Source organism: Amblyomma americanum, chromosome 3 (assembly GCF_052857255.1).
Source record: "Amblyomma americanum isolate KBUSLIRL-KWMA chromosome 3, ASM5285725v1, whole genome shotgun sequence".
Taxonomy (NCBI): Eukaryota; Metazoa; Arthropoda; class Arachnida; order Ixodida; family Ixodidae; genus Amblyomma; species Amblyomma americanum.
Window position 1 is genome coordinate 132,473,754 of NC_135499.1, and position 60,948 is coordinate 132,534,701.

General features: G+C 46.3%; 1 pseudogene; it reads left to right on the plus strand.

Moving 5' to 3' along the window:
- The first annotated feature begins 39,711 nt into the window (after positions 1-39,711).
- LOC144126432 (U2 spliceosomal RNA) lies at positions 39,712-39,847 on the plus strand (annotated as a pseudogene).
- Positions 39,848-60,948: the final 21,101 nt, after the last annotated feature.

Consider the following 60,948-nt stretch of genomic DNA (forward strand, 5'->3'; position numbering starts at 1 on the left):
CAAGCTCATAGGCGCGAAATCAAAAGGCCTGTGGGAAAAGACAAGGTACACGAAGGAGCGCAAATGACACCATGCGCTCTTGCTATCAACGCAAAGCTTATTTTTAGATAACCCTTCCTTATAGGATCCACAGCAAACAGACATAACTATTATTCGTAATAACCAAAATCGGCAACTCATAAAAGCTTGAAAATGTTATTTGTTAAAATAACATTTTCAAGCTTTATTTGTTAAAATAACAGTGTATATGTGATTTAGTGCTTACCAAGTGCTTTATTTTACATTTCCTGATAAGCTTAAACAAATGTGTTGCGTACCAGCACTCGTATTTTTTTGTATCTTGGTCAACTGCGATACATAAGCCAACTTTGAAACTTTGCAACTGATGCTTTATGCAGCACAGGAATAGAAGCTACACTGGCGCTCTTACCACTGAATGTTCTGATGGGAAAAAGCTCTATGATGTCCGTTTTCCCGCTTTTTTGTCCTTTTGACGTAATTTGTTTGCTTTTTCGAAAAGAACGTGATAATCCATCTCTCCCCTGCAAGGCATGCCGTACACGAAAGGTGCATCGCTCTTCCAAGTACTAATTCTTAGCCAATGCTTTGGCACTCTGGAAGGATGGCATGCATGTTCTTAATAAACGCTACTGCATAATCCGTGCTACGCCTGGGTGAACCTGCGGCAAGAATGCATGCGTGCTGTTCCGTGTTTTTTTCAGGCGTACATGGCGAGTATTGAGACCAAGATGACTAAACAAGCTTCCCAAGCAGCAAAAGTAATTGGCCCAACATTGGAGCTGTATTGGCAAAGCTGGCCCTACAAAGGACCGGGATGGGATCATCCTGTTGCAATATTGGGCCGATGAGCTGTGCTGCTTGGGTTAAGCACTTGTTTTGTTGCGTCATTAGTCAGCATTCATGTGATAACAACGGTGACTGAGCGCTTACGTCATGTCTGCTTAAAGCGAATGTCCTTCCAAGTCGTCTCGGCGGGAGGTTTTTTCTTGTGCTAAAAATACCATCCGGTGGTGTCATGTGTTCCAGGACATGCTGGGATGAAAAAAACGAGGCCACCAGCTTTGGCACAAGCACACACTTCTAATGCACACAGCGAGACCATCCATCACACACAAAGAGAACGAACTCGCGCACTGTAACTCTAAGCGAGTGCCGGAAAACGCGCGTACTAGTTAGGGCGCAAACGCGTTATCGAACGCTAAAGAAAACGCATAGCAAAAAATAAAAAACTGCGCGTTCTATAAAACCCTTCATGCTGGCTCAGTGGTTAGCGCGCTCGGCTACTGATCCGGAGTTGCCAGGTTCGAGCCCGACCGCGGCGGCGGCGTTTGGATGGAGGTGAAATAATAATAATAATAATTAGTTTGGGGGGAAAAGAAATGGCGCAGTATCTGTCTCATATATCGTTGGACACCTGAACCGCGCCGTAAGGGAAGGGATAAAGGAGGGAGTGAAATAAGAAAGGAAGAAGTGCCGTAGTGGAGGGCTCCGGAATAATTTCGACCACCTGTGGATCTTTAACGTGCACTGACATTGCACAGCACACGGGCGCCTTAGCGTTTTTCCTCCATAAAAACTCAGCCGCCGCGGTCGGGTTCGTACCCGGGAACTTCGGATCAGTAGTCGAGCGCCCTAACCACTCAGCCACCGCGGCAGGGAGGTGAAATTCAAAAGGCGCCCGTGTGTGCTGTGCGATCTCAGTGCACGTTAAGGATCCACAGATGGTCGAAATTGTTCTGGAGCCCTCCACTACGGCATCCCTTCCTTCCTTTCTTCTCTCTTACACCCTCCTTTATCCATTCCGTTACGGCGTGGTTCAGGTGTCCGCCGAGATGCGAAACAGATAGTGCACCATCTCTTCTCTTCAAAAAAAAAAAGAACTATCTTCATTTTCCAAAAAGAAAAATAGGTGTTTTTATTTATTTCAAACACACAAGGGTAAATGTCTGGTATCTCACCTTCAAAAAAGTGCAAACAAAGTGAGTTCGAATGCCCCTTTGCTCACGGAGCGTTTGGCCTTCCGTCAATCGTCACAGCGTTGCAGTGAACCCTATGTGCAGAATTAGGCGGTGTAAACGCTGCCGGCGAATGATCTGCTCGAGTAAAGGTCATTGTCAGAGCTTGGCTTAGGGTCTTCTGCTGCAGGTGGGCAGAGGGCAACGGGACCGGTGCAAAGCCGGCTGAACCTCTTCCAAGCCGTGTTGACTAGAACTCGGATGAGAACACCCCGTAAAGAACGTCTTCTGTCAAGTAATTTACTTTTTATATTTTGTCCTCTAGCCCGCCTTGTTTTTGCTTCATCTCTTTCCTCTATCAATTTTTTTGTCAAGAAGGCAAGAGCGGTGGCTAGTTGATGTTTCATACTGAGGAAATCGCGCTCACTGGTACAGAAAGATGCGCTCTGTCCGTCTGTGTTCGCGTCTTTCTGTACCGATTAGCGCGGTTTCTTCAGTATGATTTTTTTCTTGAAGTATGACAAATGACCATTTGTTCTTATTTGGTATATAGGAACACCCTATAGGAACGCTAACGGAAACTATGCGGCAGTGGACGTGTGGTTATAGCATCAACTAATCACTCAAGAGACATTTGTTTGAATCCGATTGAAGCACAATTTTATCTGTGTATTTTATTTCAGCGAGTTTTCTATTGGCGTGGACGGACGGAAGCCGACAAGAGATTTTGAAATGTAGCCCTTTTATGCATTCCTTCATGAAAAATACTGCACATAGTTTATGACAGTGAAACGTTCTTTGTTGAGAGGATAAAAAAAGCATTATTTTAGGGGATCATCTGCAGTAGGAATGAATGGCAGAAGTTCATGCAGTAATTCGGAAGCACATACAATGATCTAACGTTGCCACAACAAAGTTCTGCAGTATGAAAAACCGAACATTTTAGCAACCACCTTAAAGACGCCAGCTGCTGGCCTCCGTCACCCTGAAGAAGCCGAGCCGGCTCCGAAACGTTGGGTTTCAAATTAAAGTTTTTGGTTGGAGATGTGTACAGTTTATTATAAGTCTTTAAACCCAACCAGACAGGCAAATCTGTCAAACTCTTTAGTTTTCAGTCAAAGAGCGACCCAATCAGCCCATACGAAACTTTCTCCAGCAAAGAGTGTTGAAATGTTCGCGAATACTACTCTTTTCTTTTATGCACGAGCGCCAAAACACATTATGTGTTTTCGGCTATAGCGTAGTAATGCCGCCTGCGTAGGAAGGCTAATCTGTGTTACGCTCAAATTCAAAGTACCTAAAAGTGTTAGGATTTGGGTTACAGGAACTGTTCCTCGGGTATTTAGATGTATTCTGCCCACATTGAATCCATCATGCAAGAATTTAGCAGAGCGAACAGATTTTTCGCCATTGCAGCCGCACCACACTTAAAGCTGTCGACCTACATTCTGTCTCTATCTCTCTATTCCTCTCTCACTCTCTTTCACTCCCTTCTTCTCACGCAATATGCGCGTTCACCCAGGCACGAGCTACCTCTTTCACTTGGGGGAGCCTCCTGTGACATGTGACTGCAGTTAATACGAAAACGGAAGCAAGGAAAGGACAGAACCTGTTCACAAACATTAATTGCACAGGGATAGTTTAAGCATTTATTCCGGGCGCATGAGTACATGAAATATGCACTAACGTAACTCATTTATAGCATAGAGTAGCACTACCCTCCTTGAAACAGTAATCATCTGGGACGAGCGTGCACGTATTCCGTGCTTATTCTAACACCACTTTCATCCCTAAAAATCACGTACTCTATGCGGTAGAACCATTTATTTCTCCTTATGCTACTTGCCTTGCTCTAGTGGGCTCAAGGTTCGCTTGTGAGAGTGTCTGTTTTAGGGTCATGAGGGCCGGTGGCTTGATTACTCGCCCGGCAAGGGGCACATGTATTTACTTCTCGAAACTGCGTGTTGACCCACTACGAAGAGTTTTCGGACAAGACATTGCCACAGCTTCGCTGAAATTAAGGCGGTATTTTGAGGCGATTATTTTTTATGAATTACTCTATTTCCTATTTGCCGCCTCTCTTCACTGACTAGTATAACAAAGATGGGGATATATATTGCTGGCTTACAAAGAACTTTTAAGTTAATAGCAGTAACAGCCGACGCTTGGGTAAACTGTTTGACCGCCACGGTTGCTCACTGGTTACGGTGCTCGGCCGCTGATTCGAAAGACGCGGGTTCCATCCCGGCCTCGGTGGTCGCATTTTGATGGAGGCGACATGCTAAAGGCCAGTGTACTGTGCGATGTCAGTGTACATTAAAGAACCCCAGGTGGTTTAAATTACCCAGAGCCCTGCACTATGGCGTCCCTCATAGCCTGAGTCACTTTGAGACGTTAAACCCCATAAATCAAAGCCAAACGGCTTTGTTATAGTTTCGGTTTCTGATTTCTTTGGGCTGGATTGTAATTATTATGTATATTTGTTCTTGATATCGCCTCTGTCTGAGTGTCCTGAATGTGTTAGGCGACTTCAGCTGAAGAATAACACCGCCGCTGTTAAATAAACGTTTTTTGCCCGAGTCGAAACTATTAAGTCTCTGGTCATTCGATCCGCCTCGGGTTGTTGCAACAAGAAGCGAAAGCGAAATAAAAAATACTGGGCTTGGTTCACTCGGCCGCCTGAGAGCCAACATTTTGCTTGCTACGCACAAATCTTTATCCCAAGCACCAGCGTGGTCATTTATCAAAATTGTGCTGTTTCTCGCGTATAGCAACGTAATCGATTTTGTAAGTGTTAGTAGAGTGTTGAAAACCACTATATAGAATATATTAACGAATAGCTGGCCCTATAGGACGTTGAAAAGGTTTATACCACTTAACAAAGAATAAGGAACGAACAGTCGGCCAATAAGCCGCTGCGCTCCTTTTGAACCGAATAAGTACTTAGCGAGAGTACAGTAAGCGCAGCGAAGCCGCCTTATGCAAGCACAGTGCGTTTTTTTTTTTCGAGCAACGCTAAGTTTTACGGCGCTGTTCAGTGGTTCATCCATTTATTTTTTTCTCCCATCGCCATTTAGCATGCATGCATGATGAATATTCACTACCTGACCCAATTCTCTATACTCTACTGTGTCACCGTTAAAGTTTGTTCATTCGAGGCACAACGTGATATATGACGCTGCTCCTCTAATGATCCTGCGTTGTGGCCTACTTTAAGTCACCTAAGTGAGAATAACGGACATATGTGGTGCCATCTATGGATGATTGATAACAACAATATTACTACCGGTACGCGATAGCTGCGGTTAACATCTTCCCGCTTTTCACTTGACTAACGTATAAACCCGGGTCTTTGTAATTTTTTTTTTAAATTCGTGGAAGATACTACAATGTGGTTTTTGCTGGTAGATTGCGCGGCATAGCGGACAATATGTCATTGGTAGTAGGTAGTTAAAAGACTACTGGTTAACTATTACTATCTACTTAACTCTTCGATTTTTGGGTTCGGGGCAAAATGTTATATGGTGGAATAAAAGGCATTCAACGTCGTAGCAAAACCATGTTTTTTTTTCATTTATAGGTCAGCGCTGTAGTCCCAAATAATGAACGTGGAACTGTGCAGGCAAAACGAGCCGATGCCAAAAGCGAGGCGCGAGATGCGCCGGAAGTAATTTAGGCGTAATTTACTACGAGGAAACGCACTTAAACGCCAAGAAACGAAGCATCGTTGTTTAGGCGTCGGGCCGACCTGCGCCTTTCCACTTAGCGAAGGCGGAGACAAATCGTCAACCTCAGGAAAGCGACGCCCCGAGCACAGAGCCGCGGCGCCAATTAAAAGCAGCTGCATTTCACCGTTATATTGCGAGAGTAACGCAGAGTTCAGCGTGGCAGCGCAGCAGGTGAAAAAGTATAGGGCGGCCGACTAGGTCAGTCGTTAAGGCCCTCGCCTCTTCAATATCACTAGAGACCCAGCAGAAATTTAATGTATCCAAGCCAAGACAAGTCTTTTAGGGTTGCCTTGCTACGCCATGTCAAGTTTCCGAGTCAGGAGCACCTAACGAGGAACTCTACGAGTCAGGTCTACGTCTGTGATAATTTAGAATTCGGCGCTCTTCGTTATCGAGACTCTTTAGGGTAACGGAGTGGATTCCAAGAGAAGGCAAGCGTAGCAGGGGACGGCAGAAGGTTAGGTGGGCGGATGAGATTACGCTCTCAGGCTTAGGGTTGTCGCAGCTGGCAAGGGATAGGGTTGATTGGAGAGAGATGGGAGAGGCCTTTGCCCTCCAGTTGATGTAGTCAGGCTGATAGTGATGATGATGAACACACTCTTGTATCTTTCACATTTTTTTAAACATCTGTAAAAATTTAAGAATAACCCCTTCTATTGTCGCTTTTCTGTGGCACAAGATATCTATGAAACTTTTATTCGCTTATCTTACTTCTTTTATTTCCTAGATCATTACCACTTGCACATAAGCCTATGCTACGAGACAAGTATCAAACCTTTGGCACAGCTTCGAGAATTTTTGTCGGCTCTTCAAAAGGAAAAGCCCTATTTAAACTCATTATGGTCTATAATGCACGAACAGGGCAATGTGAATTTCTCCAAGTCACAAAGTTTCAGTCTTCGACAAATAATGCCGCTTGCGAAATGCCAGATGGCAAACCCAATCTTATGTAGCATCGAAAATGGATGAAGGAGTAAGCGAGGAATATGGGAGAAAAAAAGTCAAGTTAGAGCAACAACACATTCAAATAAAACACTGAATTAAGCCTTGCTTGATATCTTGCCTAGAAAGGAGAAACTTACATCGCCTAGTATTGCAAACATACGTTTCGAAACAAACGTTTTCCCTTCCAGTCACTGTAAAATACGACGTTTCAAGGTGTTTGCTTTGCCGCGTAGCTGTTCCAACTGAGACTTCTGGAGAGTTTAACACAAAAACAACGCAAGCAAGCGATTCCATTGATTTCGGAGAAGACTCGGACGTCTTCAGAAAGAGAAAGCACTAACAGCTTCCGAAAATGCCGTTTCGCTGTTGGCATTCAGAAAGTTAGACGCAGGGTATAAGCCGTATATTTGTGATCACATTCACTCGGAAATACATGTTTCTTTATGCATCCTAGCATATGTAAGACTGCTACTATGAATCGAACTTCTGCGGGCTCTTGCAAGACCAGCAGACAAAACTGTTCCTGGAACCGAAGTGTATTGACAGCGCAATATATCAGCATGATGGTTCTCGCAGACCGCTGCGTTCTCTCGACAAGGCACCAAACGAATCTTAATTCATCTCATTTGACCGCATGAAAAATGGTGGCTACACACAACCAACACGAATTTGTTAAGCCATTGTCTGCAAGATAAACACCACGCATTTTAGAGCGGAAGCTCTACTTCACGACTGACGCTGCAAAAGTATTTTCATCGCCGAAGCCTGACATAAATAAATGCCATAAATAAATAAATATTATTGCGACCGGGTTTCGAACCCGCGGCGGCGTGAACAGATCAGCTTCGCTGGCAAATGCATGACCGCAATGTGCTTTAGCCGCAGCCGATCACGCCCCGTGTTAACTACAACGCACTATCAGGCTTTTCATCGCACATTGTCGTCTTCATCAACTTCCATCTGCGGCGCGAACAAATTAGGTCAGCTTAAACTCGATCATACTTTAACCTGAGTCTAATATCGCCGTCAGACGTGCCGATGAACCATCAAAGCAAAACCACGAGCCAACAAGGATACACACATGCTGTGTACGCCTACTCGATTTAAATACGTTAAAACACTGCAATTTTTTTTAAGTAATCGGCTATCAACTGCCTTCTTTTTTACAACATTACTTTTCGCCTCTGCACTAGTAGCTCCTGCGCAGCAGTTTCTTTCCAAACGCATATCACCTGGGCCTGGGCTACGTTTTATGAATCTGAAACCATACGCCACAGGCAGCCGCATTGCAAAGCTCATTCTTATGAAGTTATCCATCGCTGAATGCAAAGGGTTGCGTGGAACACGGCATGTGAATACGTCAAACTTCGAACGATACAAAACCAGGTTCTCTTCACTGAAATGAAAAGGCTTATTTGAAATTGGCAAGCTCCAATAAGATTTAATGACATCATGGAGCGGGGACTCTACTCTTTCCTGGTTCCTCTTCACATTTTCATGGCAACGCAAGCAGCGACTCTCATTTTAAGGCTCCTCGAGCCTGTAATTAGAAACGCGCGTGTGCCATAGCTCCTGAGGCAACAACAACAACAAACCCGGTCGATTTTCAGTGTGCGGTTTGTCGGCGAGGCTTAACAGGCGTGTCAGGAGGAAGCCTGATTTCCTCCTTTCTATGATAAAACCCGCTTGCTACGAGGACATGGCTCCACCACGGGTTAGGACTGACGTACTCCCACACAAGGGAAACACCGTCCGCGCTCGCCCACTTTGATGGGAACGTCGTGCTCGTTAGACCAGCACGCGTGGGCGTCGCGACACGCGCTTAAATTTTCATCGAGACTCCAGCGCATCGCCCGAATTCTCTTCCCATCCCTGCCTCTCTCTCCCTCTCTTCGTGCAAGAAGAGTGCTTATCGCTGAATTTCTGACTCCGGGGCAACGCTGACTGCATTCTGTCGCTTCGGAAGCGATAGCCGTCAGCCAGGTTGATGAGCGCGGCCAACAAGTGCACCAAACGAATATTCCAGACCAATTTGGAAAGCACTCGCGAAAGTAGCAGGGCGTGTGAATAATAAGAAATACAGAGCCTAAACGCATTTTTCTTTTTCTGTTTTTCTTACACCGGCTGATGTGTCAGGTAAATTTGCAAGGCGTACGTTGGCGGCGTGAGCGCCGTTGCTCTTCGTAGTAATACGTCTATTATAACAAAGTCATCGAAGATGTAACTACTAATGAATGTCGTCATCATTTTCTGACCAATCATGACAAAGCTTTCGCTGTGTTTGCATGCGGATCACCCTGAATGTGTCACCTTGTGCCACATAGTCCAGGTCTGTGGGCAGGGATGACGTAATGAGTGTGCATTATCTAGAGGGAGAAGAGGCAAGAAGGAAGGGTAGATACATAGCTGTCAGTTCTCCCCCGGAGAGAATTGGAACAGCGCGTGTTCGGGCATCTTTTTTTTCTCAGTTATGATCAGCTGGGCAATGTTAGTTTTGGTTTGTTTCGCTATAGAAACCTCACATGATATCTGTACCTCTATACTACCAAATTTGTCTTCGCATATCTCAGTAACTTGAAAAATATGCTTGTGATCCGACGACGACATTTAGGATGCGAACGGAGGATATCGTTTAAGCCTTATAAGCTCGCAGGGAATGTTTCATCTCCATTTAACAATCTATCTATGTGGCCATTTGGGCTCTTAGCCTATTAAGTTGGAACCACAGTGAGTCTTCTGTGGTGCATCCCCTACCATTCAATACATGATGCTACAATGCTAGCCGATTCCGGGCATATCCCCAATTTCTCTATCCATCACTACCTAGTGAGAGAAGTGGCTGACTATGTCCATCTTCGTTGTCCTGTTTGAAGTGGTTCAGATGGGCTGGGCGATCGCTTAAGCCACTGGAGTTCTGGCTAGAGCCACCATCCACGATCAACCAGCCCCTTTGTGCTTGCTGTTTTGATTTTGTTTGAACTGAATGCTGAGGGTGTTTTACAATGTTACCTAATGTTTTTTATCTCGTTTTAACTGTTTTGATACGCTGTTTCACGTTGTGAATAATTATTTCTCTGGACATTCATTATGTCTGGACATTGATTATACTGGATAAGTTTAAAATTAGCAAAGGATCATCATATTAAGCATACAGGCAACAGGGTTATGTTAAAGTGTCTTTTGGTTATAGGGGCTTAACGTCCCAAAGCGACTCCGGCTATTAGGGACGTCCTAATGGAGGGCTCCAGATAATTTCAACCACCTGGTGTTCTTTAACGTGCACTGACATCGCACAATGCACGAGTCTCTAGCATTTCGCCTCCGTCGAAATGCGACCGCTACGGCCGGGATAGAATCACAGTTTTTCGAGTCTGCCGCCGAGCGCCATAACTACTGAGCCGCTGCGGCGGCGCCGGTTATGTAAAGAACTTCCATACGCGTTAACGATAAAGAAATAATAAACAACGAGTAATGTACTGTTCCATTCATTTTTCTTAAACGAAGCTTAAGGTATAAATAAGCCATCGGCGATGATTTTTTTTATGCTCAAGAATTTGCCATGCAGATTTTTTTTTTTACCCCTGTCGGTCCCCAGTCGTACAGGCTATAGGACAGAATGCATCTCAAAAATCAAGAAAAAGCTAACTATTATAGCGCGTCATTATTTTCAGAAAATCAGTGTCGTTTCCCTCTTGAGCTGTAGCTTATAACAATATTCCGCATAGCCACTCACTTTTCTACCATTTCGATATTCCTTTCGGGTGCTCTTTAGGAGCTGTGAAGTAGTATCCTCGGAGAGTGTGAAGTCTTATATTTTCGCGGTTCCCGGATGGAATGAGGCGTGCACCTTCTCTGTCTGCAACAGAAGTGGAACCGCGTTTCTTCGCAATGTAAGGTTGAGTTTTTTTTTTTCTTAAGACATGTGGCGCGAGCATCGATTTCATACGTTAGGTTAAAATACAACGGCCGAGTGGCGTGATCGGGAAAAAAGCTATTATATTATTGTGCGCGAACATAAAAGCATTCTAATGAAATCGTTGACCGCCATGAGCAGCGCATACAAGCGTCTTCAATTTAGGTTTCATCCAGCACCTATTCATTTCAGTACTGATTTAAAGCTCACGTGCGCGCAATATTCGATTCATTGAGGACCTGTCACCCAGCAATTCTTTGACGTACAAAAAAGCAAAATAACGGTCATATTGCACCAAAATAGTGGCTTCTTTGAAAATAAAAAGATACACAAAACGTGCTGCACTCCCTGAAATGCACGCCGTTGCACTGGCCTATTTTCAACTTTTGCATGATATTAATGGACTTATTCTCGTAAAAACTATGCCCATCAAACGGACGAATGTAATTGGCTCTTAGACTGAAAGCAGGGCCCACTGAAAAGTTGGTGCATTGTGATCAACAGCTCGAACTCTCATCCTGCGGGAGCGTTCAATCGCTGGCCATTTCGCCGCATTGCCTCGTGAGCTGTCTTAAAGAGCAACAAACTGATTACATTTCTATGCTTGACGACTTGTGTAATCATCCTTTTATTGCATGACAAATCGTTAATCGTAGAATTCGTTTTAGAAGTATAAGGTCACGTCCAAGACAAAGAACCTTTCTCTTGTAGGATATTTGTTCACCGCATAACAATTCCCACTTGAAAAAGTGCACTCATGTTTATTACCTCTTTTGCTCTCAGGTGTTATTTCTTCACTCAAACGTTGTGAAATCCCCTTGGCTATATTTACTTTTAGTTTCGCTAATTACTTCGATGGGTAGTGAATAATTTTCTCACGTAGCTTGGTGGGGCGGATAGTGCGATACAGTTTTGTGTCTTGCTTAACTAGTTTGCTGAGAGGCTCGCATTGCTAATCAACTTTCCGTTATATTACTGCTTTATATAACACAAAAGTCAGCTTTTTTCTCTCATCTCACTAAGACTTTTACGTAAGCCAAGTTAGAGGATAACGCAAGTACAAGCTGGTTACGTCGGCTGCCTTGCACTCAGATGGCGAAAGTTTCAGTATCGGTTTCCTTAATGCCCTACCAAACGTTAGCGCTCACCGTTAGCATTACACCCATGTTAAGATTACCAGCACAAAAGAGAATCAGCGGCTTAACAAGACTTTTTTTTCCTGTTTGCAGCCATGGTCCTTTCGTGGCTTCTACTCATCGTGAAACTTATATTAGCAGAGGCAATTGCGCCAACTTCGGGGCGTTAATCTACCATTCTGCAATGAGCTCAAAAGACTCGTGCCTCTCCCAATCACCATTTCTACCGTCTATTCCACTATTCACTCAGTTATACTGCAATGAAAGAGCCCTTGCTAGTGGAGAAGTATTGCTGTGTTAGCAGCGTCGTAAAGGAAGTGTTAGTTTAGTAAAGCTGAGCTTTCCATTTGCGCACGCATGAATTCTACAGGGTAACGTGACTTTGGTGGTCTGTGTATATATGGCGCTGATCTCTTTCCAAATAAAAATGTGGGCGCTACGATTGATCATACGCCACCGCCCGGTCACTGTAGGCAGCAAACAAAGCTCTGCTAAAGAGATACGCAGAGCTTTCGTGACAACTTCGAGAGTATAAAAACAAAGTCTCGTAGCGGTAATTGTATTTTATATTTCGTTCTTAACGAATGTCGCATTGAAAACTACTTTTTGTTCTGACGTATTCGTATGTCTTACAGGGCTACGGTTTGAGCAGCCAAAGCAAGAAAATGCGCCAGCTCATACACAGGGAGGCTGCCCCGTCAGTGAAAAATACCCACTCCGTTACACTTAGGAACCTCTGAATCTCGAAACAATTCCTAAAGCCAGGTAACAGAAACTCCCCGTGTGGCTCTTAACAGAAGAAACAAGCCAGAAGCCCGGACCACAATATATAGCTGACAAGCACGCCAACCAGCGCAACAGATACGACAAATCAATCCTCGATCATCGACAGATCGGTAGCACTAACTGGCGCAGCCTGCGTTTTCAACACAAAGTAACATGCGTGGTACGTGCCAGATCGTCCACTTCCAGCGTGAACACGTGTTTTTTATGTGTTAGAGACTTGCGAATTAACAAGCAGGCGCAGGACTCATTGACTTGCAGATTCAGGCCCCAGACTCAGATCAAGGTAAGCAAAATTTTTATCGCCACTACGTTTTCACTGCTTTGCAGAGGCAGCTCAGATATGACTCCATAGCGTTAATGGTTTGATGCCCGTACAGGCGGAATTGGTCTTTCTCGAATTTGTATTATTAGACCCCTGGGAGCCTTCATACCACTCCTCGAGCATTGGTGCAGCGGTTAAGCAATGCGCCACTGCCCTGCCATGGCAGGCGCTGTTACCGCGGTGGGCCTTGTGAGAGCGAGGGTGCTCTTCTCTAGCTACGTCTCGCGACCAATCAGTAATTTAGCTGCCACCTGCCATGGTGGTCGGTTTGCTCACAACCAGGTGGGCATGTTCTGATGATGCCACAAGGTAACGTGATCTGCATATATCCCTCCCAGATTGCGTCTCCGGTGATTTTTCGCTCACAGTGCAGACGACAGCGCTGGACTTTCTGCAGAAAGGGAGTCTTAACGTACGCTGTCGCGTTAGAAGCGGCATACATATATCTCGCGGTTATCATCTCCTATAATATTTAAGGCGGGAAAAACATATGTCACATGTTTTATCAAAAGCTCTTTCCGCCCATTTTTCTCTTATACGAACCACTCCTCGTGCGTCTCCCGATACCAACCTATTGGCGGTGATGAAGCTTTATTTGGCAAGAAAATTCGAGGTCCGCAGTACACCTGGGCCTCCGCACGTCCCCACTCACGGTATAAACTTTCATGTAGCGTTGGTCTATGACGTATGCGGCCCGGCTGACGGCCATCTTCAGCCTGGCCAGGTCCGCTGACCGCAGTGAGGTCTCCCAGTCCTCCAAGGTTCGGAGAGGCACTTGCCTGGTGGGAGGAGGGGACGCCGGGAATTATAGGAAGGGTGGCCTTGGGATGGGAGCACAAAATGCATATGGGGGCTACCGGCATAAATTTAGAAAAATTGGCTGGTGTAGGCAGCGTTCGCGTCTGCAGGCGACGCCAGATTGACTGTTCTCTGGTAGTGAGGATTGGTGGGGAGGCGGGTCGATTAGGCGCTCAGCGCGGGAGTTTGGGGTAACCTCAGCAAACGAGGGCATGCGCTCCTTCGAGAAACCCCCCCCCAAGGTACGCCTGTGCCTGGTTTCTAGACCCTCGGTTTAAGAAGTGGCTGGCCTCGTGGCCGGTATTTCCTTTGTGCGCAGGCACCCAGATGAGCTCAGTACGTCGGATGACGTGGCATTGCTCTGGCATAAACAGAGGCCCATTACATTATTAGTGACTCAAACTTTGCCAGGGGCAGGGTTCATCCCCCTGCACAATGCCTGCTGCACATGCCTGCTGGCATACTCTTCTGTTGTCCATTGCGTGCTTGAATGCAGTATCATATGTTAGCGTCAAGGGGAAAGCTGTTAGGCTTGTTTGTAATACACATCGACGTAATGACTCTCCAATAGAGAGGTATCGACATTAACTATCATCGCACCCGAACCTAGCGCCTCCAGATTATGTTTGGTCGTGTAAATGGCGCACTAAAAATAAATTGCAGATTATATTCAGTTTATTCAGCTACGACAAATACAAGTACAAGATACTCACCAAATTTAGTGGAGCATACATTTCAGAGTGAGTCTCCGCGTTATTCATTCTATCCACAAGGAAACAGCGAATGGAACATGTTGCCAGGAAATGTTAATGTTGTTTTTCTTAACATTTTTTTTATAGTATGTGACAGCTGTTGTAATAAACCATTTTGTTGTGGCATTGTGCGTATCTCGTTCTGAAACCTTACTTCATGTACTGCGCCTCAATGAACCAATGTATTTAATTACATTGTACTTAAGCATGATCTTCTGGTTTTCAAAATTTTGTCGCACTGGCTCTTTATTTTTCTGTTTTAGTATCTCATTCGCGTAAGCTTCTTTTTTGTGAACACAGATCGTTATATTCCTGCAACATCCTGCAACAATCTCAAAACGAGGCTAGCAGCATTTTTCAAATAAAATAAAATACTTTTCAAAAAGTCTTACTTAGCGCGATGTTGCTTCTTTGCAAAGTTCCTGTCCAGACCCCCGACATTGTTTTTTTTTAGGCCCGCCTGTTTGGCTGCTCTCTCATGCACAGTGCTCTAAGTTGTATAAAACACGCAGCGATTTCGTACTCACTCCTGCTGACTTTTAAAAATTAAAGAGTGAGGCTTGTGCTATGCTACTTGGCTCTAAGTAAACCTAACGATCTGGGCACTATTAAAAAGATTGCATGTATAAAACCTCGTAAGCAGGTGCATTTCCGTGCCCAAGTGGTGTCGATTACGCAAGGTGCTTGTGCGCACACACAAATGAAGCGGTTGTATTTTCAAGCGTTGCTTTTTCACTTAATTCACGTTTTAAAGTGTTTGACAAACACTTTCAGTGACATTTAAAATGAAACGTTTTCATTTGATTCAAGCCCTAGCATCATTGTCATCGCCAAGAATCACTTACATGGAATGCAGGACAACCCCCAAGCATCGTCCGCGCTTGAGACTATACAGCAAAACTGCAAAGGAGCAAAATAGAAAGTTACACACGAGAAAAGATTTCACGGAAGCCAAACCGACAACAAAGTACACTCCGCTGCTAGGCATCAATTTGCGGGTCGAAAGGAGAAAACGAGACACCAAAAAGGAAAAGGCGCGACATATAATCAGGAACTAAAACAAGTTAGGGCGGAGAGGAGCCATAAACCCAGATTAGGAACGGTGGGTGCGACCTCACCTGGTCTAATGCAACCCGTCATTTGAGGCGACCACACAGCGTTGCGGGTCACCAAGCGGGGCTCACGGAAGCTGAAAGCACGAAAACTGCGCCCAGGGGAAAGCCGGGTCTGCGAGGCCGACCCGTGCTCTCCTTATACGAAGAGCCGCCGGAGTAATCTTTGTTGTTCACCGCACCTTGTCACAAGAAGGAAGATGGGACGAAAAACAGGGGAGGGGGTCGCTTCAGCGGCAGCTTACTTCAGGGTCTCGGAAAAGACCCGGCTGCAGAGGTGCGGGGATCCGATAGCCTCCAGTACAAGCGGAAAAGAATGCTTGTGTAGATGAAAGCAGACTTTTATGAGCAATTAGTGTCTTTCTTCCAGGCCGCAATATTTGCCACCTTTGATCAAGCTACCTGACCTGCCGTTTACGCTACGTTGTCCTCTACAGAGAGGAATTCGATGTTTTTTGTGCTTTCAACAAAAAGAAAGAGCTTTTTCGAGGCTCTTCTCAGCTTCTTTTTAACGCGAGAGCGTTAGTGCCTCCAAGTCTGAAAAAATAGCTCGGCGTCGGCGTTGGCGGCGCCGACTGTTTGGAGCCTCGCAGCCCGATCGGCCACAACAACCGGCCGCTCAGGCAGCCTTGGTGGGCCACATAGATCACGTGACCTTGTGGCGTCATCACAACCTGCCCAACGGATTGTGAGCAAGCTGACCACTTTGGTATGCGCAAGTTAAATTAATGTTTCATGACGAGAGGTTGCTCGGGAAGAGCAACAAGTGTATTCTCACAAGTCCCTGTGATGGCAGCAGCTGCGATCGCAGGGCAGTGGCGCATCTCTTTACCGCTGCACCAATGCCGAGTGATTGATTTCAGGACTCCCACTGATCTGCGAATGTAAAGTCTATAAACAGCAATTCTGCATATATGGACATTAACTCACTATTGCTTAAGGCGAAGCTTAAGTGTGCCCTCCAGATTTTTCACTTAGAACCCTCCTGAAGGTATTTTGCGATTTTGTGTACGTTACTAGAAATAGGTGAAGGTAGCGCTTTTAGGGAAACCACAGGACGAGAGGACGACACAACACAGAAGTACGCTCCTAACAGCTACTAACCAATGCTATTCCTGGAGCGAAAAATGAAAGAGTTGTTACTTACATTCTTGATTGTGTCGGACTCTCGCCCTGTGATCTTCCTAATAGCTCTACCTTCAATTTCAAAAAAAAAAATGAGTCACCTATTAGCTTAGCACCAAGTTCTACTACTGCGAGTAGGTGAATAGATTTTTTTTAAGTATACGACGAAAGCGTCATTTCGTGTAATATCGCCATCGTTTCTTGGCTCATAAGTGAGGACTGGTAGAATATCCCGCTCTTGGATTATTTTATTTAGGTGTCATCATCTTAATCAGCCTAATTACGTTCACTGGAACACAAAATCCTTTACCACTGATCTTCATTAACTCTTTCCTCCGTCAGTCGCATCACTTTGTCCCCGCGAAATTTCCCCATCTCATTCGTCTATCTGAATGTCTTTCGCCACCTGCTATAATTGCCTTTTCTTGGAATTCACTCAGAAAACCTAAGAGACCATTGTTATCTGTTCTATGAATTCCATGTACTGTAGATGTCTATTACTTGTTCATCATTTCATCCGAAAGAGCTCCCGTAGTCAGAGAGAGCGCTGAGACCTCCTAAGGGTAAAGGTTATACATCAGCATACACAGCAATTATCACAATACAATAAAGATTAGTGCCGCATTTTACTTCGGCAGCGGTGCCGTTAGTATATACAGAAAGAAACTTACACATGTATAGAGCTTAACAACCGCAATAGTAATAAAATACAGACAGAAAAGGAAACAAATGTAAAAAATTAGTGAATAAAATCGCGCGTGTAACAAAAAAAAATAGGTTGAAAAGTAGCATGTATCAATTCTCATGGCGTGCATCAGCAACAATTCTCATTTTCAAATTTAAATCAGCTTATTACTTTTTTCAAGGAATAAGCTCCTTTAGCTCATTTTCACAAGTGTAGTGTCTTTCAGAATTTCTTACTTCCACAGGTAGTGTTCCAACAGGAAAATGATGCAACAATACCTGCTTGATTCTCGTGATCGTTGTGAGTCTTAGGCAGATTTTGTTTGCTTGTAATTGCGAATATTACGCCTTAGAGTTCGTTGGCTGCGGCTGAGTGATAGAGGGAAATTATATGTATTTCTTAATTAGTTTGCATACAACGATACCAAGATTATGTTAGCCATGTAGTTGTTGAGCGTTTTGTGTTAGCTGCACTAAAGGCGAAAGGGCCAACCTTGACGGCTCTACTCCACGCAAAGTGCTTTATCAACCTGAACTAAGCGCAAAAGTCCTAATTTAGCAACACTAGAAAAGTCCTAAAACAGTTGCTCAGGTGAGAAGATCGGCGTAACAGGGGAGCAAATTATTCATTGGAATCCACTCAGGCACTGCCAGAGGCTTTCGTCTGTAGCCGTATGGCAACGCCTGGGTGGATGCCAGTGAGTAATTTGCCTCCTTATTACAAATTTTGTTCACCTTGGGGGATTTTCCTAAATATTTGACCTAGATCAGCGTTTTTCTTTCTCGTGCTCTCGTGCTTCTCGTGCTGCCTGGTGCCTTGCGCGTCCCAACAATGTCTTGCGCATATAAGTAACGCAAGTAAACCAGCCCTGCTTCGTCAACCGTTTCTCGGTAACATATTTGGTGGAAGTGATGGGTCACGGCCCATGTACGCTGACCTCGAGGGCACCTTTGACGTCAGTTGTCAACGCGTGGCTACAACACCAGTCCACAAGGTGAGCCGCCTTCTGCGAGGCCTACAACACGAGTTCGGCCAACTCACTACATTGGCAAGGGTCATGACGTCCTCTACGGCTACCCAGACAAGTCAGCATTCCGGGAATGCCCCGCCGTTTGTCCTCCACACACCTCGGTCGCCCCCTCGTTCCACGGTGAGAAGTTTGAGGACATCGAAGACTGTTTGGCCAGCTTTGGTCATGTGGCAGGCTTCAACGAGTGGGACGGCGAGCGCAAATTGCGGAACGTCTACTTCGCACTACAGGACTCGGCCAAGACGTGGTATGAGAACCATGAAGCTTCATTCACTAACTGGGAGGTTTTTCGCCGAGAGCTCTTAGCCACGTTCAACACCAGCGAAAAAAAAGGAGAAGGCTGAGATCGCCTTGCAATCGAGGTCGCAGCAGCCGAACGAGAGCGTCGCCATGTTCATCGAGGACATGACGCGACTCTTCAATCGCGCCGGCCCTGCTATGCCCGAGGCCAAGAAGGTACGCCACTTAATGCGCGGCGTAAAGGAGCAATTGTTTGCCGGACTGGTACGTGACCCGCCAAAAACAGTGGCCGACTTTGCCAAGGAGGCAAAAAGCATGGCGCGTTCTCTGCAGGAACGTGCGCGCACTACGGTCGTCAGGCGAGTGTAGCAGCCGCTCACCACTGTACGCCTACGTCGCTACCCACTGAGGAGCTTTGAGAGTTTGTGAGAGGCCTGGTACGCGAAGAACTCGAGAAACTTCGCTTCGAAGCTCCACAGGCCAGCGTCGCAGCCATACCGGACGTGGTCCGAGATGAAGTCCGGCGAGTTTTTCAGCCTCCACCAGCTCCGCAGCCGGCACCCTTCGTGATGACATACAGTGAAGCACTACAAAGCCGTCCTGGGCCAGTGGCGCAAGCCTTTTCCCCCGTCACTCCTGTGCCTTCACTGCAGTGTCCAATTCCAGCTGTACCCGCCGTACCGCAGGAGTCCCAGTCCACCATGAGAAAAGCGCATGTTTGACGTACGCCAAACAATAAGCCACTCGGCTACCACTGCGCGGATCCCGGCAACATCCTCCGTCACTGCCCCTACCGCAGAATGGGCTTGCGGGGTTTCCCCCTGACGCACCTCGACCGCGATACGGAGAACGGCTGCGGTATATCGAGCAATATCTGTCCGATAATTTGCAGCCATAGACCTCGCAGCGACGCCAGTTCCGGCCGCCATCCCCAAGGCGGTTTTTCTCGCCAAGCCGCCCGTCGTCTTCTGGCCAGTTCAGAGGCACGTCCCCACATCGGGGAAACTGAAGACGGCGTCCACCGGGGGTAGGGCCGCCGCTATTGGACCAAGCTGAAGAGCCTCCACCGGACGATCCGCGGCTAATATCCGACCGACGACTACTTGGCCTCACGACGTAAACGACGACACGCTGTGACCGCCTGGTTTCTGCCGAAATCGACGATTCCCTGCTACGATCCAACCGACGACCTCACCCGACGCACTCAACGATAACCACGTGCTGTGACCGACTGGTGTCTGCCGAAATCCCAGTAACCGCTGATAACCGCGATGTGACCGCACTAGTGGATACCGGCGCAGATTTTTCTGTTATGAGCACTCTGTTAGCGACGGCCCTCAGAAATGTTCTGACCCCGTGATCTGGACCGCAGATCCGCACCACCGGCGGCCATGTGGTCACACCGATTGGCGTCTGCACGTCACGAATACCGATCCGCGGTGCTACTTTCCCTGGTTGCTTTCCTGTGCTGCCCGAGTGCTCCAAAGACTTGATATTCGGTTTGTATTTCCTACGGGAGTACGGTGCCGTCATCAACATTCAGGAGCTGGTCGTGTCATTTTCCAATCAACCCCCTGCTGACGGTGATCCCGAGTCACGCAGGACTAAGTTACGCGTCTATGACGACCACGTTTTGATCCCGCCAAGATCCAGCATTTTTGTTACCGTAGATAGCGATAACAGCAGCGGAATTCGTGGCATCGCTGAAACCAACATGTCGCTGCTCCTTGGTCGGCAAGTCTGTGTTGCTCGAGGAATTGTTGAACTGAACAATGGCCGAACCGAACTCTTGGTGACCAATTTTGGTCGTGAACCTCAGTGTTTGCCTGGAAGAACAGATATTGCGTATTTCGAGGAACTCGGCGAATTCGCGAGGCAGCACGCTTTGTCCGGAACCCTGGCATCAGTGGAGGAACCGACCACTCCCATAAAAACGGACGTGAACCCAAACCTCCCAACTAACCAGAAACGCTGCTTGGAAAGCGTTATCCAGTCTTTCGGCGACTGCTTTGCCTCGACCTCCAAGGTTAGGCAGACACCGCGCACAGAGCACCGAATTATAGTTGATGCCGACCAACGGCCGTTATGTCAGCCGCCTTACCGGATCTCTTTGAAGGAGCGCGATGCCATTCGCCGCCATGTTCAAGAAATGCTCAAGGACGACGTGATACAGCCGTCGACGAGCCCGTCGGCGTCGCCTGTTGTTCTAGTGGCAAAGAAAGATGGAACCCTACGGTTCTGTTTTGATTACAGACGTTTAAACAAAGTCACAAAAAAGATGTTTATCCTCTCCCGCGTATTGATGACTCCCTGGACCGGCTGCGCCACGGCAAGTACTTCTCATCGCTAGATTTACGAAGCAGCTATTGGCAAATCGAGGTAGACGAACGCGACCGGGAAAAGACCACTTTTATTACACCGGACGGTCTGTACGAATTCCGGGTGCTCCCTTTCGGCCTGTTCTCGACTCCTATGACCTTCCAGAGGATGATGGACACCGTTCTTGCCGATCTCAAATGGCAGTCCTGTCTCGTGTACTTGGATGACGTTGTCACCTTCTCTGACACGTTCGAAGAGCACCTGAGACGCATGTGCGCTGTGTTCGAAGCAATTCGGTCGGCCGGTCTTTCCCTGAAGCCCGAAAAGTGTTACTTCGCTTTCGAAGAGTTGAAGTTTCTGGGCCACATTGTGAGCGCTAAAGGGGTTAGCCCAGACCCCGATAAGACTGCTGCCGTGGCTGCTTTTCCTGTACCCACCAATAAGCGCAGTGTGCGCCGCTTTTTAGGTCTCTGTGCCTATTATCGGCGTTTTGTGCAGAACTTCTCCCAGATCGCTGAGCCCCTCACCCGACTCGCGAAAGATTCCGAACCGTTCTTTTGGGGCCAGGAGCAACAGCAAGCCTTTGAAGACCTCCGCACTCGTCTCCAAAGTACGCCCATCCTTGGACACTTCGACGAGTCAGCCGACACTGAACTACACACAGACGCCAGCAACATCGGCCTTGGTGCGGTCCTTGTGGAGAGGCAGGATGGTCTCGAACGCGTAATCGAATACGCGAGCCGCACCTTGTCATGATCTGAGGCGAACTATTCCACCACCGAAAAAGAATGCCTGGCCATTGTGTGGGCAGAAGAATTCGATGTCGCCATCGTCTATAAGTCTGGTAGGAAGCACAGTGATGCCGACTGTTTGTCTCGTGCTCCTATCGAGGACAACCGAGCTAACTCCGACGACGATTCTTCTTGGCGCCATCTCCACGTCCATTCTTATTCAACACCAAAGAGACGACAGTGAACTACGGCCCCTCACTGAGTATCTAGAAGGAAGCGCTCAGTCTCCCCCGCGAATCTTTTCGCGCGGGCTGTCGTCGGTCTGTTTACGTGACGGCGTCCTGTATAAGAAAAACTACAGTCCAACAGAAGCTGTCTATCTACTCGTCGTGCCTACGGCCCTCAGCGACGAAGTCTTGCAGGCGAGCCATGATGACCCATCTTCTTCTGGTCACCTGGGTTTTTGTCGAATACGGCAAAAACACTACTGGCCCAGGGATGCTGCAGTTGTGAAGCGTTACGTAAGAACTTGCCGCGAGTTCCAGCGTCGCAAGACGCCGCCGACTAAGCCAGCCGGCCTACTCCAGTCTATTTATCCACCTCAGGTTCCCATCCATTAAGTCGGCATGGACACACTCGGCCCATTTCCGGAGTACTCGCGGGTTAACCGCTACATTTTGGTCGCCACCGACTACCTCAGCCGATACTGTGAGACTAAACCTCTTCCCCGCGGTACTGCTGACGAAATTGCGAACTTTTTCATTCAAAACATTGTGCTTCGTCACGGTACGCCCACCATCGTTTTAACTGAAAGAGGAACAGCGTTCATCTCGGCCCTTACGCAGGAGGTTATGTGCCTGAGCGGCACCAGTCACCGCAAAACAACGGCTTACCACCCTTAAACGAGCTGCCTCACCGAACGGCTCAACAAGACGATCGCTGACATGATTTCCATGTATTTCGACGTGAACCACCGGAACTGGGACGCCATACTTCCTTATGTCACATTTGCATATAATACTGTGGTCCAGAAAACGACACGCTTCACTCCATTTCGTTTAGTACATGGTCGCGAAGCCACAACCATGCTGGATGCAGTGCTGCTTCCCGCTAGCGCTACCCCCTCTGTTATAGGTGCTACCCTATTTGTTCGTTACGCTGAGGCCACTCGCCAACTCGCTTGACAGCGCATCCGGCACCAGCAAGTTCACGACGCTCGGCGCTATAACCTCCGCCACCGAAATGTTCGTTACCTGCCTGGCGAACAAGTCTGGGTGTGGAGCCCAATCCGTATGCGAGGACGCTCTGAGAAGCTTCTACGCAGTTACTTTGGCCCCTACGAGGTGCTCCGCCAGCTCAGTTAAGTTACCTACGAAGTTCTCCCCCAGGGAACAAACAGTTCGCTCTTCTAGACTGCCGACCTCTGAAGTTGTCCACGTCGCCCGGATGAAGCCGTACCACGCCCGCTAGCCCCTCGCGTGTGTCTACGCCAATCGCCAGACACGTGCGACTACCCTTGTGGTCCTGCCTCCCATTGCTACCACACCGAGTCGGTGCCTTTCAGAGAGGGGGAGCAATGCCACACTACTAACTCCTCTAGTGGCGCCATACCACGGCTAAACTGCATTTCCTGGCAGTCGGCAAGCCTTGAGCCATCTCGGGTCTAAATGCTTTGTCGTCTTCATCGCTCGTGCTGCCTGCTTTTCGCGTCCCAACGTCATGCGCATATAAGTAACGCAAGTAAACCAGTAGTGGCGATATTTTGCACTACGCATCCTTTCCTGTTTGTTTCTTTAGCACTTCTTTCACTTCTCTCGCCGTTTCCTCGGCTTTACATAGATGTTGCTAGCTGCCGAGGATGCGGACGTGCGTCGAAACGGGTGCAGACAAATTTATGCTTTTCTACCGAACAAATAATATGCAGCGTCCGATATTTAGGTGGACAAGATTCGTGAAGTCATTTGGCAACCGAGGCCGGGCGCGCGCAACTCACCGACGCCAAAGGCGACTGCAAGGGCTATTTGGATTACCGTGTTAGCAATGCTATGACCATGCAAAAAATAAATTCCACCTGCGGACACATTAGTGGGATGATGGGCGGGATATGCGGCAAGCACGGTGGACTTCTCCAAAAGTAAATCGTTTGCCTGGTTCAGGTTTTCATCGTCAGTCGTGTGGTGTACGCAGCCCGCTACCTCAAGCTGAGAGAGAGCGACCGCGGGAACCTCGACGCGATGATTCGGGCAGCGGTTAAAAGGGCGCTAGGACTCCCTGTCAAAGCGTCTACGGAGCGCCTGCACCATCTTGATGTCCACAACTCGGTGCAGGAGCTGACTGAGGCCCACAAAACAATCCAATTTGCCTGGCTCTCGATGACCAGGGCTGGCAGACAAGTCCTCCGGAACCTCAGTCTCACGCTGTTCCCCACCACCGAATGCAGAGTCGGCATTACGGAGGTATAGAAAAATACTTTGAAAGTTAAGCCGCTGCCCAAAAATATAACTTAGGAGTATAGTCAGGGGAGGCGTGAACACGTGGACCCAACATTCACGGGCAGATGCAAATTCTGAACGCCGTATGCAGACCTATACAACATGGTGTGGTCTCGCCAGTACAATACACGCATAGTCGTTATAATCCCGCCAACTAGAGAGGGCTGGGAGGTGGCCCTCTCCAGCTCGGACCTGGAGGTTCAGCGGACCCTGGCACGGGCATCAGGGGCGGCCAATGGCGTCCCAATAGGGACTGCTACCCAGCGCAACGACCATGCCCACCTGCCTTTCCCAAATCAGTACATTGCTATAATAAATGTTTTCTCCTCCTCCTCCTCCTCCGCTCTACCTCTGTTAGCCAAATGATAAGGTGCGGTACACACTGATCTCCCGCCGTTGTTTAGCTAAAAGGAAGTTTTAATTTTGTCACATGTATAAGCTGTTTTCTATTATTAGAGGCGATAACATCACGAGTAGCGAAAACGGAAATCCTTAATCCTTAAAACCAACCCTAAAGCCAGCAATGTCAGTTTCACTTCTCTGCAGCTTCTCTTTTTTGTACCAGCTCTTTGCTGTACTGCTGTAGGTTGCTCCTTTTGTTACGGGGGCAGACCACGTCAGGCAACCATGCCTTTAGTCTCTGCCACCCGCAGGATGGTGTGATTTTCCTGCAAATAAAAACTGACTGACTGACTGACTGACTGACTGACTGACTGACTGACTGACTGACTGACTGACTGACTGACTGACTGACTGACTGACTGACTGACTGACTGACTGACTGACTGACTGACTGACTGACTGACTGACTGACTGACTGACTGACTGACTGACTGACTGACTGACTGACTGACTGACTGACTGACTGACTGACTGACTGACTGACTGACTGACTGACTGACTGACTGACTGACTGACTGACTGACTGACTGACTGACTGACTGACTGACTGACTGACTGACTGACTGACTGACTGACTGACTGACTTCATTAACGATTCCCATGGTAAAAAGAAATTGGAGGGGACACTTAAGCTCCGCCTTATGGGTATGACGGGATAACGCAATTGGTTAATTTCCAGATATGCAGAAGTTCATTCTCTACTCTACATTCATGGATCACTGGGGGTCTTCATACCCCTCCTGGCGCAGTGGTGCAGTGGTCAGGCGATGCGCCACTGCCCTGCGATGGGAGGTGCTGGAAGCGGTGGGCCTTGTGCGGCCCAAATTGCTCTTCCCGAACGACCAATCATTAATTTAAGTGCCACCTGCTACGGTGGGCTGTTTTGTCACTATCCGGTGAGCAGATTGTGATGAGGCCGCAAGGTCACGGGACCTTGGTCGCCCAACCTTCCTGCTAGGTTTTTTTTCTGGTCACCACCTGCAAGAGTCATGCCCTTGATTTTTTGCTCACAAGGCCGATGCCGACAACGCCTGCACCGGATTTTCTATACTACGAGGGCTTTAACCTTATTGCATTAATGCCTTGCGATCAGCGGACAGTAAGTTGATCGCGCTACAATTATTTGCCTTTTACACCCCATTCCTTGCGGAATATTATAATGTTGTGTGCTTGTGGTTCGCTCGAGGTCATAATGTTCTGCCTACACAGGAGGGTACATTTTTATAGTACACTTTCAACACCGTTCTTCCACCACAACACACTACAACACACGTCTCACTAACACCTTCGTCAGTTCTCCATGACCACTAGGGACTAAGGGCTTGGTGTCGATTGGCGTATTTGGGTACATGGTACTCATGAGTTTCAACTGTCCTAGCCACTGTCTACCTGCTGTAACGAGCCCGCCGTGAGTGCCATAAGCGTTTCTAGTGAACACGAATGCCCAACACTTGGAGTTCAGTGACGCATATGAGAAGGAAATAGAAAAATAGGCCGGCAACCACTGCCGTTCCCGGAGCCGTGAGCCACGGTGAAAAGCGCGTGCTCCATCACTGCCGCTTTCTTGGCAGGGCGAATAGAGCGCAAAGCCGCCCTAAAAGCTACCGGAAAAAAAGCGAGCTCCAGGCTCACTTTGAGGTGCCCAGGGATTGGGGTAAAATATAGCAAGCTTTCCACGTCCCTTAACTTGTATTCGTGAATGAGCAACTAATTAGTCGCTGCTTCATACAGTGAACGCCCCATAATCGAGTTCCGTCCATCTGATTTGAAGACGTGTTTTTTTATGTTCTGAGAGGTAAAGAATAAAACCCTCTCATCTATCTAAAAATCTATACTCTACACATGGGCGCACAGGTTTGAGTGTAGGTTTTCTGTTTTATAGAAAACAATATTTATTTCACATAAAGTGCCAAAATAAAAAATAGAACTGCAGGGACCCAGCATAAATTGTTTTTGTCATTAAGGCAATCTTAGAAGATTGTCTCAACGGCATACAAGGGCTCTTGTGGATAATCGGTAGAAATTAATTTCTGCAGCATTTGTAGCCAGCGTCTATCCTGTGTGTCTGCCTAATTTTTTTTTCATATTTCACGGAGGAAATGTCCTGTGAATTCCAGAAAGGTATCGGTATGTGGCGGCATGCCGAAGATTATCACCACGGCAAGAAAAATAACAGAGACCTAATTTAATAATTTAATGGCTTACGCGCCTAGTGCGAGCACTCTGTCCCGTGGCAAAGCCTGTGTCGTCGCCGCCTTGCTCCCCGCAAAAATATATAACACTATTAATTAAGTTCATTCGTAAATACAATTATTCCGTAGTAATCCGTCGATGTATTCATAATGTCTTTCCTGTAGATAAAGACAAAAAAGACAAATATCATTTCTTGAAGTAGAGGACGTCGATACAAAAACATTCAATTTTCGATATCTTGGCCGCAATACATTCGTAAAAATGTGAGCGGAAAGGAAAGTGTGAGGGCTGCGATAGAAGAGCGGAAACCGAAGCCCCACTCCCTCCTTTATCCCTTCCCTTACGGCGCGGTTCAGGTGTCCAAAGATATATGAGACAGATACTGCGCCATTTCCATTCCACCAAAAACCAATTATTATTATTATTATTAACGCATTGGCCTGCTGGACGGGCACGGAGTAAGGGACCACCGAAAAGAAAATTTCGCCGCTTTCAGAGTGTCGAAATTTGATGAGCGCCTTCGGGCAATCACGGAACTTTTCTCTCGACCCGTCGTTACTAGAGAAAAAAAAAACTTCCACCTAAGACTCGCTGAGTGTGAAAGATTACGCCAGGAGGAACTGCGAGTCGTTAATGACTTTTCATTGTTCCTGGCTTCGTGGAGTTTATCTGGTCTTTGCGGGCCGGCAGAAGAGAAATGCTGAACTTTCTTCTGGTCGAGGCTCTGTGGTTTCTTTTGACCGGAACGATAAGGAGTGCAGATGCTTACGTGAGGGCAATCACTGCGAATATTTTCGTGTTATGCACTAACTATCGACATATACAACACTGTCGTACAAGGCAGAGAGACACTGGAGGTGGTTTCAAGAAGGAAAGGCGCCTAAGTGTTCCGCCGCAGATGGAAATCGATGAAGAGGCGTACTCGCTAACTTTGTTCTGTTTGATTTTCTCGCTATGAAGAATAGCATTTTTCTTTAAGCTACACAATGGGACATTACCGGCAAAAACATGGCTAGAGAAAAAGGGTATTTTGGTGTCTGAGGTTAACTTTCGCCTCTGTGATGCTCCTGAAATGATTGAACATTGCTTCATGAAATGTAAAGATGCAATAATCTTCTGGAACACCATGTAATAGACATTGAAAAAAATACAATTTTAGCCAAATTCTGTACAATATCTCACAGCACTGTCATTTGTTGATGAACCCTTAGATATGTTATTTTTGATTGGATTACACGGCCTCTGGAAAACACGCATGATGGACCGACATTGGGAATCTCTTGTTTCTGCTAAAGATCGTTTAAGTAGAATGATTGTACAGCCAAAAAAATTGTTTGCCCAGACCGAGATTGAACCGGAATAGCACTCACTCTTAGTGCTGTGCTGTTCATTGCCTTTTTTATTGTTCTTTGTTGCTTAGATGTGCCGTATTGTGATATATTAGCTATGTGCTCCGAATTTACTCTTTTGTCGTTCTTCGTTGTTTAGGTGTGTTGATTTTCCACTGTTTTATGGATGTTTCTTGATAGCTAATGTAATAAAACATCGCACCATTGTAATAAATCCCACGTTGAAAAAAATGAAGCGGTGATTGCTTAGTGGTTTCGCGCAGCTGCCTTTCAAGCTTAACTTTTCGCGCCGCCGCGCGTTCGACTCCCAGTAGTAGACACTGATGTGATTTCTTTTACTTCCTCTTTTTTCTATGCTCCCGAGGTGCACATACAGGATACGATTGTGAAAGACTCTGCACCTTCGTATTAATGTTTACGCACTAAAGTATCGCAATATTTTTATAGCGGCTCTACAACCACCGTAGTGCTCCATAAAGACAGCAATAAAATCCCAATTAGAAATGGTCGCAGGAAGGAAGGCACCATCTCTCAATGCTCGTCACCGTAGCAGAGACCTGCATTGGGAACAGTTGGGGATAAGATTTAATATAGAATAACTTAGCAATCAGCAATTCTTTCATGACATCATCTTGGTAAGTAACTCTACGGACAGACTGCAAATTATGATCATTGAAACGCAGGAAAAGCAGAATGGTGAGTCGAAAAAATAATATGCAGAAAACTGAACTAATGTTCAACAAAATTGCAGTAGAACAGCCTCTTACTATAGGCAGCGAAGGGCTGGAAGTGTTAAGTGAATACATCTACTTAGGACAGGTAGTGACCCCAGATCAGGACCATGAAATTAAAATGACTGGAAGAATAACAAATGGGTGGAGGGCATGTAGCACGTACCCTCAGATTACTAATGACGGTGACCCTGGCTAAAACTTGCAAGGTTAACCTAAACACTTTTTTGTATTCAAGTGGATCAAATTTTTCTCATTAACAGGCTGCAGTTTGTTCCTGCCGAGAATTGCTCTCCCAACTTCACCCCTCTTATTTCCAGCCTAGCACAAGGCACTGTGCTTGGCGCTCTCTACTTACTCATGTATATTATTGACCTACCGAACTTCATCTCGTTTAACGTCTGTCTTTTTAATAAATATCTTGTTATCTATCGTCCCATATAAAACACTACTGATAATCTAACTTTTCAGAACAACCTGGCAAAAATCGAGGCATGGTGTCGAAATTATCCAATGTTTCTCGATGTTAGCAAGATATCCCTAATTTTCTGCCGATCGCATTCCTCGCACGAATACTTACTGAACTGCACGAATATCTCTTCGATCTCTTCTTTGAAACATTTAAGTTATCACATTTCCAGCCATCAAGTGACCGCACCCTTGGGTTCCTTCGGCGCCGCCCAGCTCATGCACCTCCTTCCGAGAAGCAACTGGAATATGAAACTCCTGTGAAGCCCAAACCTGCATGATATGAGACCAACGTCATAATAAAATAACCCCTACGTTTGAATCAATTGAAATTCCTGCAGCCATATTTAACTTTTTTTTTACTTCTCCCACAATACGGACGTAGCTAATACAAAAGTTAAAGCCGAATTGCAAAGCTTGCCATCGCGCCGAAAAATGCCTAGATTCTTGGAAGATGAAAACAGCACAAAGATTCGGAGGCTTTTTTTCACATTTACTTTAATCGCCTTCATTAACGATAGTCAACTAAAATGTTTTTTTGCTACGACAATAAATTAATTGCGCAAAGAGCGTGGAACATGATACGTTCCTGTATATTGCCTGTTTACTTAATCATAAAGTGCCTTGTGATCTAAGAGTCTAGTTACCACTCCAGCCTCATCAGCTAATGCATGGCCTTTTATTCGCCACGTGCGCGAACCAAGACGCACCTCAGTTCGTTTTTTTGCCAGCACAGCCACCGACTGAAATGATCGTCCCATGAACCTCACCCTTTCCTCTAATTCCAATCGCTTCAAAATCCCCATCGAACAACTCTTCTGTTAACTTTGTCCAACCCACACCTGAAGTAAAGCTCTGCGCGCCTGGTGTCCTTTAAGTAATGGGAATAAATAAATCAATCAATCAACAGATTTACTATTCCTGGCATTCCTAAACTTCGGAAAGTGCTATGTAGTTAGGGTGTGGGTACAACTAGCATCGGCCTGTGCGCAGCCATGCGGCTTTATTATTAAACTTACCACGGTAGAGAGATGGTGGGCAGATGGTTCTTGATAATCGCAAAACTAACAAGGAAGGGAAAAGCTTCAAGGTGCTTGCCAACGGTTCGACAATGGCACTTGTCTTCGTCTGGGCAAAGCGTCCATCATAGGCGGGTTTATATAGAGTCTTCACTCCGAGGAGCAAAGTTCGATGAAGGGGAGGAGGGTGTGTGTTTTTTTTCTTCCCAATATTTCGTTCCGCCATGCCGCCTAATTCCTTTGTCTGTTTCTCACGTAAACGCAGCCACTCATACCAAGTTAACTGTCGCCGCTGGAGACCACCTTTCAAGCCCAAGGTCGCTATCTCGGCAATTTAAATAACTTTGGAATTGTCGGAAAAACTGTACATAAGGCGCACCATGAGGCCTGGTGAAGGCATCGGCCACATGGAAAGCGTGCACTTCGAACAAATAATGAACATCGGCTACAGCGCTTTTAACACAGCGAAATGTGCGGCTATTAGGTCGCTCTATACTGTTCTTTATTAATGCGATTGTAGGGGCCATGAAGACTAAAACTGAGGTAGCCTCCTCCTGCCAACTGTGGTAGTTAACAGGGGGCGTTTAGAGGTATTCCCCTCTCTCCATCTGTCAACTGCCAATATTCTCCTCTCCACTTGTATGGGAGAGCAGAAAGACCACGAACTAGAATGACTCAGCAAAAATGAATAAAATCAGCGATTACAAATAGAACAAATAGAAATGGAATAAGAACAGAGTCAAAATAAAATCAGAATTGAAATAGAATCACAAGTGGGATATAATATGAATCGAAGCTGATTGGTGAGCGAAAGACAATGGAATCAGAAGTAGAGTAGATTGCCTAGTTAAAGAAAAATGCTATCTCATTTTCTCAGAATCAATCCAATTGATCGCGCCTAATTTTTTTCGGACAGAATCCTTCAGCACCTGAGTGTTCTTCAGCATATGAGCGTTCATCGTGAACCCAACTAGGTGTTTCATGTCATAATATACATACAGCATGTTAGCGACTGCATTCCATAAGCGGAATGCATTCGTTAAGCTAGCCTTTTACGAAATATTAGCCCCGCAGAACAGAACCTGCCCATTTACCAGATATGTGATGAGCTCTCCAGTTGAACAAATATGCGTGGGGTTTGCGCATTTTTTCTACCTTCTGCCTCTTTTTAGCGCTTTGTTTTTTTTATTTGTTGCGTCACCGGCGCGTATTCACGCGTGCGATCCAATTTCTAGGACAGCTGGAGAAGAACTAATTGTCCCGACTAGAAAATAACGCCTGTGAGTGGCATTCCCAACATGCTTCAGCTAATCCATTCGCAGGAAACTAAGCTAATCAACGAAATGTTTAACGACCTGCCAAGCGGCGAAAGCGCGTACAATAAACTTAGAGCGCTGCACATCAGTGTGCAACCGAAGTCGTGCGAGAATGATTGCACATGCAAAAATTACGGTCAAATATGGGGTTTATTTCTATTTCACGTTCAGGCCCCTATTACAATTAATTTGAAAAGGAACGTACTCTGACGTTCCGGACAGGATGCATTAATTGCTCCTCTCTCCGTCATAGCCGCTAACTGTATTTATATTGTTTTTCTGGCCGCAGGCACAAGTATGGCCAAGCACGCAGTTCGCTATTTGAAAGGACACTGACGATATCTCCATCCAATTTCTTTTGTTAGTAAACATTGTTCGTATGGCTAATCGTGGCTGCGTTGATGTTTGTACGGCAACAAAAAACCGCATTTATTGCTGAGAAAATTAGACTCACTACTTTTGCAGCCACTTGGTTCAAACTCGTGAAGTCAAGACCGAAAAATCCTCCGTTATCACTGCCCGAATGGGAATGAGCGCGCAGCCTAGCCTCAGAGATCCGCAAACTGTCCTCGACCCAACGCAGGTAGCTTGAGTAAACGGCCGGTGGTGGCAGCACCTACATCCTTTTTTTTACCATTTTCAGTTAAAGTGGTTTCTTTTTCATTACAACGCCAAACCTATCGATCTTGTCTCTTAAGTAATTCAAACCTCAGCTATAGAAGTCTCGTCACCTTCGCATACACCCGCTACTTTACCTGAGATGAACACGACATATATACTGTCAGTGAATTCGCACCTGTGCCCCCCCTGGTTCTACAATCAAACCCAAAAGCGTCTGCGCCTAAAGGACCAACTACAGCACAAGCTAGAAAGGCGTATGAAACAGTAGTTTCGCCGATTTCAAAAGTTAAACGCACGAGACGACGAAACAAAATACATATATCATATTTGCTTTGAGAGGTGGAAGTTCTTTAGGGGGCAGCTTTTGAAACATTTCACATAACGCTCAAGTATAGAGAGTGGCAAAATAATGTTGCAGATGAATATGACGCTGCAAATGATATTGAAAAAGCGTCCCTGGCAGGACGGTCGCCTTTTTAAATAGACCAAATTTAAAGTCCATTCCCCTTCACCACACTGACCACCATGATGTGGCAATATGATGCGAATAGTGTTGCCTCTAGAATGCGCTGCAAATTCTCTTTAATCTGCGGCAGTTTGTATGTCGCTCAAGTCCCCTGATTTCGTTGTCATTTAAAAAAAAACACATACACCAAAAGCTACAACAGAAGTGAAGCCCAGAAGCTCACTTCTGTTGAACTTCTGTACCGAGCACTTCCAAAACCACACCAAAGGGTACAGCTTGCCAGTGCGCAACTTCTTTTTCCTTAATGCTTTCCATACTTGTTGGCACCTTGAAAGCTGACTCGTATGATATCGTACTCATTCTGAAGCATTCAAATGGGCCTGATTTGAAACCACGAGCCAAGTGGCTGCGCGCAGAAGAGCTTCCTGCCTCTATTTTTTTTTTTTTTGCTTTTTGCAAATTGCTGCACTGCGGTGATTAGATTATTTCCCAGTTCCCACCATTCACAGCGCTGGAGATCATCCATCAACCTCTTTAGAGTGACGGTTTCTTCGTTCTTTTCTGCTGCTTCTGTAATCTTGTTATCTTCAGTCAGCCGTCGTGTTTGCAACGATAACAAGTGCAATATCAAAACAACAGAAAGCAACAGAATTTTGCTAGCGTCTGCACTCAACTATAAACGCAACATGTTTCTGTCGCTCGCGTTATGCCAAAGAAAGTTAGCCGTGTGCAGCGAAGCTTTAAAACAAAAACAAGGAGGACAAAATGCCTTCCTCCAGCTGTAACAGTGTCGCACTCTCGCTACTGTTTATTTAATATAATTCAAAACACACGCCGCGCGCTAAATAAAGCTCCAAGCAGCGAATGTAATTCAGACAGCCGGTACTCGGATCCGGTAACAAAACGATGGAAGCCTGAATGAAACTCCTGTCTCGGGGCCTCGCGTCCTGTACTGCAGTGCTGGCGGGCGTCATCTGCGAAGTATCAATAATAATGACTGTAAACAACGGGCAACAAAAGCGAAACACTATTTTATAATCCTGAAATCAGACGGAGCTGATCTGTTGATCTGTTTGCAGGTGATTGGTTGGTTTGTTGGTTGGTTGGAAGCCCGCCGCCGAACACCCACCGGTAAAAAATGGGCGCAAGCGTCCCCCGGCCTGGCGCCCGGCATTCTTTAGGGGTGTTCGCTTGCGGCCCTCACGGGCGAAGCCCAGTTTCGAACGACCTCGCAGCCTGCTAAAGGTGGTACCCCTTCGGCCAACGTGGTTCGAACGCGAGCATAGCCTCGATGCGCTGTCCCTGGGCGCGCGCACGCCCCAGCGCAACGGCCTCTCCTCCTCCGTGAGGACAAAGCAGACCTTCCGCAGAGAAGGCAACTCCCTCAGCGCCACTGTGTCTCCGCGATGCCTCCCGTCTCGCGAAACGCACACCCATTTAAATATTGTACCTATTTAAAACCATTGGGTACCCGGCGGCATTGGGGATCGAACCCAACACCTTCCGAATGCGAAGCGGATGCCCTACCACAAGGCCACGTTTCGGTGGTGGAGCATGATACGATATTTTTTTGTTTGAGAAACCAGCTTAATTCTGCCTCTGTGTGCGCGCGTGTGCGTTGGTCGTTAATTCTGATTAGGCCGCTTTGTAAGCACTGTAACTATCACTAAATACAAACCGCGTTATTCATGTTACAGAGAGCTCAGTGGGAGGCTGTCGTAAAACATGACAAGCAGAGATAGCGGCGCAAGAGACAATATTTGTTTGCTCGGCCGATGTGGTAAACAGTGCACGAAAACGGGACTAAAAGCAATGTCAAGCAGAGGAAGTACGCCCTGCTCTCCACTGCATCTAATCTTTGTTTCCGTTTGCAGCCTTAGGCTTAGTGAACGCTGGCCCGCATCCGACTGAATTGTACGTTCGTTTTCTTTTTTTTTTCCTAATAGCCGGCGCTATAGCCTTCAGCACTGGAAGTCAAGTGAAGGAAAAACTACGGTAACCATTGGTATACATTCTGCACCCGGTGTATGGTACACACCTTGATTTTCCGCACGCGATAAATAGAATCGTGCTAGGCATTTCACATTGCATAGGGCTACATCTAAAAATGAATTGCTGTACGGTCCGCGCTTGTACATATTACGAAAAGCCCATAATTTTCAACAATTATTCATGCATATAAACTAAGTACCGGAATTCACGGTAGTCGCGTATGCCCCTTATTTCTTGAGCAGATTCACTTCTTTGTTCTGCTCATCGCTTCAAACCTGTTTTTTTTTTTTCTCGCTACAAGCTTTCAATGTTCTTTCTGCCGCATGGGGGCAGGCGCAGACGCAATTACACGCTTCGCCGTATGTCGCTGAGATTCCACTTCCCGGTGTCCCGTTGGGCGTCGCTGCTTTTCAAAGAACATGACACACGTGCGATCTAGCAGAGAAACACTGCCCACGCTTCGAGGAACACAAAGAAGGAATTCTGCTTGCATGAGCCTTCGAGGAGCGAGCTGGACATTGAGATAAACATTACCATGACAGAGTTCGTCACGATGGACGGTATAGAAAGCTGGGGACAGAACGGATCTACAAGAGCAGACTTGGTGACGAGTAATTGTCACAAAGGAACGGAAAGAAAGCGCCGCACCTGATCATGTCACGTGACAGCGAGTCGCACAAAACGCCAAGAGGGCGCAAGTGTGCCAGTGTATGCAAAATATGTTAGCACCGAAACTAAATTGTGGGGTGAGTTGGAGCGACAGCGCATAAATATTCAGCCAACTTGAGCTAAAAACAACCAATACTGTGGATGATGACACGGACACAGGGGCGAAAAAAAATGGCGGTGGTTTAGCTCTGGTTAAACCTGGAGTGACGCGATAGCTACAGCTGGCTGAGTGGGACTTGGTCACGTGGCCAACCACGTGACGAACCGCGTGATCAGCCACGGCGCCGCGCCGCCGGAAGCTGCTCCACACCACGTGACCAATACGTGACAGCGTGGCGGCGCAGCCACGCTGAAGGCTCGAAATGCTACCGTAATGTAGCTATCGCTACACAACTTGAGACAGACATTTTAATGTTCCTTCTTTTTGTCCGGGCTGTCTCGAGAAATGCTTTGCCTGCGTCTCCGGGACAAGCAGACTGGAAAGGGGAAAGAAATGAAAAAAAAAACAACCGACTACTAACCAAGTCTACTTCTTGTCGCATCGACCGGTGGAAACAAGGGAGCAGCTTCAACAGAGGACAGCTGGCGAAATACGGTTCCTACATATTATGCTTCCTCCCTAATCTTCTGCTTCGGTTATTTTCTCGTGCTCGAACGAGATGATGACTCTGCGCAAGTGGAAGAAAGAATCCGTCTGTAATAATGCTGTAACGACAGCCTAAGGAGAAGACAACGCGTGTGGTCTCTGATACAGAGCCTGTATAGTACTGGGACAATGGCTAGAACATAACAAATGAGTGGCTGGATTCGGTGGAAGAAATCTTGTGGAACATATCTCGGCTATTGCTTTTATAGTCCTCAGTGCAGTAATCTTGGTCGCCCAAGCAGTGGGTTTCTCTTCAGCACCATTTCGCGGCTGACTTGGCCAGTCTGCTTATGGGGAAAGCGTTTTCCTTCTGCACTTCTGTAAAACTTCTCCTCCAGACATTCTTCTTCGCCAGAAGAATTCTGGTGAAGAGATTTCTTTGCCAGAAGTGCACGTATGCGCTTCCCAAAAGGATTCTCCTTTCGACCCAAACATGGCTACACGGCTCCCAAACACGCATGCCGGCTCTTGGTTCCATGACGTGAATTATAAATGTCCGTCAAGTTATATACCTAACAATCTCGGCTGTGTTTTCTCTTTTTCAATTATCGACCACTGACGGTGTACTCAAAGCAACGGCACTCGTCGCCAGAATTCGCTCCAGCTTTGGCCCACATCTTGTGACGTGGGATGCACTCGCAGTAAAAAGGGCGGAGAAAGCTTGCCATCTTTCGCAGTGCCCGTCATACATCCCTCGCTTGATCAGCACGTATATGCTCTCAGCCTTCTAACTTTGCCGGCACGTTTTCAATGGTAATGGCTCGTTTAACTCGCTTCTGCAAAGAATGAGCTCTTGTATACCGACGTGTAAGTTTCAGCAGCGGTGGTAGTGGTTGTGGTAAATCAACTAAATCAAGATCAAGATAAAATAACTGCTCCATCCCCTATCATTGCAGCATTACGACCACAGAAGCATTTGGCTCTTTTGCTCTTGAAGCTAGCTTTTGCACGAATTGATGTTTCAGTAAGCCTCCTCGCTATGTGACAGCTGAAACTTTTTCCTTGCTTGAATAAAGGTTGTTTCGTGTGAAGGCGTTTATTAGAGATGCGATAGAATCAGACGACTGACGTCAGCTGCGTGTCGCTCGGATTCCCACAGCGACAGAACTACGTGACCGTCGTTTTCTTAAGCAGCGAATCCTGTTTCTACGTGTTTTCGGCTGTTATCTTGCTTATTTTTAGAAGCCAGGATAGGAATGTAGAACCAGCCATAGATACACACGGAAGTTATCTCTTTCCGGGCGACAAGGCAGGTGAAAGTGTTTTTCTTGACCCTCAGAGCAACGCGTTTCCGCGTGAGCGAAAGCTGAGATTTAGCTCCGCGTAACACCAAAAAAAGACAAGTGCTAAAAACGAAAATAAATCGAGGCCCCCCAGGAAGAGGGGGGGGGGGGGGGGAGGGGGCAGCTGAAAAAATAAACACGACGTGAGCTCAGACGATAAAAACTGGGATAGAGGTTCCGGGCGCTCGAGGTGTTGTGAGAAAAGATAAACACGGCGAATCCGGTTACCGGCTTTAAAGGGCAACTCAGAAGCTTTTTGCACACACTTAAGTTTATGATCGCGTTATTCTACGTACGGTATTGCTAGAGTTTTGTTTCCGCAAGTTTTTTATTGAGTGATAGAATTGGGAGATGTTAAATTAAATTAAAAGCTTGCAGTTTTTTTTTTCTCTAGAGGGAAAGGTGCAGGTCGCTTTTTTATCCTGTCTCCACCAATAGCGATCCACTTCTGCCAGCGTGCACCAGTTTTGCATGCCATCAAAGTAAAATGTAGAAAGATTCTGACGTCACCAGATACGCATAGCACTGGTGACTTTCTTTCCGGGCGCCAATCGCATTCTGTTGGCATACGAATGCAGATTGTTTTCTGAAATTCACCAAGACAAAAAGCAACTTCTAAAAATATGGAAGTGTATTTGCTGCAATGTAGCCAGCTTATTTTCTCTTTAGAGCTTCATAAATGCCATTTAGGTTCCACTTCGTAGCCTACAATATGACATAACTTCTCAATGGCCAGTGTCAACACATCTTGCAATCTGTATTTCGATGCACGAATGGTCGAGAAACCAGTAGAAGGGGAGCTTTTGTCGCCCTTTTTTGGCCTTTGTGCCTTTTTCTGCAAACTGAATGCAGTTACACATATTTCGTCCAGAAACAAGCAGTCGAACGTCGTGGTGGTCAGTTCCCTTAAGTACATACTCCAAATTTACTACCCCTTATTGAGAAGCGTCTCTAGCTAGTGAACAACCAGTCCGGACACAATCGACTGCCACCTCGTGTGTGAGAAAGTAGCCAAAGGAAGGCTACCAGAGCGCAAGAATAAACATTGGTGGCGACGTAGGATGATCCTCAAAGCGTAGCCGACTCGTGGGCAATCGGCGGCGCACAGTAGCCGGCGCACAGTAGTAGGCGGTCGTTTGAGCAGAAGTCAGGAGCGACCGCGTCTTTGCACGCCAGCTGCCCCGTTTCCTTGTCCTGCGCGCTTAAGATAAACCGCGTGGCAGTCGGATTCCTTCCTTTATTTCTTTCTTTCCTTCTTTCTTTCTTTCTTTCTTTCTTTCTTTCTTTCTTTCTTTCTTTCTTTTTTTTTTCCTGTTGAAAAAAAAGGTTACTTCGTAAAGGAACAGCGCGCGCAGGAAGTTTCACGGACAGGCTTTAGACGTCGTCTGCGTATGGAAAGAAAAGGTGCAAGTCAATAGACGAGGTGTTCAAAACCATACCCGATGAACGAGGATAACTGCTTTTGCGCCAAGTATTTGAAGACAAGCGCAGAAGGCAACAACAGGTGGTTCCATCCGCGTGTGAGGCGAAGCAATTGATGCTTACCTCAACGCAGCCGGCCGCCAGCTTATCCCTTCTCCTCCCGCCCCCCCCCTTCCCGCCCTGTAATTTAGACCCACCGAAGATGCGTGATAGAACTGACACACAGCCGCTTTGAAAGAATTATTTCTCACTTTACTGCTAAGTGCTTGTAAAGCGACAGGTTCGCTTTACACGCTCAAGTGAAAGGCGCGCTTTATCGTTCGAATGTTGTAATCTAGCGATATATGCCAACTTCAAGTTGTCCTCAATGTCCCTTGAAATTTTTCTTTCTAAAGTTGGCTTTGCTGTCATGCGCAGCTTTATGCGGGTTTGCACTATTCGGGTATCCTATTATTCGATTAGGCAGCCACAGCGCAGCGAATATACGACCGGGCCGGCATTGCGAAACATGTCCCTTAGGAGCCGAACGCAACCATCATTACTGCATAAACAGCCCACTCGTCTCCATATAAAGCGACCTACATTATAATAGAAAGGGTTGCAACTCATCGAGCAAACCAAACTTCTCGTCATAAAGAATTCTCACGCAAATATGTATTTACTTGCTTCGGTTATTCCGCATTGCAGGATCGATTCGTCGACGGGAACCGTCCAGAGGGAAAGCAGTGACAGCGTTGCTCAAGAGTCTCGCCAAGACGATGAGGTAACCTGCCAGACAGAATGCTTGCACAACGCACCGATCGCAGCCAGTAGCTCCGCGATTAACAAATAACGGTGCATGGCGAGCACCCAGTCACAACAAGGAGGGTAAAGAGTGTCGTGCACGTCCACGAAGGTGACCTAATGCCGATAGAGGCTAGCCTCACAGCGGAGCTTGAGGTAAGAAACTTTCAATATAGTCGACAGCGGAACTCCGTCCACATCTATGACCACCGCACACTGTCCCTCTCAGAGAAGAAACTAACCCGGGTGGTGGTTTGAGGAATATCTGATACGGGTCCAATTTGAACCCAACTTATTATACTTATTTTTGGAAATGTGGCGGAGTGCTTGAAGGTTGCTTCTCTTCCGCCACCGGTTGGCCCGGTACTGCACTGCCTCCGGGATCGTCCTGGGTCATTATACCGCGCGTCTTTTCTATCCTGTCTCTCTATCCCATCTTTTAACTCTCCTACTATCAGCACGTGGTAGCGATTGTGGCTCGGCTAGAGCCAGTGAGCAGGCCTGTGCACTTTCCTTTTCATTCTTCCTGGCAACAACAGAAGAAGAAGAAGCCCGTTGTTAAAGCTTTTTTCGTTACTCGAGTAAAAAGCTTATCACAGGATTAACTGACAAGCCCAAGTCTTTCGGGAACCTCTGACCTGTTTCATAGAGTGAAACGCTGAAATGTGGATTTTTGTAGCTGCTATGATTAGCGGAGTAACGCAGCACAATGCGGGCCACGGGCTGTTGTTGCCAAACGGATATTTATTTAGTCGTGCCCTGCTCTAGCTACAAAGAATAACATAAAAATAATGATCAGCCGGTTTATGAATTGTATATTCTAAACTTAAAGGACAGAGCGTTTCAAGTGTGTTCCGCAGGATATTTTTTTTTTAACTTTAACGGCAAACTTAAAGACAAACCAATAAATAACGGCACTGGCTCAAACAAGTTTTCGAGCATAGTGCTAAAAGAACATGAACGAGCGCAAATAGCAACAACGAATAGAAGGCGCTCTAATTAGGTTTCCCATATATTCCTGGAACTTTCGATATTTGCCCATGAAAGAGTAAATTGTTGCCCCGTCAATACTTCGCTGTTACTGATCTTACTGCATGTCTCCGGGGGTGGACAAATGGTCTGGGAGTCTTTGTACCTCTTTTTTTTTTTAGTTACGCTGACGAACGTATTCCTCTCGCTTCTGGTACACTGCATCCAACAGAAACCTAGAGCTCCGGCGTGCGCTGGCGACCCTTGTGGCTGCCTCCTGGTCGTTACACCGGTCCTTTTTTTTAAATTTTTATGGCTTTGCAAAAAAAATGACAGATATGATCACATGAATGCTGGTTTCACTGGGTATGTTTTGAGGTTGACGAACACAACATAACGTGATAGCGGTCATGGTTGCGCGACTAATAAACTCAAATTTGTTATTCATGTTTCAGCTATTCACTTCTTGCTGCGTGTTAAAACCGACATCTTGAAAGCTGCACTGATCCGAGACTAATCCAAATAACAGGAAAAACCCGAAGTGTCACGCTTATTAAGATTCCTTTCAATCCCCTGCTTTACCGCACCCCATTTCGAAACCACACGCCCAGCGTGCGCTCAAACTGCAGGAGCAAGACCTGCTGAACTTTGCCAAGTTCTGTTAATTGGATTGGACTCGAATCAATACAGCCTTCAACACTCATTATGTAACATGCAACATAAAGTGAATGCTTTAAAATTTAATTATCACTTCTGGCTAATTAGTAGCATGCCCTTGTGCGCTATCTCGTTATCTTCTGTACGCTGAGCCCCACACACTCTCAGTAAAATGACCAGCCTCGTTAGCATCTGCATCGTTTTTTATGAAGTTCTAAACATTAAAAAGAAGCCTCCAGTACAGTTTTGTTTCAGGCATGAGAAACAAATCATAATTCTCTCGAAATCGTATGCAAGATAGAATATTTGTGTCGCGCTTGACGCCACTAGGGAATGGTGCCATTTCATTACGCAACTCGTGGTTCGTGCACTCCAGACAAGTGTGTTTGGGGCTTCACAAAGAAAACGGTGTGTGAAAGATTTCTTTCATTTTTAGTGACGCAGGAAAAGCTGTTTTAAGTTGCGATTCAACACAAGCCGCGAGGAATAGAAAGCTAAGGCTTTTCGAAAAGCTCCAATACTTTTTGCCCACCTCCACCACGGCAAACAAGTGACAGTGCTGTGACAGTACAAAGACCCTCTCCTCCTTGACAGAACCCTCTCTAAAGTTCCTTGAGTCGGGCACACCGTTTCTGCATTGCGGCAAATGCGATTTTTAGGGTGCATGAAATAAAGAAAATGTTTGCCGTGTTCATTGCGTTATATTTATGAAGCCTTTTTTGGCTCTGTCTCGCTCATGTCGCTCAAAGATCTAGATCTGGCTAAGCATGAGTATTCCTTTTTTCTTACTATTCCGCACAATTCTTTAGCTCTTTACATATACCGTCGCCATTTGTCCCTCTGCGAAATAACGGTCAACATTACGACGCATGCGCGATTAACATTTCTGCAGATCTCTTTCACAGAGAAACATATTTACTAGAGCAAACACAGACAGGGACCAAAGTAAGAGTAAGAAACAGGACACACGCTAGACTTGCAACTGGATCTTTTACTTGAAACACAGTATTTATAGACTCTTTCTGCGCCACCAGTGCCACCTATCAGTTGCCGTCGCGTTAAATGACGATGAAGAAAATGAAGCTTGAAGGAACAAAATTAACAAGGCACATGCACTCAGGAGCCCCCTCCCCCCCCCCCCCCCCCACCCCCCACCCCCACCCCCCCGATGACATCTAGCAATACAAGATAAGTGAAATTTAACTTGATAGGGTGCTTTAATGCGGCGCGAAATGCAAACGAAAAACGAGCAGGATCTAAATGTTAAACATAAAAAGGGTGTGTGGTCTGTATCAGATGAAAACTTATCAGGAAGCTAAAACCAGCACGAGAGACCTCCAGCAAGACCGACAACACGTGCCAACAGCACCAATGTTCAGATAAAGGAAGGAACACCAGGGCCTACGGAATGTTGATGACCACACCAAAGGGCAGAGAGAATGAAAAATATAAAAACAACGGGACCTCTAAAGAGGCCTACACGCAACAATATAAACTTAGCAAAAATTGGATGGTACACTAAACCCGAATAAACGTGGTCATAACACTGATCACACATGGTCCTAAAAAACAGACCAAACAAAGCCCTAAGCACGAAATTGTCAAACATAGTAAAATTAAACGGAGTACTAAACACTGGAGACACATGGACTCAACGTAGTGTGAACAAACCTACCAGTCACACACTGGACCGTGAAACATACCCTTCTAAATAGCGCATTTCCTTCTTTGTTAAGGCCACAGACTGTTTGCTTACGCAGCCTTCCTCTGCCTTAGCAATGTGGAAGGCTTCAAGGATCTCCCTTCCATCTTTCGTTTTCAGCCTTCCTACAGGCACAGTCTTATCCCATTCTGGTATGCATGCTGGCCTGTAAGGGCACAGTTTGCAGTGTTCGGCCAGATGGCCTTCTATGGCAACTGCTGAAACTTTCTGCCGATGCTCCTGCAACCGCTCAATCAGGCAGCGCCCGGTTTGCCCCAAATATCGTTCGCCGCAGGGCAAGGAGATATAAACGACGTCCTTTTGGCACTTGACGGGTCTATTTCGGTGTTTCTTGGTGCAGGCACTGCTGCTTCCGCTGTCACCGTTCAAGATACGGCACAACCTGCCCAGTTTATTGGGCGCCGTCAACGCCACCGAGACACCCTTTTTTCATTTTTATCATTCGGCCCACTCAAAATTAGTGAAAAGAGGCATAGTGCGAAACGGCATGCGTGGTGCCCTGACGAAGTCTTGCGCCCACAAGGTTCTCGACAGCCTTGAAAAGCAGGTGACCAGGCTGGGTAAGTCCGGATACCCGAATGAACTGATTGCTTCTGTTGCCGAAGGCCTCTTAATTGAGGCAATAAAGGGTGACCGTTCTAACGGTGTTGCTAGGTCTGAGCCCAACAAGATGCGGGCAGCGCTATACCGTACATGCGCGGGTTATCACATCGGCTCAAGAAGGTGGCGACGAAAAATGGTGTCTCGGTGGTGTTGACGGCGCCCAATAAACTGGGCAGGTTGTGCCGTATCGTGAACGGTGACAGCGGAAACAGCAGTGCCTGCACCAAGAAACGCCGAAATAGACCCGTCAAGTGCAAAAAGGACGTCGTTTATAATATCCCCTTGCCCTGCGGCAAACGATATTTAGGGCAAACCGGGCGCTGCTTGATTGAGCGGCAGAAAGTTTCAGCAGTTGCCATAGAAGGCCGTCTGGCCGAACATTGCAAACTGTGCCCTTACAGGCCAGCATGCATACCAGAATGGGATAAGACTGTGCCTGTAGGAAGGCTGAAAACAAAAGATGGAAGGGACATCCTTGAAGCCTCCCACACTGCTAAGGCAGGGGAAGGCTGCGTAAGCAAACAGTCTGTGGCATTAACAAAGAAGGAAATGCGCTATTTAGAAGGGTATGTTTCACGGTCCAGTGTGTGACTAATAGGTTTTTTCACACTACCTTGAGTCCATGTGTCTCCAGTGTTTAGTATTCCATTTATTCTTACTATGTTTGACAATTTCGTGTTTAGGGCTTTGACGTGTTTTTAGGACCATGTGTGATCAGTTGTTATGACCACGTTTATTCGGGTTTATTGTACCGTTCAATTTTTTCTAAGTTTATATTGTTGTGTGTAGGTCTCTCTAGAGGTCCCGTTGTTTTTATATTTTTCATTCCCTTCGCCCTTTGGTGTTGTCATCAACATTCGGTAGGCCCTGGTGTTCCTTTCTCTATCTGAACATTGGTGCTGTTGGCACGTGTTGTCGGTCTTGCTGCAGGTTACTCGTGCTGGTTTTAGCTTCCTGATAAGTTTTCATCTGATACAGACCACACACCCTTTTTATGTTTAACTTTTAGATCCTGCTCGTTTTTCGTTTGCATTTCGCGCCGCATTAAAGCACCCTATCAAGTTAGATTTCACTTATCTTGTATTGATAGATGTCTTCGGGGGGGGGGGGGGGGGGGGGGGGGGGGGAGGGGGGGGGGGCTCCCGAGTGCATGCGCCTTGTTAATTTTGTTCCTTCAAGCTTCATTTTCTTCATCGTCATTTGACGCGACGGCAACTTATAGGTGGCACTGGTGGCGCAGAAAGAAAGTGTATAAATACTGTGTTTCAAGTAAAACATCCAGTTGCAAGTCCAGCGTGTGTCCTGTCTCTTACTCTTACTTTCGTCCCTGTCTGTGTTTGCGCTAGTCAATATGTTTCGCTGCTACAACCAACCAGCCGAAATGAAATCCTTAGCTCTTTCACAGAGCTCTCACCTTCCGCGTGCTGAGTTTAAAGGACTTACTATATCCAAATTTGAGTTGCTTTGAAACAAAGCTTTACTAGCCCAACGAAAAGAAAAACGCAAAGGATTTCAACAACTAAAGCTATGCTAAACCTAGGAGTCTTCGGAATTTCACTGTATATATATATATATATATATATATATATATATATATATATATATATATATATATATATATATATATATATATATATATATATATATATATATATATATATATATATATATATATATACGTACATACATACACGCGAAAGTTTTTTCAAGCTGACGAGGTACGTGAAAGCGTTTTGTTTCTCGTCTTAATATTATGATTTTTGTATGGAACTGACCAGTCGACGTTTGTCTCCATGTGAAAATAGGCGCAGAAAAAAACTCATTATAGACTCAAAATGCCGGAATAATATAAAAATAAAGCCTGAGTGCCTGAATGTAAAGCCATAATTTTAAAAACAAATAACGACGCCAGGCTGAAAAGATCAGGGTATCGGCCGAGGAATCCGGGCGCTGGGTAGATAAACGCGGTGAATCTGTCCAGACGCTCAGAGGGGGAGAGCAGAGATTTTCAAAGTAGAAGACTGGGCGAGTTGGTATGTACTCATACTGAAAAACAGCGCACACAATACAGGGACGAAGAAAAGAAACGACAACACGAGCGCTGCACAATGCACAGCGCTCGTGTTGTCGTTTCTTTTCTTCATCCCTGTATTGTGTGCGCTGTTTTTCAGAGATTTTCAGTCCAAAATAGATGGCAACACACGTAGCAACCGAACACAAAACGGAACATTCCCAACGTGAAGAACGGTAACGTTGAGAAGATTAGGCGCGAAAAAGAGGGCAGCAACCCGCAGAGCTGCTGCATTTTCATCCCGGAGAGCGGTAAGCCCCGAATCGCAAATCCCACAGTCTCTTTCGCTTGCGCGCGGTGCGCGAAAAACACCGGCGTCCAGGAAGAGAAGAGTCCACCCCGGATGTCACCTTAAGCTCGCGTTTCGTCTCGGCAGCACGGAAAAGTACGGTGCTCCTGGATGACCCGCACTAACAATAGGAAATAGAATCATCGTTCAGAGCCTGTGAAGTTCTCTGCGCCTTGCACGTCTGTTGCCTGAAATGCAGCCCGGCTTAAGGGCATTCGATGCCAAAGCCACATGCGGGACGTGTTTTTTCCAACAGCATTCGATGAGTCAAGAGCTGAAGAAAGCTTCGTTTTTCTATCGCTTCGGACAAATGTTTACCTTTACAACCACGCCAAAGAATAACTACGCAGTGTTTTCGTGACTCTGTTCACTAAGCAACCCCGCGGGGCCTCGAATGTATTTCTACTGAGTAAATTTGTACACATAGCACAGAAGAATTGTATACACAGCACAGAGGACCCTTTTGGACATGCGAATCCTTTTTCCGAGTTGATTGTCTGTTGGGAGTGCTTTAAGTGGGCGAAATCTCAGTGTCAAACAGCGTGCCGATGCAAGACAAACAGTTGAGTCTCACACTCTTCAGCCACCGTCGTTACAGGCAGCGCTCTATGTGATCAAGGGACCCGTACGGGTCCCGAAACATCGTGTTTCTTTTTTCTTCAAGAATAGCTGGCGAATGTATGTTTACTATTTCCGCCACTGCTCAGAAGCACTGGAAATAAGAATTTAGCAAGCCATAAACAATGCGAAGTGTTACTTGCAAATTAACTTCCCGTTATTTAAAACCGCCTGAAACCTTGCTCGAGCAGCACCGTCGTCAAAACCACCTCGTCGATTAACCGCAATGGTCAACGCGAAAACCGCAATTCTGGGTATAGAAGAGGCAGCTATAGGTTAGACGCCAGATGCGTCTTCCGAGCTTCGGCGTCGACACTCGGTGACGTCAGACATTGCACATCAGTGCGCATAAGTGTTACGGCCAACGGAAGGAAGCAAACATGTTTCCCTAAACAGCAACACGGAGTCGGCGCTTTACACTGCGCCAACCACCGCATTCGGTCCCCCTGCATGCAAAGAATAAACAGGGTGCCAGCCGGTCCAAATTTCTACATCATTATTCCTCACATCGTTCACTGAGATAGACACTTTCCCGCACTTTGAAGTAAAGAACGAAGTGGTAGAGTTTTAACTGAGTTAAACCGGGAAGTCGGGGAAAAGCATGTGTTTAGCCTGGTTGGCTCATGTTTTGCTGGGCCGTCAGCACATCTGGCGACGATGTTAGACTCACGTTAAGCTCTGGTCGAGGTTAAGTTGATCGGGTCTGTTCGCGCCGCAGACGAAAGTCGATAAAGGGCCGCCGCGGTGGCTGAGTGGTTATGGCGCTCGGCTGCTGGCCCGGAAGACGCGGGTTCGATCCCGGCTGCGGTGGTCGAATTTCGATGGAGGCGAAATTCTAGAGGCTGTGTGGTGTGCCATGTCAGTGCATGTTAAAGAACACCAGGTGGTCGAAATTTACGGAGCCCTTCACTACGGCGTATCTCATAGCCTGAGTCGCTTTGGGACGTGTTACTCATAGGCTTCACGAAAGATTCTTAGTTGGGACCGCATTAAGTAGTGTTTTCGCATTGAAATGTTTGTGCGAGAGCGAACAACCGCGTCTACAGCCAGCGCTTCCATTTCAAGCCAGTGAAGCTGAAGCGCTTGCTGTGGTGGCTGCCGCAGCGGACCGCCGGTTACGTTTAGGCAGACACACAGGCAGACGGCGAGCGAGGCGAGACAGCTGGCAGCCAGAGGCCGATCGATGCGCCCTCGCGAGAGCGAGAAGAACGAGGATATAGCCGGTTGCGCGAAACAGAAAGCAGCCACGAGTTTCTCTGCTCACTCAGTGCGGCGAAACAATTGGACGTGGCGCCGACGCTGTGCGCTTTACCCTCCCCGTTTCTCCTTCAATCCCACCCTTTCCTTATTTTCGCCCTTAAAGAGGAAAGCGCGTGTCCTCCAGCGAGCCGTGACGCGCCGCGCGCTCGAGCTCTGATCTGCGCCCAGAGAAAGGAGCACTCTGCTTCCAGCGCGCGAGCCGCGTCCTCGACGCTCTTTCCTCTACCTGCCGCATTTGTAGAGGGAAGATTGCCTGCCTATTCTTCCGCTACTACGTATTTACACGCTTCACTGCGGATGCCGAATGCTGTCTAGTACGGAAGCAACCGCCGCCGGGGTTCAGCGGCTTTGGGGATCGGCAGATAATGTCAAGATAGCGGGTTCGATCCAAGCCGCAACGACTTGTCCTTCGTTGATGGCGAAATGCGAAAACATCCGTGCTCTGTGCGATACTTTCTAATGTGTTAATTTCCAGGAGGAATTTCTCCTTGCTGCGTCTGAAGTGCACTCGCTTCAGGGAATTATAAAAAGGCAAACTGGCATCCTCCTCGCAATGCACTAAAACCCCAGGTACACAGACTCTAATCACTCTAAATTTGGTACCAAGCATAACACCACGTACACACATACAGCTCAGTGACGCTGAGCTTTGGCAGGTGTGCTGTGCGACGTTATGGAAGCACTTTCAGGCAAAATTGAACTATACAGTGATTGCAAAATCTATAAACACCTGTTTTTCATTGCGCTACAGTCCCACTGTTGTGACAAACGCAGGGGAAGAAAGGCAAATGAAGGCTTAGGAAGCAAGCTTTTAAAAGCCAAACTTTCGTAGTCATCTCTCACATGAGACTGCGTCATCACATCACAGCAACGTGACATGACCAGTTGAAATTGCCAGTATGTGATGCGACCCACTGGATACCTGACTGCAGTTAAGTGAAGACGCAATTGAACACCCGAACACATTCTTAATCGTTACATTTTACTCCACATTCCCGTCCAACATTTAGCTGACTCTGTAACCCGAGTGGCGTAATACGTCAACACCAATTTAGTATCTTTTTTTATGGACAAACTCATTAGCGCCGATAGCAGTACGCGCACTGAACTGTCCTCAGGATCATAATGACTGTGGCTTCCAGCCACGCTCCGTTTAAAAATGACTCAAAACACTTAAGATATCGCACACACGTCATCGCAAACAATGCCGGCCTTTGGATAATTTCAATGGCGATAAGCGCGATTTCAATCCTCTTCCAGCAGGGGATGATAAGGTCGTACGCTTGCAGGGGCGAATGACGACATTGATGAAAAATATATCCAGGTAACATCGGTCAAATGCACTATTATGAATCAGGTGTCCTTCCGGTTTAAAGTCTTGCACGCAGCATTGTTTGGTTTTCCTCTTCGTTACTAGGGAATAAAAGCTAGGAACTATTTAAATATACCCTCTGCATTATAAGCCTCTATCCGTGGCCCACGTGGAAAGCTAGCAAATGCAAAAATAATGAGCTCTATAGCAAAGCCTTTCACACAGGTAGAACGCTTTTAACATTTCCTCTACGAACAAACCTCCTCATGGGGTTAGCAGAGACCACCGAATGAACAGACTAGTTTCCTCTCACCATAAGTATATCATTTGCGGCTTTCGTTACGCTAGCAGAGCTTATATCCGCGGCGAAAGCAGGATTAACGGAAAGGAAGGGAGTGCTCAAACACTCAGTGGAGATTTCTTGATCGTTCCTACAAAAAAATAGCCACTAAATCAGTTGCAAATCAACGCTCCAGCAGGAATAGTTAGGCAGAACAAAGCAAAAAATTGCGCCACCGCTGAGCAGTTAGTTTTAGTGGCCCAAGCTATTCCAATAGTCGCTCTAGGACATTTACCTAAATTGACTGTTCTGCGTTCTTGGTGGAATACAGCAATAACCAAGTCCAGTCTACTGCAAACCAGGTGATCTATTCTGCAGATTGAGGCCGAAAAAGGTGAGAAAGAAAAAAGATTGTTTCCCGTTTGAACCTTCTTTCGCACATAAAGAAGGCTCGTTTAACCCCTGTGCTTAACAATCAACCTAAAGCTCCGCCCGCAACTGCGCGGAGCGGGCCGCTTTTGTTGAGGCTAATTCAGAAGATAGGAGTAAAAAGTAAGTGATCATTGAGACAAGAAGCGAGTTATTCGCGCTTCAGGGCGCGCGAGAGAGCTTTGAGTAAATTAATGCGGGTAGCGTTCTTTTGTAGTCACTTCCGGTTGTGCTCGCGTGCTGTTCAGCCAACGCACCATTCTTTTCATTACTGCACGTAAGATTACTTTCCACGTTTCCATACTAGTTGCAGAATGCTCTCACCAGCTTAATACTCTGCCACGTATCTCTCTTTTGTTTTCATGTCAGATAAATGTATAAGCAGCAGCGAAGGCGTCGTTCACTTTGAATAACGGAAATTGTTTTGTGCAGGCTTTGAACAAAGGCTGTGCTTTTCACCCCTGTGGCTCTCCCTGTAACCTTGTTTCGAATGCTCGGCGACCACAATTATCTTTATTGATTTCTTCATTCCAATTTCTTTTTTTCTTTGCTCATAATTTTATTCATCGATCGACCAAAGCTCACAGAATCCTCGCCAGGGTCGGAAACTTCGTTCGATTTGCACTGAAGCGTAGTGGACAACTGGGTAGGAACTATTCCCGTTAGGGTAAGTACAGGCAATTACTCTTTACAAGTGCACTTTTTTTTTTCGAACGAGTGATGTGCTCAGCGGTGTACTAAGAAAAGTAAGGCGCGAGAGGAGGTTTCATCGCAAAGCGTCTTGAACGGCAAATGGATCCAGGCAAAGGCTTATCAGAAGCTCTCACCAAAAGCAAGTTATTTTTTAATCAGGTCAAGAAATTGGACGCGTGTTTTCTACCGACCGGCCATGCAATGGCCAGCGCACGTTTGTTTTCGATTTTCCAGTCTCGCAACAATAGCTAAAGTGAGCGGGATTCCATCCCTGCCCCAATGTAATTATCTGCATCGTGCACGGAAAGGAGAGACGCAGTTACGCATTAAGCCCTTTCAGTTCGAGTAAAATTTGCAGGCCTTATTTGTTCAGACATAAGAGAGAGAGAGAGAATTCGGAAATGAGGGAAATGAACCAGAAGAGAGTTCCGGTTGGCAACCTTCCCCTTTTCTCTTACACAGGGAAAAAATGAGGAAAGAATGTGAAGGGCGAAATGCGTGTGCGGGGAGGGAAGGAATTAAGTAAGAAGCAAGGACGTCTTTTGCGCATGTGCGCGATAGTGATCTCTAAGAGCTCCATTTACCTTTGATACTGCTCATGCGGCATAGTTGTTTGGGAAGACATTTTTGTTCTTGTTGAGAAAAAAATCACAATGCGATTACGATACTCATTAATGCGTTATTACAGCGCTGCTGTTGTTGGTAATATGTGCGATTTAACCAAGAAGTATGGTATTTTATTTTATGCTGACACCTGCGTGCGGCTACTTGGCACTGGCAGGGGTGAAGTGATCAAGCACAAGTGAGCGCCGCCTTATTATACTCTCTGCGTTGACGTTACGTATTGTGAAAACTAATCACAAGCGTCGGAGAGGTCAAGTGAGTGGGGACGTCGTAATTCTGGGAACCACAATTGTCGGAAAGGTCACATAATCTGTCCGTGGCGACGTGAGTTTGTTGCATAATCACCTGCACTTCTTATGATCAACCTGCAAACGTGCCATTAACAGCTGCACTGTAAAAAAACAAATAAGTACCACGTGTTTTGGCTGTGGGCTCATGTCCCGTCATCAAACTCTCTCGGTAAGCAGGAAGTGATACGCCATTAATAGTCGCGTGACTAGATCATTCCTGCATTGGGCATGTTTCTGAAGGTCTTTTATGATGAAGAACGGCATGCGGATTCAAAACCGAATCCTCGTTTTTTGTGCGTCGTGACGTGACACGACGCGCTCTTGGGCAAGGATTACGAAGATTCACTTTTTACTACAGTTAGTTAAGATCTGGTCAAAACGTGACACAAATTTGCAAAAAAAAATGTTGGCTTATTTGTATATATCGCATATATCAAAACCAAACATTACATAATAATTTTCTACCGTCCCAGCATCACGTTCAGTGGAAATAAGAGATCTAGTCAAAGCGGAAGAGGAAGGAAATTTATGGTTTTCAAAATTTTTAAATTTCGCCTTTTGCCCCTTCTCCCGGGGAAATATGAGACGCTGCTCCACAAATGAACTACTCGTTCTTACAGTAAATGCACACGAGCCTGGCTCCGCGGGCACCAACAGAAACTTCATGAGCCTGATCGCATGACTACTACTGTATCCATACAAAATCCGGCTTTGTTTTGCTTCATGAACCGCTACAAACATGGCAGTCCTACAGCCAGGCTTCGCGCGTACAGACTGTTTGCGCAATCCTTTTTGAATTTTCCACCTTCTTCGTAACCTTTTTTTTTGTGTCATGGTTTTTGCTCTTGTGCTTCATCCCTTGCGAGCGGATGTGCGATATTTATTGATTCACAGAAAGCGAACACACGATTTCGGACGTGGTTTTATGTCACATCGAATACAACTTGCTCCATTGTCACACGCGTTGTACAAGTAGCCATTCTTGCTAGCCTGAAATAGTGCCCATCTTAGATTCCAAATAAAAACTGAGCAGTTCATTGTCCTTCGGCTTCTATCATTTCCTTTTTTTCATATGCTGAGGGCGCCTCTAGTTGCCAAAACGCATGGCGGCACCAATGCTGCTTGTTAATCTCCACAGCTTTGTCTAATTATTCTTCACACCTATTGGTAAGCTGTGTTTTGCTGTCGTGTGTTCGCACCATCCCGCAATTCGTTTATGAAGCGCTCCGTCCTCGCTGCCGTACAGGCAAATGATAATGCCGCAGCCCCTAAAGGATTACCACACACCTTCCGATACTGCGGCCTACGCTCTGGGCACGAAGTTCAAGACATCTTGCCGCGGTGGCTTCCGGGGGTTTCCTTTGCTGGTTTCCTATGGAACATGCTTGACCTTGAACTTCGTCCTATCGTCTTAATAACCTAATTGCCGCGTTCAGTACCCCCCCCCCTACTCCTTTCCTTCCAAGATAAGCGTCACAGAGACTTCATTTTCATTTCATTATTTACCCTAAGCGGCCATATGTGGGCATTACATAGAGGGGAGAGAAAACATCGTAATACAACAAGAGGAACAAATATTATTACAAAGCGCGAGAGAAAATGCACATATGTGTGAGCTTATCAATTGGAACACCTGAAGGCAGCAATAAAAATGCACACTTCTACTTTTCATGTACCAGCTGCTACAAAATCTTCAAGTTGTGTCGTGAGCTTTACTTGGATTGTTGTCTCCGTTATTTCTTTCGGCAGGCGACTCCACTGGTTGATGGCTAACTGTAAAAATGAAAAACGATTTATGGCAGTGCATGAAAATGATGGTTCAGCTCTGAAGTTATGTTAAATACGAAAGAAAATTCTTGCAGCATAAAAAAAAGAAAGTTCTCAAATGAATTAGAGAAGCGGTGGACCTTTTGTGAATACCACTTGGTGGGATAGCTTATGTCGCCCCCTCTTCCATTCTGGGCTCCAGGAGCAGCCGAAAGAACCTGTCATTTGCTACGCGATGCTTCAGTTTAAGAAAACCTGGTCAATGTGTGCTCTGTAGCAAGTAGTCGTTGCTAGTGCAATGACTGCTGGCTTGGGGGCCTCTTATATCTAAATGCACAAACATTCTCTTTCGGCATAAACTGCAGCAATTCCCACGATTTAGCTCCACTCTAGAAACCTTAAGAAAATTAAGTGTCTGCGCTCTAGGGCCCGGTTCAGCTATCGATGCATCACGCCTTGATTACTACGGAGGAGCTACATATAGGTTCAGAAATTATGTGCGAACTAGTTGTGAAAATCTTTCTCTAGTGACGCGCCTCTCCGGATGAAAAACTATTCTTTAGTAAAAAGCTAGAAAAGAAAACCTGCCCGCTTGTTTCCTACTCATCATTCTTTCCCCTTATGTTAGAAAATCGTAAAAATCATCAAATAGCGAGAATCGGCTTATTACCTGAAAATGGTCTACTTGCGGCTTGTTTTTCTCAAGATGATTTAACATTTTCAATTTCGGTTGTCTGTGACGTGGTAGCTTCTATGGCCACCTCAGTGTCAATGAATAGACACCATGGTACCGTAACGTGGCTGCCTGGTCTACCGTGCATGCCCAACAATTTCGGACAGAAGCATTTTTGAAGGCTAAGGGTTTATGACCGCAGTTTTTTTTTTCATATATTGTAAGATTTCACAGTAACAATCAATGTATCCGCAGATATCTCATTGACAGACCTGCATTTGTTTGCTGTTAACGTTTATGCAATCGTCAAGAGCGTTCCCCACTGGTTCTCTATGGCAGTCTTAACTGCTCCATGCGAGTGATGGAAAAACTTTGAAAGAAAGATTCTGCTACACATCAGAAGAATGGACCATTACCTTCAATATTTTCATAGCCGTACGTCACAATTTTCTAATATTCAAAATTTTTCTCCAAGAATGTTCAACACGGATTCGTCTGACGCCACGATAAGTAGGCGAAAGGCTCCTTGCCAGTCCGAGACTGCGTTGCAGCACCGGTGCGAATTTAGGAAGTCCAAAAGACCCGCGTAAGCCCACGCACAAACGGACTAAGCTTTATGTTGAATTACGGCCGCTTCGAGCATCTCCTAGAGCGCGAAGTGGAGATACCGGCACACCAGGGTCTCCTCTGCGCATCCGAGATTCGAAATGCATGCAGAGCAAAATACAACGCCGCACTGAAGCCTTGCAAGCCGAACTAAGGAGGAGTAGTGCAAATCTCTTGATTCTCGCAAGCATCTGGCCCGAGAGCGCCTCCTCATTGTACTGAGACAAAGGAGCAGCCTTGGGAAGAGCGAAAGGTAATTAGTCCCACCTTCAGCTTCAAGCTAATTGAGACAGCACAGGATTCTCGAGGCCGCAAGAGAGTTACTCTAATGAAGCAAGCTGCTCTGTGCTCCGACGGGCGCCATCGCGTTATCTGGAGCTATTGTCTTTTAGTTTGGAAGTTTGAATTCCTGCTGAACGCTAACGCGGGCCTGATTTTGGGGGCTCGTAAAGCTATCGAAACGCCTAATGAACTGTACCAAAAGTGGACAACAATCGCCTCTTGTCTTTGGACGGCGATTTTGCGAGCCTTGACGTACGTGATGTGGTTTCAAGGAAAATGCGAAATCAAGGATATGGCGTTCTTCCTGCGCCAGTTGTGCAGCTATGTAACATGTCTTGAGGTACAAAGTTAGTTAAACTTAACAGCCTGGTGGATTTGTTTGTAGTTCTTGTGGTGAGGCTTTGGGAGCATACATGGGCGCCCTAAATTTCAGAAGTGCAAGGACAAGAGCTCTCTCCCTTCCAAAAAATTTGGAACGCTGATGTTACATTCAGACCTACACAGTGTGGCTCGAATCACCGGGGCTCCAAGCGCTTGACAAATGCTGTACAGGAAAGCATGTGAATTTGGGAAAGATCACCAGCGCTTCAGACGACCTAAACGCATGTATTACTTGTTTATAGTGGCATTACATGGCGTCAGGAGACGGAGACTGCCGCCCGGTTTTAGCCCTCGGATCAGGTATCACGTGGCGTCCGTCTTCCGCCTGGTCATGTTGATGCGCGTAGCGGGACAAGGCCGCACACATACCAAATTCTTCTATCGCCCCCAGCAAAGGTAAGACGGGAGCAAGTGATGAGAAGTAGATTATATAAGCAGATAAGAGCAGAAGATAAGCACGAACTGTAAGTGGGACTGCACCTGCAATCGCAAAGCAGTGGCGCATCGCTTAAACGCTGCACCACTGCTTCAAGAGTGGTATGGGGAGTCCCAGGGATATATGAATGTAAAGCAGAGAATGACTAATTGTGCATATATCGGCATTAAACCATTAATGCTATCGCGCCATGCACTTAAAGCGGAACATCTTTTTTTTTTCCTAGCGTTCTTAATAGTCCGCATAATCGCGGAATAAAGTCACGACGGCGTTGAGACTTCAGCGCATGCAGCCCACAGCGCCGCGTAAGTGTGGGGAGGTGAGCAGATGTTCGGGATGGTAGGGTAGGTTATAAAGTCATCTACGCCGACAATACATTTCAACCGAGATAACTTCGCTGAAAGGAAGAAAACCGACGTCACCGGAAGTAAAGCCCGCGATGCGCTGATTGACGGCATGGGCCGATCCGCGGCAGGGCGAAGCAGCGGAAATCTGAAATCTCAGCTGCAATGGCATCATCCAGCTGATTCGCACTTCTCTAGTGCGGTGAGGAGAAGCGTAGTGAAAAGAAGCCTGGACATTGTCGTTGCTTTAAACAGCGATCACGCCACCATTTTAAATGTCAACGCAAAGCAAGAAACTTTGCTTGCTTTACCTGCAAGCTTGATACATTTGAATCTGAATATCTGCGAATCTCGTCGAATTTTTAGAAAACGTTTCAGATTCCCTTTACCTTCTAGTATTCACTCCCAGTACCGCTTCTCTTCCTTTTATTTTTTGCCACACCAAACACATTCTCCAAATTCGAAAATTTTTTGGCGTTCACAACACACCTCGGCATTCAAGTGTGCTTATTCTGGACAGGCGACACCCGGAGCTCTAACCTATAGCGCGCTGTTCGATGCGCTCTACCTGGAGCACGTGCATCGTCTAGAGAGGGCGCTGCTGTCGTACAGAACCTATGTCCGTAGTGGGGAGAGGAGGGGAGAGAGACAGAGTGGAGTGACTCAGTGCCATCGCAAAATCGATTTGCGTCTCTGTGAAAAGCCGTCACGGGCAGCCGGCTGGCATTCAGCTGTGGAGCGACGCGTGGAAAACGAGGCTTGTCACTCGCGTGTCCAAAGAACGCGTAAATCCCGTCCGCGGGCTCGACGAGACGGCAGAACTTTTCGTGCTTGTTGCCCGTGTGCCGCGCAGAGATACAATGATGCTGCCTCGGGCGCTCTCGGCTGCATTCAGGTCAGGCAGGTATGCGTTGCGCACAGGTGCAGCAGCCGTTTCTCTCTACTTTTCCTGTCCCAACGAGCAGCAGTAGATATCATTCCTATATAAAAATAAAGTTAACATTTTGTACCGTCCCGATTGACGAGCTAGATGTTCACCTGTGGCGTTCCTCGCTTGTTGGAACTTGTGCTAGTGTGCACGCACGTGTGTGTGCGTGGCTATATGTCTGTGTGTGGGTCTGCTAGGAATGCGGCGTTCAGCGTCGAATGTGCAACCCCGTCTTGTAATCAAGACATTCTACATTAAAGTAATGCATTAAATTAGATTGTGAATTTCTATCCTCTTAGACTAGAGTTCAGCTTCTGAGCCCAAAGTGACGAGATTTACCCCTGCCACGGCAGCAGCATTTCAATGGAGTCCAATTGTAAAAACACCCATGTACTGGGATGTTTTCGAACGTCAATGAACGCTGCGAGGTCATAATAATCCCGAGCCATACACCATGTCACACCTATAGTTGATATTGTTGGTTTAGCTTGTAACGAAATTTCAGTTAGTTATTCTTTTGCGCAGATGTAAAGGTAATCATCGCCGCTTGCGTTAAAAAGCCTACGAAGCAATCAGCACACCGAACTTCCACTCTTATCGTACTGGTGAAGTGTTGTGTAATGAAAAAAGCAATGACAGCAGCGCGAAGGTGACAATGAATCGTGGTTTATGCCGCTCGTTGCATCGTCCTGCGTAGTCCTGCACGTTTCTACGTAACCCAGAAGCGCGTGATTTCAAGGCTGCTGATAGATGGATGGAAACAGATATAGTCTTTAATTAACAGTAATATTGGAAAGTGGAAGCCTTCATTTTATCGGTCCCTCTCTATAGTATCAAAACAACCTCGACACTTGAGCAGTAAATGTTGCAGTTGCTCCAACTAACTACTTCACACAACAAGCATAGCAGCATACACCGTAATAAATAGCAACGAGTCCCGCTAAACAGAAGGACAATGTGCGAGGAAGCGGAATATTAGACGAGCACAGATGAAAATGCGCTTTCGATGTTCATGTAAAAATTCATTGCAGCGAAGAATATCGGCGTTTCTATGGTCTCGCTTTCTTTATCTTGTTTGTCGCTGTTTATTTGCTTTGAAGTCGTTCAAAATATACTTCTGCTTGTCTTTCCTGTACAAATCATAACTCTATTACTGACCTGCATAGCTTATTCAAGGTAAAAAAAAATTCTTGAGTATTTGCGGGGCCTTTAACGCGATAGCTTTAAGGGTACCGTTCATCGGAATACCCATCGTCGTCGGCGGCGGTGGCGGAGGCAGCCATGTGAGCGGGAAATTTTCAGAGACGCAGGCGGCCCACCTACCACCTACGTCACGTGACCTTATAACTTCAGCACAACCTGCCCACCGGATTGTGAGTAAAGTGCCCACTATGGCAGGTGGCATTTAAATTTTTATTTATTTATTTATTATTTATTTATTCACATACCCTAAAGGACCTTTTCAGGGATTACATAGGGGAGGTGTACAGTTACATGCAAAAAATACTCCACACATAGCTCTGCAAGTAACACAAATCCAGAACAACAGGCAAAATGAGAAACAAAAGTACAGAAAATTCGAAGTTCAGCATATGCAGAAATCGAGCCTTTCTAATCAGAATTTATTTGTAAAAAACACCTTAGTTTTTGCACAAAGGCGTCATGATTTAAGGTGAAGACAATATCACCCGGTAACTTGTTCCAGTGGTGAACGGCAAGAAACAATGGTGAATGACTAAAGAGGTGAGCACGTGCAAACATGGGTTCGATTTTGAGAGCATGATCTAAGCGCGGAAAGATCCGGTGGGCGGGCCTAATATAGTATGAGGCGAATGAAGAATGACTGTGATACAATCTGTGAAAGTGTGATAATAGTGCTAGTATTCTCTTTTCGAGTGATGGTAGCTTCAGCGATGCTTTAATTGCCGTTATGCTGGACTAACGTGAATAGCTCTTAGTTATAAATCTCACTGCTTTATTTTGTATTGACTCAAGTTTGTGAATTAAGCACAATTGATACGGGTACCAAATTAAGGATGTGTATCATATTTTTGAGCGGATGAGGGTAGTGTAAGCTAAAAGTTTGGTGGCAGGATCAGCTTCGTGCAAGTGAGTTAAGTTGCTCGCGAACAGCAACCTGGGTCTCACAAGCCCCACTAGTGGCTGTGTTTGAAAGAGCCATGTAATGGGGCAGGGACACCTCTGCGCCAGGAGTGGTATGAGGACAGCTAGGGATCTACGAATGTAAAATATTGAACGACTAATTCATCATATGCGGTCATGTAAGGAGTACTTGCGCGGTGGAAGGGGGGATATCGCTAACGCTATCTCATTGCATTCTTAAGGGATAAGTTTTGTGTTATGTGATGGTGAAAGAAAGAATAGTGTCCGTGTCCGCGAAGAGAAACGCATAGAGGACCCCAGGTCACTAATGGGACAGATTAACATAATTGTGTGACACCCTTAAAGCGCAGCTTAAGCGTCACCTCCAGTTTTCTTTTTTCATTTCCTGTACACTAAATGGCGCTAACCGAACCTGACAAATGCATTTACGGCTAGCGCCCAGCCCAGCAGGTTCCTATTCTATGTGCCACGGCGCCGCAACATAATTCAACCTCCCCACCGCGCCCCTCTGGCTACCCAGGCTGAAAATGGCTCAAACGGCTCAATATTGCTGCCCATATATGAATTGCCTGCACGAAGCCTCCCTCATTCGCCCCACGATGTTTGCGGTTCAATTTCGCAGGCAGATAACTGGAACTTAGGTGGACTTATATTGCGGGAATAATACCCCTGTCACACGAGCATTTCGAAGGCCCTCGAACCGATAGCCTATCGACTCAAAGGCGATCGAGCGCTGCTACACGGGCAGTTTCAATGGCCATCGAGTCAATAGTCTATCGAGTTAACGGAGCAGCGCGGAACTCAATCGAGATTTCGAGGGCCCTCGAGCGCTGCCCAGGGTTGCTAGCGTTGTTTCGAGCGGCACCAAGCGCACTTTCGTACACGAAACATTCACGGTACGAAAGCATGAACAAACGTTCGTCGCCTAAAATGTAATGCAAGCAGTCTGTACAATAATTTTAAAATTGTATCAGACTGGTTTTAAGCACATTAATTTTGCGTTGCGGTCTTTGCGTTGCTTGCGTACTTAGAGTTTACAACATGGCGGCGCCCTGCCCACCCCCTTCACAGCGATTACAGCTTCGTCGCTAATCCCTTAAAGCAATATCGTGTTCTAAGCTGTTGTATTCGCCTTCGATTTACCCATTCTTACCTTCGCATAATGTTTCAAGAGACAAATAGCTCTTGTTTTTCAGATATCAAGGCGATTTCCCAGGTCTTAAGCCTGACGATGCAGCGCTCTGACGCAATTGGACTGGCTTGGTTTTGGCTCATCTTGTATTAGGGTGGCTACCACAGTGTCTGCATCTGTCCGTCGCGTACATCCAATTAAGAGGGTTTTAAACGACATGCGCGTATGCGTGTATTTCAGCATTCGGTATACATTCATCAAATATTTTTGTTATTTTTTTAAAATGCAAAGTAGCGATTGTGGCGCCACACAAGCTTGGCGTAAGACACAGTAACCATTTCAATGGCCATTGAGATTTGCCGTGTAGCAGCGACACAACTCCTTCGAGTTCGATGGCGGTTGAGAATTTCGAAGACCCTCGACTCGATGGCCATTGAAACTCGCCGTGTGACAGGGGTATAAGCGAGCGTCTAAGCATACAAGAATAAAACAGCTATAATTTCATCTGGAGAGAATCTTTAACGGTGCAGCGAAAGTGGCAACAAAATTGGAAGGAAAGTTGATTTGATCGTTACGTGTAATGAGGGGAACCGATAACCGGTTATCTGATAGGCTAACGGGCTGGATTCTAAGTGTAGGAAGGTGTAGGCGCGGGGATACCGGTACCCAAGTGAAAAGATGAGAGTACGAAAATTTGTTCGGGTACAGGGCGCAGCTGGCGTAGGGCATGGATAAGTGGAGGTTGTTGGAGGTAAGGCCCCTATTAAGGAGTCTTAGTTAGAGGAGGCCTATGTCCTGCAGTTGATGCAATCTTTTGCTGGCTAGTGATGACGATGATGGTGCGAAAGTAACGATGAGGGGATTGATGATTGTAACGATGGTAAAATGATATTTCATGATATAATAAAGATATCGTGTTTTCTGCTTTCCCGTATTTGCCTCAAACAAGCCTCCGCCGCCGGAGTGGCTCAGTGGTTATGGTGCTTGGCTGCTGATCCGAAAGGCGC